The sequence below is a fragment of the Benincasa hispida genome, chromosome 11, assembly GCF_027475165.1.
Source record: "Benincasa hispida cultivar pf3 chromosome 11, pf3_genome.v1.1, whole genome shotgun sequence".
Classification (NCBI taxonomy): domain Eukaryota; kingdom Viridiplantae; phylum Streptophyta; class Magnoliopsida; order Cucurbitales; family Cucurbitaceae; genus Benincasa; species Benincasa hispida.
The window spans coordinates 64,470,581-64,542,669 of NC_143488.1; the positions used below are offsets into that span (position 1 = coordinate 64,470,581).

Below are 72,089 nucleotides of genomic sequence, written 5' to 3' on the forward strand. Positions count from 1 at the left end.
CCATGGTAAAAATGAAAGACTAAAATTAAACTAAAATAAATGAAAATAAAAAATAAGTCAGACAAAATACAATTTTCAAAAAAAAATATATTTTACATTAATATAAAGAATATTAACTTAAAATTAATAAAAATGTTGAATTCACTGTCCTCCACATGTTAACGATTAAAATATCAACGTTGATATCAATATCAGCATTTCGATTACATGAATATATCAATAAAATATCATCAACAAAAAGTTATTGTATAAATAAAAAATCATAAAATTTATTTTAAATTAATAATTAAGTTGTTCGTACTTTCAAATCAAATTATAGATAGATAGTTACTACTATTATTAAGATTATTAATAGTTGAGACTTTTTCTAATATATTTTGTGCGTATTTATAAATGATATTAGAAATATGGATTCAACATTAATATCAACTTCGAGCCATTGCAATTTACACACATATATTGAGTATTAATATATCAGAAAATATTTCAATCCCTTGGCCCACGCCACTATATTTTACACAAGTTACAATATCATATAGAATTTAAACCACTGTTTCATAAAAATATTTTTAAAAAACTTTGTTAAATTATAAATTTAGTTGTTCTTAAATGTCTAAGTTTATATGTAATAGGTTTTGAAGTTTAGAAAATATATAATCCCTATTCCTAAACTTTCAATTTTATATTTTAAATTTTAATAGGTTCATGAACATAAAAATGTTTAATAATTAAGTAAACTATTGATTTTGTGTCTAATAGGTAAGTATTTGATATAATTTTTATTTTCTAAATTAACAATGCTTTGTGTTTAATGAGAAATTTTAGACAAATTACAAATTGTCATGTCATTTACCAAATTAATAACAAAATTTCAAATAAATAAATTTGGGGTGGACATATGTCCCAAATTGAAGTTGAAGACATAAGTTAGTAAATCTCGATAATGTCATGTGTTTTCATCTTGACTGTAAGATTAAATTAATTATTTTAGTCCAATTAAATGTTACGGTTTGAGCCACAGTCAAATTGAGTCTAATTTGATCCAAATGTCAAATAAGGCACAAATCCAATTAAATAAGCCTAAGGGCCAAGTCCATGTACCAACCAAGCCGACAAAGCTCACCTAAAAACTCTATAGATAGAGTTTTCTTCATTTGTGGGGAAGAAATTTTAGACTGTAGCGAGCCTGGAGAGAATGCTCTACAATTAGAAGACTCTATAATTCCCAAAGACTGAACCGCTCCGTGTAGCTCAAGCCCTTCCCTAAGTCAAGAATACGTATTCAACTAAGAGAGAATCAAATGATCAAATACTAAAAGTTGAATCACATCCACATCAAAAATTTACATCAACATAAGTTCAACACCATGAAACATGTTTATCTGGGAAACTCGTACGAACACTTTGATAGATACAATTATATTTATAACAAACTGTAAACTTTTAATTTTTTAATCTGTTTATAATTTTTTTAAAAAAATAAATCAAAATAAACATTTAGACAAACCATTTAAAAATTCAAATATCTTATACCAACTTGAAAGTTCGAAGATCTGTTAGAAACATCGTTGGAGGGAAAATAATTATCTAAGTTTAATTTCATGATTTATTTTCTTAATGTTTTAACAAAATTAAAGGTAAAAATTTGTAGTGTTTTTCAGGGCCTTGCAAATGGGCCCATTTCTTAGGTTTTGGGCCAAAGATAAACTTAGAATTGGGCCTTTTTTTTTTTACTCAAAACATGGCAAGAAATCTACCGTCGGTCTTTTTCTTCCTAATTGTGGTCTTTTGTTTGAAATTAAAAATGGAAATTCCCAACTCTAACTTTCCATCTTGATATTGCTTTGCCTCACCATTTTTGTCTTTCTCATAACCATTATCTTCTTTCTCTTTCTTTCAAGTGACATTAATTATCTATCAAGAAATTTTTAGACTTCATTACTGTTAGCTTTAGCTTTGATGTATGTTTCACACAATCCAAAATATATATATATATATATATATATATATATATATCTTAACATCTTGTCTTGATTGTAAGAATTTTATTCTTTTATATCACTTTAAATATATTTCGGTTTCTTTCACATCACGAATCTAGATTTTCTGGCACTTAGAATAGTAGGCCTAATTTTTCCTCTTTTTTCTTTTTTAATTCAACAATATGCAGAATGAAAGATTTAAAAATATTTGACTTCTTGATTACGAGTATCATCTTTATATCAGTTTTTGTATGCTCATAGTGTTAACATAATAGGCCTACCTAGACCCTCAAAATTAATCCATACAATTAGGGATAAAGCTAAAAGCTTTTGCAAAAGAACAACATGCTACCAAATAACTTTTGATACATCAAATCTTTCAATTCTAAAGTGATGGAATAAAATTAGGAGAATATAATTGCGAGAAGTTATGAAAACTTTTAAATTTATAATTTTAAATTTGTGAACATTTTGGTTTCAAATTTGACATATAAGGGAACTTTTGGAAGGGAGACAAATTTTAGTAGTTGATGGGATTTGATGATTTATAACAAAGATACTTTTGCCATTAAAAAGATACCCCTTTAATTAGTACTTGAAAATTAAAGCCACCAACTTTCTTATAGTTCATGATTATGAAGTCCTTTCTATATGATTATATTTTTTATTTATTATTATTATCAAGGGGGTGACAACTCACTCTCCTAATTACTTTTAAAGTTTTAAGACAACTTTTTAACTATACAATGATCCAAAAAGCTAAGCCATGGTTGGTTTGCAAATTCATCACTTCCCAAAACCTTCCCTCTTGCCCTCTCAAAATCATTTTCTTCTCTTTTTCTATGCTTTTCTCACCAAACAATCAAACCCTATATTGACTATTTTTCTCTTTTCCATAATTTTAATTTGTTCTCAAATCCAAAAAAACCTTTCTTCTCTATATATGTTTCATAGTCCTTTGTTTATTTTCCTCTTCTAATTATTCAATTCATTTGATCTATTATATATATTGGGTTCTCACTATCATGCATTAGGATATATCAAATTTGAGTGATTTCTTCAACCCCACCATTGATACAAATTTATTGTGGATTGATTTGCTATCATTATTCAAATCATTTGTTACATGTATGATGTATCCAACAATTTATATATATATATTTACTTTTCATAATTTTAATATCTACAGTTTTGTCTTTGAGGAGCTTAATATAAGCATAGTTCTAAAATATTTTACTTGTAATAATTCATCTTACGATGTACACTATGTTACTTTACAAATAAATTCACCTACTCCTTTATAAAAAATAAAATAAAATAATGTAATAATAATTTTTTTTTAGTAATAACAAGTTTATGAATTTAATTAGTATACGAATAGATTAGTAATCACAAGGTTTCTGGTTCAAATCTTGCTACCTCAATTTTACTAAAGAGAAATGTATAACGTTAATCATCATGGACTTATTCCTTTAAATATAATAATCGTAATGTATTCTATTTATGAGACTTACAAAGTGTACTCAATTTTTAAAAACAACGTTTATATGTTTTATGTATTTTTAGATTCTAAATCTAAAAATAACAACGTTTATACTTTCATATTTCTATTTTTAAAGTAACGAAGTTAAATATATTTTGAAAAGAAAATAGTATGTGGAACAATCCGCAAAACTTAAACAAGCAATACTTAGGTGCATGCATATTAAGTATGTTACTTATCCAAATTTTTGCAATACACTTCAACTCAGGATGCAACAAAGTTTGTTCTAACTAAAACCTTACTCCATGAAACAAACTAATTCACCGATATTTTATGAAGAAAAAAAAAAACCCATAGATCGACTTGACTTGTGTGTTCTATCACCATTTTTTTTTTCAATTTCAACCCACAACTATCCTTTAATAATGAATTAGTCCTCAATTTTGTCATTTTTCTAGATTTAGATTTACAAAAAAAAAAAAAAAAAAAAAAAAAAAAAGAAGAAGAAGAAGGAAAAGTGGAATAAAAAAACTATTGTGTAAATGAAAGTAGATGATAATACACAAGAGAGAAGCTCTGTTTTGACCACATGATTTTCTAATGAAACCTCCATCAATCAAAAAGAGAGTATATATATATAAATATAGTAATAGTAGCGTAAAAAGGCTAAAAACAAGGGGTCCATTTTCAAATTCCAACCTTTAAAAAAAAAAAAAAGAAAAAAAAAATCTACACAAGAAGTTAATAACACCCATAAAAGAAATGGAAATTAAAATAGGGTATATATATGGTGTTAGGTTGGTGATTGCCAGCTAAAAGAAGAGTGAGTGGGGGCCATATAGCAAAGAATGGAAAGGGAAGGGGGGTGGGTGGGAAATAGAAATAAGTGAAAGATTAGGGATGGGAAAGGAAATAATGAAGAAAAGTGGGGCAGAAGGGGCAGCACCTGAACAGCGGAGTTTATGGGCCACTCGTGCATGCCTTTTGTTGTTATTATTATAAATAGTGAAGGGTGTAGCAAATGCATGGATGGAACGTTCTGCTCTTCCAAAACAATTACTTATTCACATCTTTCTGACCAAAATTTTCTAAAAATTTTATTTCTCTCTCTCTTTTTTCTTCTATTTATCTCTGACTCCCCACACGCTCTCAGATTCTTCTGCAGACTCTTACATGCCCATCTTTCCATCCATCTATCTCTTCCCTCTTCCTTTTTCTTTTACTTATTTATTGTTCTTCTGACCCGGCCGGTTTAGGGTTTTTTACGGTAAGTCCGTCGGCCGTGTAGTTTCTGTCGTTCCAAATTTCATTTTAAAATTAATTGACAATAAGAGGAGTAATCATTCATTTCTTATCTTACTAGATTTCAGTTTTATCAATATGTAAAATTCTTGATAGTATTATCGTGATTTGTGCAAATGTCATTAGAGTGGTGTTTTTGTTTGTTGTTATTGAGATTTTAGATCGAGAAGGTTGTGGAAATTTTGGGTTGAGTTGCATTTCAGCTCCCCTCTAATGGTTGTTGGTATATTTGATAATATATTGTAATGTTTAGGCTTAAGATCGCTCAATCTTCAAGCTATATGTTATTCATGTTCATTCTTGTGTGGTTCGTGGTTTATTTTTTCTGGTTTGGAGTGGTTGCTATGATAAGTTTGCACATGGGTATTTGGTTTGGTGGTTATATAAGATGTGTGGTGAAAGTTGTCTATCGATAGTTGAAGAACTTTCGAGTGAGTCAAGTATGTGAAAGTTGCACCATAAACTTCGGTAAAGTTTATGGGCATGCGACAAAAAAGGAAATTCTTAAAAGGTAGTATTCCGAGTGGTATATTCTCTTTTATGGAGTGAGTTATAATTCTATGAGTTGAGAAATTATGATTGTTGATGAAGACAATGGTTGCAGCAGAAGTTATGGATTCTTCAAATATCTTGTTAAGGTGAAATTTGTTGGATTTTGGTAACTTTAAGAGAGAGTTTTTGTAAGAGGAGTCGAGGTGAATTTATATGTGATTGTAATAATTTTTCTGGTTTCCATGTTAATTTTTGTGTTTTTCAGTTTTGTTGCTTTATTTTCATTTATCTATTATTTTTCTGCTTTATTATTGTAGTGGGAGGTTCTTCTCCATATATGTTTGTTAAGTGATTCATATTAAAGTTTGTCTATCAATGGCTATTGACTTTACATTTTTTTTAATAGAAAAGTTTCAAAATTAGTTTTTTTTTTAATTATATTGATGAGTCGTTATTAAACCATAAAAAGATTCCACCAATAATTCATCAAAACTAATTTTGGCATTCGAATATACTAATAACTACGAGATTCGTAGTTCGAATCTTTCTATCTTCAATTGTAGTAAAAAAAATCTGTAATTTTAAATTTATTAATTATTAGGAGATATCACATTTTGACAGACACATTAAATCATTCTTTCCAACAATCGATCATGACTTAAGGGCGTTTAAGATATTTTGAAGAACAACTAAAATACAAATCCTATCTGCAGAAACAATAATTCCTCTTTCAAACATCAATTTTATTTATACACCACCAAGTACTGAAAAAATTAAATAAAATTAAAAATATCTTATATGTTGTAATAACCACTCAATCTAATTGGCAACTTCACTGCAAACTAGAAGAAAGCTGCAAAGGCAATTTAAAGCATGGACCAAGTTCATCAGAGCATGAGAACTTCTTCAACACTTTTGATTAGCCTTTTGTACCTCTTGAGTATTGAATGGCTAGGAAAAAAATAATTTATTCCCTAAAATTAAAAATAATAATAATATAAGATTATTTATTTATTTATTATTTGGTGTCTTTTTCTCAACTTTTCACATAGCAAGCATTTAATTAAAACCCTTTCATGAGAGGCCATGAGAAAGTGATTGGGGAAAGCAACAGCTCTATGGCTAACATTTAATATTTGTGTAACAATACCAAACCCCATCTCTTACACCCAACTCTTTAATTAATGTCCTAAATACACAACACATATTCATGCCTATTTTGCATACATATCTTCAAAAAAAAAAAAAAAAAAAAATTACTTTTAAAAAAATAAGCAGGTAACAATTTTTAATTTGGTGCAGCAAGGGGTTAGGTTGCACCTAAGTATTTTCCGAATAAAACTAATAACGACCCGTCTAAAAATCTTGTGAATAAATGAAGATGAAAAATATGTCTAAAAATTCATCAGTGAGCTTTATAATGCTAAATATGGCAATGATGATTCAAATGACATCTAGAAGTATTATTGTTTGAATATTGATGAATGAAGTTGTTTAAAACCAACATCATAAATTAATAATGACCCATATGGAGTAAATTACATGTAAAAAAGACTTAAAAATCTTGAGTGGACAAAGAGTATATGTCTCTCTAAAAGCTTATGTATGAGCTTTACAACACGAAATGTTTTACAATAATAGATGGTGATGTTTGTTTTTTTTTTGACCGAGAGAGGACGTAAATTGACTAAGACACTCGTTTTAGTGGAAATAGAAAAGAGAAAAAGACATTGTTGTATACATTAAAATAATAAGGGAAATAAAAATAGTACAAAAGGTGATCAGAGAGTAGATAGGGGAAGATGTGTGCAATGGGGTTTGAAAATCACATGGGGTCAGATTGGAAAATGGTGGGGTGTGGTTTGAATTCATTGACAAAAATAATAATAATATTAAATATATAATAATAATTTAGAAAAAAGAAAAAAGAAAAGGGGGGCTTAGGGGCTCCACTTGCATCAGAGGGCAAAGTCTCTCACTGCCACACACCAACACAAACAGGCAGCAGATCCCAGCCCCTGAAACTCTGAAGCCCCTTACCCTATTTTCAGATATAGTACTTCTCTTCTTTTCAATTATTGCTCTTCCCTTCCCATTTCCTATACACACTTATCCCCCAATCTCTTTTAACCAAATATTATATCTAACCCCCATTTCTTTTCTTCCCTCTCTTCTCTCTTTTAGGGTTTCCAACTTCCGACTTGCCAATCATCCATCCCTTTCTCTCTACGTATCTGTGTAATGATATTATATTGTCTACTTTTGATTAGTAGTATGGTTTCCATCAAGCACTTTAACCTTTTGGGTCAACGTGATTCTTCTACGATTCAAACTCTATCTCTCTCCCTTGTTGTTAAGGTAATGGGGTCCTCCTCATATTCTTAGAAAGGTAGGGGACGACTTTGCTTTTAAATTCAACTAAAGAAAGTCTCTTGCGTAGATTATTCTTAAATCCAATCACTTGACATGATACTTGATGATCAAACCAATATCTATAAGCTCAAGCTAATGTCAACAATATCTATGAATTATTTTTTAAATCTATAGGTCTAATGCCTTGCATGTATAATTTTTCTTTTTTTTTTCTTTTTTTTTTCTTTTTTTTTTTTTACTTTGATATATTGTATAATTGATATAAATGTTAGCATGGGCTTTTTTTAAATTGTAGTAAAAATGAATAGGCAATGATCCAAGCTTGTCAAACCTATATGTTGGGTTTGTAAGTAGCTAGCTTGCGTGGAAGTTAGATCTTTATCAATATTTTCTATATTACTTTTAGCAACCCAATGTTGATACACTACCAATTTTTTAAACATTTATTACCAAAACTGTACATTCATGATTAATGAATTTGTACCATATAATAATACTTACGAGTCACGAGTCATCCCCGTCACAATTTTTAATATTAGAAACAAAATATTGATAAAATAAAAGCGTATGAGGGATACTAAGTAACAATTTAATGTGTGTAGTTTAATGAGCATGTTTAACTTATACTTTAAAATTATTGTAAAGATTAAGAGGAATTTCTTATCTAGTAAATTAATTATAATCTAATTAGAGATCTAAATATATATTTATAAGCTACAAAGTCTACATCATTAAATAAATAAATCAATAAAATTTTAATTTTAATGAAATTTTTTATGTTACTAATTAAGCTGTTAGATAAATTTTTACAAATCAAAATTTAAGATGACTGAATTGTTTTTTTCTTTCGAATACAATAGTGGTGAAGGATTTAAAACACGAATTTTTTTTTTATCGTATATTAGTTGATTTTTATTACCTCCACGAAAGTTCAGGAATTTAATATATTTGAAATTTAACACGAAATTTTAAAGCAAACAACAACAAATTATAGGGAAAAAGAAATGGAAACTAAAAAGGCAAATTTATGACCGCTTTTGAGCTGGGGTTGACTATTCCTCTTGACCAGGTTGACTGGAGTTCTGATTGGTGGAAGAGAAAAGTGGGAAGGAACGACGTCGTATTGGAAGTGGGGTGACGTGGCAGAGCGTGTAAGTTAAACTCCCCAACAGAAAAAGAACGGGAATGCGACAAGTCAAAAAGTCAGAATCCTAAGCACTGTACACGTCAGCAACAGGAGGCCACACCCACCTCGTCTTTACTCGACTTGTCGTTTGGTGTCTTGCACTGCCAAATACCAACATTGCCCCTCTCAAACTTCTACTATTCCTTATTCCCCTTTAAATTTCTCTCCTCGCTCCTTTAATCTTTATATTCAAACACTCCTTAACAAAACAAACATGATAAAGATTTAGTTTATGTACTTTTTAATTTTTAATAATTTAATAGACATGTAATAGTTTAATCTCTATATTATAAAATTTATAATAATTAAGTTTATATACTTTTACATTTGTCACAATTGTAAAAATTAAAAATAAAAATAATAATAATAAAAACTCATCAAATTAATTGTCAATTTTGATTATATAACGAATTAATCTTTATAATTTTTAAACAAAGTTGATCCTTGATCAATTTATCAATCTACATTTGTAAAAAGTTTCATTAAATCTTTATAATAACTAAATAATTGTAAATTGTATTTATTGTACCAAGATTGAAAATGGTAATTATTATTAAAGTTGAGAGACTAGATTATTTATGTCACGATTTTATACAAATTTTAGGGTATTAAAGTGATTTTTAATCAATATTATTATTTATTTTATTTTATTTTTTGAAGTCAAATGCATACAAACCTTGATACGTGAGTCAAACATTATGTAAGTGAGTTATGTGTTTTTCTTTTAAAAATTATTAAACAATGTGTGGTTTTTTAAACAATTGTTTATAATTTTTAAAATAAACTGAAATTGGATTTGAAAACTACATTAGCGGCTAAACTTCATATGTGAGAGGAACTTTCGAATATTTATATTTATTTCAAAATTTCACAACTGAACGTGGAGATTTAAACTTTTTTTTTTTTTGGTTTGAGATTATATATCTAAATATCCAGTTGAATTAAGCTTCTGTTAACCATTGATTTCAAATTTATCATAGAGATTAAAAAACATTTTTGGTCTTGGAACTTTCATGAAATTAATAATTTAGTCTCTAAACTTTAATAAGTAATGATTTAATCCTTATACTTTACAATTTGTAACGATTTAGTCAATATATTTTGTACTTTATAACAATTTGTAATTATTTGTAAAGTACAAGGACTAAATCAATACTCATTAAATTCAGAGACTAAATTATTACAAATTTAAAAGTATATGGCCTAAATAGTCACCCACTAAAATTTAGAACCTAAATTGTTACTTTTATAAAAGTTTAGGGACCAAAGATTTCTTTTAACCTATTGTGTTTGTGTGTATATTTGAAATTTTAAATAAACTTAGAGCATGTTTGGATTGACTAGATAAAAATGTATTTTCTAAGAGATATATTTTTATTTAAACTCTTTTGATAAAAAAAAAAATGCTTTCCAAACAGTTCAATTTGTTCTAAAATGGCTTGTTTGTTAAATTAAACACTTGAAAAGGTATTTCAAATGCACTCTTGAGCTGCCTACCATAAATCAAGAAATTTGTCAAGAATTGAAATAAAACAAGACGTTTCTTTTCTTATTGAGTTGTGGATACTTACACATACGTATAATGTTCCCAGATATTTATATTACATTTTAATTTTTATATTAGTTTTAAAAGTTCAATTTGCACCAATTTTATTTCTTAGATAACCTTAAACCTACATCCTAGAAGATTGAACAAAAATATATTATGTATGTCTTAGGTTTCTCAACAAAAATATTTATCCTGTCATTAAATGTTAAGACTATTAAGATTTAGGAGCCATTCATTTTTAATCAATACAACCAGCTACTAAAATCATTCCACGTCATTTAAATTTCAATAATCAAAAACATATATATATATATATATATATATATATCCTTGTTCAAATCTTAACTCACCGTTTTCTTAAATCTTAACTTCCGAAAACAATGTTGGATAGTGATTTCGTTTTTAGTTTTATGTTTTTTCTTTCTTCTTTTTTTTTTTAAGAAAAATACTTTAATAAGGTTCTTCAATTTAAAGCGATAGACGAAGTAAAAAAAAAGACTTAGTACTCCAAGGCATAGAGGCATAGTGTTGATATTGATGTCTTCCCAATGACTAATAAAATTTTATGTTGCTTTATGTTTCTTAAATTTATGCTTACTTTTTTAGGTTTCTAAATTTGAAAAAGCACTTAAATTCATGGATAAATTTTTATAATAAAAACAAATTTTTAAAAACTATTCTGTTTAATTTTAAAAAATTAACTTGATTTTTTAAAACATAAGTTGAAAGTAATGTTTATAAACTTAATTTTCAAAAAAAAAAAAAAAAATCAAATAAGGTAATTGCAATAGGCAACAGTTGTAGGGCTAATAATTTAGTGTATGTCAATATTTTTAAAGAATTACAAATATAGCAAAATTTATAATGATAAACTCTATTGCTAATAGACTTCTACCAACAATATAGTCTACACAAATAGATTCTAAGGTTGTTTGATCTAAATTTTATTATATTTGTAAATTCCTTTAGCATTAGCAGAACCTAATTGCATTATTTGCAATCACCACTAATCAAATAACTATCAAATGGGGCCTAAATTTTTCACAAACATAAACACTCAAAACACCTCTTGAAATTCAACTAACTTAACACTCAAGTATATAACAAAATCTCAAAAATCAACCCAAAAAAAAACTACATAACTAAATTTCCACCCATGTTGATATTTCCACATTTTCATGAGTTCAACATAGACACAAAGGACAAATAGACATTTACATTATATCGTTAAAAAAAATCTATGAAATATGAAAAAAATGTCACTAATGTGAATATAAATATAAATAATAAACAATTTATTTTTAAAAACCATAGAATAGTAGTTGACTAATTTACATACTAATTTAGCTATTTTTTTCAAAAATATCCATTGAAGCTAACAATTTATCAATATTTTCATCCATAAAATTGAAACATGAACATTTCCATAACATCGACAACAAATCATTATCCAAATTCTTCGTACACAATTCTGATAAACTCGACACATTCAAACTCACCACTTAACCTAAAAGTTTAAAAGACCGAATTGGGTCACCCCTTGCATAACCTCAATTCAAGTCGTTTATAATGATAAATGAAATTACATGAGAGAGAGAAAATAGAGAACATAAGAGTGTTTGACATAGACATGGGACCATCGTCCTGACTCGAGTGCGTAAATTCTAGCTTTTTCGTGGACGACACGATCCGAGCCTGCCGCTACCCTCTTTTTTCTTCTCTCTCTCTCTCTCTCTTCTTTTTTTTTTTTTTTCCTTTTTAATTATAATTAATTTTATTTTTCTTCTTTTTTTTTATCTCTCACTCTCAATCTTCCCATGGAAATGGATGATCAATATCCTCTCTCCGATCTCCGCCGCCTCATGACTACTGCTCCATCTCGTTCTCATTTCCCTTCTTCTTCCTCAATTCCCCATCATGATCTATCCTCCGCCGCCGCTGCCGCCTTCCGCCACCACCACAGTCCCTATGACCTCATCATGATGATGCCACGTGACACTTCGCTCCCCGACTTTCGTTCCGATTCCGCCACCACGCCTCCCGCCATCGTCTCCGCTCAGCCCGTTCCCACCGCTTTCGAGCTCGAAACTGCCTCGATCGCTACCGACTGTGCCACCGCTCGATGGCCTCGCCAAGAAACTCTTACTCTCTTGGATATCAGATCTCGACTTGATTCTAAGTTTAAAGAGCTAACCAAAAAGGCCCGATCGCTACCGTTTCTAGGTATATATCTTTTTAATTATATATTTTCATGTTTTTCTTTCCCCCCCCCCCCCCCCAAAAAAAAAAAAAAAAACATGTTCATTAATACACAACAAGTTCCTGAATTTGAGATTGGCTGTTGATTTTGTTTTGTTTCTTCATTTTTTTTTTAATTTCATGTCTGAAAAGAAGAAAGGTTCTGATTTTTTTAGTTGGGTTTCTTTTTTTCTTTTCTTTTCTTTTCTTTTCTTTTCTTTTCTTTTTTTTTTTTGAGAATTGGAGTTCGATTTCTAATTTTTTTTTTTTTTTTAAATTTTGAAAATGACCATACAGTCTTACATGAATTCAGCTGGTTGGTTTGCTTTCTTAATGTTGTCTTAGAAGAATCTACTTTCTTGAAAGAAAAGAGAGAGGAACACTGTCCTTATTTTCAGTCCAATTTTTTTTTAATTTTTGTATTTTTTTTTAAATTTCTTATGACAACAACCAACCTTGTTATAAAAAAAAAAAAAATACCCCCTCTCCCTCTCCACCCCCCCCCCCCCCCAAAAAAAAAAATAATAATAATAATAATAAAAGAAACCCAATTTCCTAAACTTGAAATTGATCAAAAAAATTTCCTCTTGTTATTATTGTTTGAATGAAAAAAGATCAAATATTTGGCTTTGCTTTAAATTCTTCAGCAAGAAAGATGATGAATTTGTTACAATTTTGGATAAATCTATCATGTGTGTTTGTTATTTTTAGTTTCTTTTCTAAAATTGCATTTCAAAATCTAGGGTTTTTTTCCCTTCTGTCATGCATCATTAATAAAAAATTTCTTCTCTCTTTCTTTCTTTCTTTCTTTCTTTCTTTCTTTTTTTTTTATCTCTCTCCCCAGAAATTAATTTTTTATAATATTAAAAAAATGTTATTTTTTGTTTAAGAATCATGGCTGAGGAACACAATTATCAAAGAAGTGGAAAAAAATGCAGAGAAAAGTTTGAGAATTTATATAAATATTACAAAAAAACAAAGGAAGGCAAAGCTGGAAGACAAGATGGTAAGAACTACAGATTCTTTAGGCAGTTGGAAGCTCTCTATGGTGAAACAAGCAATTCCCCTTCACTTCCAGATTCCCATTTTGTTGGAGACACTAACCTCAGATTCCAACAGAATGGGACCAACAACCCGACCGCGGCAGCTCCGATGAGCCATGAAGCTCATCAGAAGCATTATTGTGACAGCCTCAGCCTCTCGAATACATCAGAGTTCGAAACCTCGGCTTCGTCGGATGGCAACGACGACCTCGGTTCAGTCGGCGTACTGGACAACGATTCGATGGAGAAGAGAAGGAAGAAGCGAGGCGGAAAATGCTGGAAGGCAAAAATCAAACAGTTCATCGACTCACAAATGAGGAAGCTAATTGATAAACAAGAGGCTTGGTTGGAGAAGCTCATGAAAACTCTTGAACAAAAGGAAAAGGAGAGAATGGTATTCTTCACATACATCATGAGTTTGAATTTGAATCTGAATCTGCAATCCTTTCGATTCGATTATTATTTATCAATTCGAGCGAATTATTTGATAATACATGAAATTTTATCTCAAAATCAATTGATGATGAGCAGAGTAATCTATGCATATCTTTTAAAGATTATAATGTCTTTTGTCATTCTTAGATAGGATCCTTTTTTTTTTTAATTATTTTGACCGGATGCTCGTTTGGATCTCATAGACTCTGATACTATATTAGATGACATATGAGCTAGTTTCATCTCAAAACTAACTAATTTTTAATTAAAAATCTACGTTATCTAATACAAACGAAAGTAGAAGTAGTCGTGATACACTAGGAGAGTTGTGACGATATGATTTGTTTTCACAGATTCGCGAGGAGGAATGGAGGAGACAAGAAGTGTCAAGAATGGAGAGGGAGAGAAGCTTTTGGGCAAAGGAGAGAGCATGGATAGAATCTAGAGATGCAGCATTAATGGATGCATTACAAAGGCTAACAGGACGAGAGTCGAGAGATAATAATCGATACAACTCCTCCTCGCCGGACCACGGATTAATGGTAGCCGAGCGTCATCGAAATAATAACGAGAACCAAAACGAAGACGGGAGCGAAATACTAAACACCAACACAGCAAGAGAATTACTAGCAGACAACAATAATTACCAAAGGAAAACAATAGATCATAATCAAGGCAACAAGAAACGCAAGGAGAATTCAACATCCTACAATCTTTACTTCCAACAAACAGATTCCTCCCTCTACAGCCGCGGCGTTGGCGGACCCTACGGCGGTGCCACCGACATCAAAGAACAAAGTCCAAATAGTTCGAACGCGGGCGGTGGTGGCGGGAGCCATGTGGTGCAAGATAATTGCTTTAGGTTCTTGATGGGTGAAGGAGATCAATCTCAATCTGGTTTATGGGAAAATTTTGGTCTTAAACTCAACAATGGAAGTGACCAAACTTGAAATATTTTGACAATGGAATCCTTGAGAGAGATTGATTTTTCTGATCTAGGGTTTAGCTGGTTGAGATTATTTCATTTGAAGTCACTTAATTTAGCTAATTATTCAATATATTTAGTTAATTATTAATGGGATTTCTTTATCCAAGTTGTTTGAATTGGAGAAGAGGGCCAAGAATTATTATTATTATTATTATTATTATTATTATTATTGCAAATTAAATCAATTTTTTCTCTTTTTTTTTCAATCTTTTGCTAAATCTCATGTCCTATAGTTCTTTATTTGTAAATTGATTGATTACATTTCCATTTGTTCTTAAAATATTAAGCTTTTTCATATAGTTTCCAACCTTTTTGTTTCAAAATCATACTAATTATTTTTGCTAATAATTATTTTAAGTCATCATTTGCTTTTATAGTACATGATTTTTTTTCTACTTTTTCCATTAAAGAGCAGGAATTGATTTTGTTAATCAACATTGGTCAATTTCATACAACTAATATTAATCATATAGTCCTTGTAGATACTCATAATAATTCATTAAGGAAAGTTAAATTTTCCGTGAGTTCAATTCCATACTTTTTAAATAGTTTGTGATTAAGAAAAGATAGGATAGAATCGACTCTTATGATTAACTTAATATCTTTAATTAAAATTTATATTTTTTTGATAATCAAATTAATCTATTAGAAATGAGTTAGCTAAAGTTCATATTTTTATTTTAGTAAGAAAATTAAAATTTAACTTGAAAATTGATTGATTATAATTTTCTTTTTCCTAATTTCAATTGCAAATAATAATTAATAAAAAAAAGTCGTGTATAATCATATAAATGTATGCATGGTCAATTTTTGCTGCTATGCATGTGCTTTCTTAATTTATTGCCAAATTTTCTATCTTTGAGAGGACAAAAATATGACTGTTCCTTACCAGTGACTTTTCCTATTATTACATAGCCTAAGAAAATAGAACAAAATCATTAATTTTACAATTAATTACGTTAATAAAATAGCTCAGCCAGTACAATTAAAAAAATTGCATTATTAGTCAGCTTTTAGTTTTTTCTTTTTTTCATTAACTTAAGATATAAGCTTGAATTTTTAAATCCTTTTTAAATTCATATATTAGTATACTCATGCATGTACAAAAGTACTTAATAATGAGTATCAAAATATAAGTGTCACGAATCTATCTATTTCAATTGTTTTTGTGTATTTATATGGTTGATAACATTTTGATGATTCATATCAATATATGTGATCGTAGTTCTTCATGTATTTTCAAGTTTATATAATGGAACGAGATATTTGACTCTTGAAATTGCATTTGCATGGTCAAACTAGATTTATGAAAAATTTAGTCCACTTTATCTCGTATGTGAGTTTAATTTACTCTCACTAATCTAAATTAAAGTTTCTTAAATAAAATACATTCTCATCTTAATAAATCTATGAGCAAAACCATTGTTGGTCATATTTACAAATCATAAGTAACATTTATAATATTAGGCGTATAAATAAATTAGTCCCATATTGGTCAAAGAAGGAAGTGATCATGCATATATAAAAGAGAACAACTTTCTTCATTAGAAACTAAAACCGAAGGCAAAGTCTTGAGAATTTTTGTCCAAAGTGTAAACAAACGCGAACTATCATTTATTTCTAAATGTTTAATATATATTTTTAGAGGTGACATAAGATAGAGACAATAATACGTAAGTGATATTGATATCTCCACATTTTAATAGATTCAACATCTACCTGAGGAATGAATTCACATTTTCATTATATTTTTAACAAAATTCATAAGCTATTGAATTTTTTTTTTTAAAAAAAAAAAGATTAATGTAAATACACCTTGGAAAGTTAAAATATTTATTTATTAATTTAAATATATTTTTAATTTTAATTTTATTTTTTTAAATATTTATGGGTTTGTACAAACCTCAAGCTTCCCTTAAATGAAAAAATGTCCTTTATGGATGTGGCAGAGATGACAAATAGAGTCTCTTTTGAAAAAAACAGTTCCAATGAGTCCTCTTATTATAAACAATTATTCAATTAGAACTGCCAACCAGCTTTTTCCTCCCATTAATTCCAACATATACAATTATCAAAAATTAATTAATTATCCACTTAAATCATTCTCTTTCAAATCCCTAGATTTATTTTCTCTCTTACATCATTGCTTTAATCTTATAGTTCTAAAATATTCCTATTATATATGGTACTTGTGTGTACACACAATATCATATTTATATTAATATTAGATATTACAAATAATTCAATGACAAGAATTTTTTTAAAAAATATATATATATTTTTAAGAAATTCTCCCAATAAAGAGAACAATTTAGACAAACATGTTTTCATGATGGTCCAATAATCAATTCACTATATTATTTCTTAATATAAAGTCCGAAACAAAACCGCATCGTAAGATATGAAAAATAAATAAATAAGAGATTCAATAATAAAAAATCGTGTTGTATTTTGAACTTTTAGTATCTTAAGGATATATAAGTATTTCTCAATGTTAAAGACTTGAACGAGACATCAAGAGAAAACTCAAATAACTAACACAATTCAAATAAAGGGAAAGCAAATGGATATTGAAAGAGAGATAAGTGTGAGTACATGTATATTTTGAGTTTTGACTCTCTAATGAAAAGATGATTTTACACGTATTTTAATAATAAATAATTTCTTGATATTCTAAAGAAAGGGGAAGCTTTACTTGCCACCAACTCAATCTAGTATGAGGTAATAGTACGTAGCAATAGTTTAGATTATGAGATTAACATACTCCTGTAGAGTTACAATGATTTTATTTTTCTTTTTTGTCCATTTTGATTTAGGGTTACTCCTCTTCTGTGTCGAATTAGCATGATCTAGTATTAACTTACTCTTAGAGAGTTATGTGTGAATTGTTGACATCCTTAGGCCAGTAAGTCCACCTCATCTGGGACTTGATTGGGTCTAATCGAGGTGGATCCAGACATTTTGACCTATTTGACGTTGCGGCTCAATTATATTGTCTTGAAGTTGGATTTGGTTGATCTTGAACTCAACTAGTATATATACTAATGTTAGCCTATTTATTTTTTATCATAGGTAAAATTTGGTCGGAAGATATACATTAAGCGGTTGAGGTAAAGAAAGAAAGTGTATTATATATGTTATGAAGACGTAATATTACATCATGGTAGAAATAGAATAATAAATAAGGATAATGAAATGTAAGAGAGGAAAAAAGAGGGGGATGATGATGCAAGTAGAGAAGTGAGATGTGACTTAAAACTGGGAAGTAGTTTGGTCTCCACTTTGAGTCACAAAAGCACTTTTCTGAATTTGGATATCTGCCATTGTGTCATCCTCTACCTGTTTTGGGAATTTCTGGCCATTAATGTATTATTCAAACTTCCACTCACTGCACTTCCCTTCCTTTTTAATCCTTACTTCCATTCTTAATTAATTCTCTCTCTCTCTCTTTATTCAATATTAATTCCTTCTCTCTCTCTCTTCTTTACTTTTTTTGCTGTCATTAAAACCATGGGCTTTCCTGTTTTTACTGTTTCACCCCTTTCTTTCCCTTTTATTTTTTTTTTTTAATTTTTTTTTCTAACTTTTTGTCTTATTTTTGTCTTATTTGCTAAGCCGTGTTTTGTTCACTCACGTGAATTGAGTTCGATGTTTGACTCACTAATTTTAAATATTGATAGAGTTGAATTAGTATATTTTACTAACATCCTAACTTTTCCTCTTGCAATACTTTCATGATAGCTCAACACATTAACCATTGTGGACAATTATCACTACCACACTCCGATAACCACCTTCGATAACAACTCCGACGACTAATTCCAAATTCTGGCAACTACTTTCGATGATAACTCCGGTGACCCAACTCCAACAACCACCTTTACGCGACCAATTTTGGGCTCCGACAACAAACTCCATGACCACCTTCGTATGCTTCGACAACCACCTCCGATTACGATCTCCGATGAAAATCACTTTCCATGACCACCTTCGAACGAGCAACTCCAACAACCAATTTCGGACTTCAACAACCACCTCCGACGACAAAACTCCAGCAACCAATTCCAATACCACCTTCATACGAACGACTTCGAGCTCTGGCAACCACCTCCGACTACAAACTCCAACGAAAATCATCTTCAATGATGAACTTCGACAACCACCTTTGTGCAACTAACTCTAACAACCAACTTCGTGCTCTAAAAACTACCTCCGACAACAAACTCCGTCGACCAACTCTAATACCACCTTCATGAGACCAACTTCGAGCTTTGACACAACTACCTCCAACTACAAACTCCAACGAAAATCATCTTTGATAATCAACTTCAACAACCACTTTCGACTATTATGAAACTAATGACGATTAAAGTATGTTGTAGAATTGTTGTTTATATAAATAATAATATTTTGTGTACATTAAGTACAATATTTATACATAGAAATTGTAAAATATATTTGTATTTAATTGAATTCATATATAAAATAAGTGTTAATAATATTTGAAAACGTATGTATGTAGTTGAATAGTATGTAATACATAGTAAAAAAGAAAATCATAAAATGGAGATTTTTTTTAGAACATTTTATGGCAAGAAAGAGTGAAAAATGAAAATTTGTTATCTATGATCCTCCAAATTTTGAAGAACTAAAAGTGAAATTGTTGAAGAAATATGGTGGCATTCCATTGACCACTAAGATGATGGAGAGATTCAATTAAAAAAAAATCATGACATAGTAAAAATAAAGAGTAACAACATGAAGAGGAAGTAAAAGGAGAAGATGATAAAATTCATTGAGAAAAATTAGGAACTAAAATTTTTTTTATTTCTCTTTGATTTTCCATTTTAGTTAACTATATTCTTATGAGAAATGTAGTGGGTTAAGTGCTATTCATTTCCAAAAAAAGAAAGAAAGAAAGAAAGAAAAACTTTAAAAATTAAAAGAAAAAATTGCAATCCATATTTACTCGATGGTTAAAATTATTGAATAAAAAGGTTTCAAAACAAAAATAGTCATCATAAAAGCAAATTATTTGGAGTTTAAAAAGACTAGCAGATATTTCAGACATGTGAACTTAACTCTGTATCCCGAATACAGATATCTGAACTCAGATCAAATAACTCTGCACCACAAACAAATACACATGATCTTCTCATATTTCAATTCAACACCCCAAACAATCTCTAACAGTTTATGAGTTTAATGGTTTAAATAACATACTTGGGCTTTTTTTTTCCTCTAATTTTTTAGTTTGAATTTGACTACATGGGTATATATATTTTCTATGCTCAATTTTCAATTTTACCAAGCTAAATTTTACGATGGGACAGTTGCAAATATAACAATCAAGCTAGAAGTGTTTGCAGATATAGCACAATGTAAAAGTATTTGCATATATAAAAAAATTTAAATTCTGTTTTCGAAGTCTATTAGTGATACACCATATTGTTAATAGGGGTCTATCAAAGATAGACCATCTTGCTGATAGAAATCTATCAACGATAAAGTCTTTCACAGATAGATTTTGCTATATTTACAAATTTTAAAATGTTATTATACGCTTGGTTATCATTTTTAAAAGTGTTACCCAATGTAGTCAGTTTTTTTTTTTTTCCTAAGATTCTGTTTGAATAATCATTTAAGAAATATTGTTACAACATGATACATAAAGAAGACAATAATTAGGCATAATATTTTTTTTTGTTGGAGTTTTTGAAGTTTGGTAGATTTATTTGACAGTCAATATTATGCATTAGTATAAAAAGACCACAAGAGTATGCTTTTGAGTATTGATTTGCTAAGATTTGATTTTTTTTTTTTTTTTTGGGGGGGGGGGTTGAATTATTAGTTGGGTTTTTGAAATTTATACTGCTTTTTACCATTTCACTCTTAGTTCTAGTCTCTATGATTCCAAAAGAAGAAGAAAAAAAAATGAAGATAAATCAAAGTTGCACATGATGTTGCTGATGTGAACCTTCAACGATGACCGATGTGTTTTTATTTTTTTATTTTTTTATTTTATTATTATTATTATTTTTTTATAAAAAAAATCACTTTAGTCCTTGAACTTTGGTGTGTAGTGATTTAGTCCTGAACTTTCAATTTTGTAACAATTTAGTCCTTGTACCTTAAGATATATAACAATTTACTCTCTATTATAGAAATTATTGTTAAAATTTAATAAGATTTCTTACCTAAATAAATCGATAAACTAAATAGAGACTCGTTATTTTTTATAGAATACGAAGTCTACATCATAAAATAATAAAAATCAACATCTAATTTTGATAAATTTGTTTACATAAGAGACTAAATTGTTATAAATTTAAAAGTACAATAACTAAATTGTTACATACTAAAGTTCGTTCAGGGACTAAAATTGTTTTAAACTTAACATTTCACGAACTAAATTATTACAAATCAAAGTTTAGAGACGAAATTGTACGAGAAAGTTTAAAGATTAAAAATATTTTACTTTTTGTCAAATTAATCAAACATATGCGCTGCTTTTTATTTACAAGGATTTTGGAATAAATAATTGATTTCATATAACCATTAGGCTTTTGACATAGGAACTTCCCCAAGAGCATGATATTATCATGCAAATTAGGGATATTCTAAAGTGAATAAAATATAATCTTAGATTTATTGTCATATATATATAATGTTAGATTTGATTTTTGAATTAGTTGGAAACTTAGCCAGATTTGATTAGGTTAATTGATGATATTGGCTAATCAACCATTTCATGAGCAAATTGTAAAATTTATTTTTTAAACTAAGTTATTTTCTTCTCTTTCTGGAAAAAAGAATAGGATATGTAACACAAATAAAAAGGGTAAAATTCAATGTAAAGATAGATAAATCCTTGTTTTCTCTTGTTTTGTTTTACAACTGAAAGAGAGAACCAAAACAACTCACTCAACAATCCCAACAAAAAAGAAAGATCTTCGAAAGAGGCTTATTGTTGTCCCTGAATATCATCAACACATCTCGAAATGCTCTAACCTTGCGCTTAAACAAGCTACACCAAAACATAATATAACCACAGAACATCACAATAACCATTTTTAGTATGTGTAATCCTTGACATGAAGACTCTCTGCTGCACCCTCGCTGAGCTCCGCATCGCCCTTGTATGTTCCGAGTGTCGCCTCCGAGTTCGCCTTGCACCTTGTGAGGAAAGCAGCCCTTGCCTTCTCAACATTCTCCTCCTTTCCTGCCCATGCTTTGAGAGTACTCTGCTGAAGGGCACGTCCAAACGAGAAAGACAGCGACCATGGCTTCTTTCCCTTCAGCTTGTTCATGGCATTGAGGTTGAGGGTTGCTTCCTCCTCGCTCTGCCCGCCTGACAAGAAAACAATGGCAGGAACTGCAGCAGGGACGGTACGTTGTAGAGCCCGAACAGTGTACTCAGCAACCACTTCTGGAGCAACCTTGGCAGCTTCAGATCCAGGGGTAACCATGTTCGGCTTCAATAGAGTTCCTTCGAGGAGGACGTGGTGATCATTGAGGGCCTTGTAGCACGCAGCAAGAACCCGCTCGGTCACCTCAGCACATTTGTCGATGCTGTGAGAACCATCAACCAGAATCTCAGGCTCAACAATGGGAACAAGACCATTCTCCTGGCAGATAGCAGCATATCGAGCCAGTCCATAAGCATTCTCATTGATAGACAATTGCGAAGGCTCAGTAGGACCAATCTTGAGCACGGCACGCCATTTGGCGAACCTAGCACCGGCTTCATAGTACTTTTGGCAGCGTTGAGCAAGGCTATCAAGACCCTGTGTGGTTGTCTCACCATTAGTACCAGCAAGTTCAACAGTACCCTTGTCAACCTTAATGCCAGGCAACACACCACCTTCCTTCAAAACATCAACAAACGGCTTACCTGCACAAACAACCAGATAGAGAAAGCTACACATCATACACAAATCGATGAATCCAAATACCATATTGCTCGACCTGGTTATCGACGCACCAAAAATCAAACTTCTTGTTATGAAATCAACAAATAAAGAACAGTAATGATCGACACTTAGATTTATGTGGTTAAATAACCTATTCAAGACATTCTAACACTTGTTATTTCCTAGTTCAGTTTACCTGCAGCTGTTTTTTGGTAGAGAGTCTCCTCAAACAGGATAACTCCACTAAGATATTGAAGGGCACCAGGAGTGAGGAAGAGCAGTTCCCTGAGTGCACGTCGGTTGGACTCAACATTCTCAACATTGATACTCGCTAGACGTTTGCCAATGGTACCAGTTGACTCATCAGCAGCAAGGATACCCTTCCCAGGAGTGCCAATGTAGGCAGCATTGGCAATGAGTTCATCTGCACAGAACATGAGTAGAAGGGATAAATTACAAATACTAAAGATGGAATGAAGTTTGCTCAGAAAGAATGGTCATCTTAATCAATAAAAAAAATTACTTAAGCGTTCAACAAGTCCCCATATACAAGAGAATATTGACATGATGCCCTTTATATTGTTATGCAAACATATATAACAGTGAAGCATAATAGATCTACAATATATTATGAATGGTTAATATATTCAAAATCCTTGATTGAACTACTACAATTATTAGTTGGCACATGTTAAGATTTTTCTCCTCCATAGATCTTGATTTAGGTTCCTTCTTCACCAATTGGAAAGCTTTAATCCATTGAAATAACAGAGTGGAAAAATTGAACAGAAAGAAACAAGAAAGGTTTCCAAATAAGTAAATCCAAATAGTGGGGGAGATTGGAAAAACAGCTACAGTATTGGCCTCTAGTTGGTCCACTTTATAAAAGATGAGTTTCATTCGTCATTACACAGTACAAGAAATTCCCTTTAAGCCAAAGATTTGTTCCCATTAATACCGTCCCCACAACCCAGAAACTTGCACAAAAAATCAGAGAGAAAGAGGGGGGAAAAACCAATTTAAGTCACAATTTCAATGGGAAATGGCTCTTGGCACCACTCTAAAGCAAAATCAAGTAAAGCTATTGTTAACAAATAAAGTTAAGAGTACGATCCGTAATTGGGCTATTCAGGAATCTAAACCAGCGATCTTGATTCCAATCATATTCGAGAGCAATATTTTCGGGCCAACACAATGATATCAAAACGGCAAATACCATAAAACCATTCAAGAAGCCTCTACCTTAAAATGTAATGAAATCACAACAAAATAGTAGAAATATTGAAGTTAACGGAGTATATATGAGTAATTGCATGTCGTTGGTGGATCGAAGTACAAAGAAGTTGCAATGAACTTAAAAAACAACAAAACAGAGGATAAACAGATATGATCAAATGAAAATCAACGAACAAAAAAACTCAGCTAAACAGAGTAATTATTAAACGGAGCATCGCAACCCGATTACTGGAAACAGAAGCACAAATACTCCAGAACCGAGAAATTAAACCAAGAGACACAGATCACCCAAGAAACAGACAAAGAGAAAAGAACCCATCAAACCGAAATACTGAAAAAGATAAACGAAATTATGATCGGAACAGAGGAAATTGAAAGAAATAGAGAAAAGGGAGAAATACCCTGGTACTTGCTCCTGAAGGAAGACATTTTGGAACGGAAATGAAGATTGAAAGTTGAAGATTGAAGAAGCAGAGTGAAGAAATTGGAAGCAGAGAGATCAATGAATTGAAAGGGTTTTGGGGACTCTGCGTTTATATCAAGCGGTTTGGCAGAAACAAAACAGAGAGAGAGAGATCATCGCCACTTGTTTTGGCGTTTTTCTTTTTCCGCAAGAAAAGATGGATTTTATTATGATTTTACTATTTTACCCCTCTTTGTCTTGGGATCCTAAGAATATTCTACAATAATTCTCATTCCATATACAAAATTTACAGCCTTCCCCTTTTTTTTTTTTTTTTTTTTTTTTAATAATGGATGCAGTATTCAAATTTGGTCAAATAAATCTTTTAAACTTTAAAAACGATAGAGGTCTTTTTAACTTTTAATTATATATTTAATTTTGCCAATAAATTTTTAAAATATTTAATATGTTTATAAACTTTCGATTTTATACCTAATGTGATGGCTAAACATGGACCTATTAGACATTTCAAAAGTTCATCTCATAATTATATGTTAAATAGAGCATAAATGTATTTGACACAAAATTGATAATACTTTTCAAATTTCGTAACTTATTAGATACAAAATTGAAAATTTAAAGATATATTTGGAACTTTTTAAAGCTTAAAGATCTATTTGATATAAACTTGCGTACTATTGTTTGTAATGATTAGATTTTTATACTTGAAAATATACCATTAAATCAATTTGAGCATAATTCAATTAGTCATAATATTTTCAAAGATCCATTTGAACCTTTGCCAATTTGTTATATTATCATATTAATTATATATATTCTTTATAATATTGTATTATAGAATGAAAATTTAAACCTATAAACTTTTAAGAGAGATAGAAACGATGAGTTAACTATTGAACACTGTTGGTTGAAAAAAGAGAATATATGTATATATAATTAAACATATATTCTTAAGGGCAAAGCTTTTTTTCCTTGATTGAGGAATAAAGTGCACAAATTAAATCATTATAAAGTTAAGAGTATAAATTCTATAAGAACTAAAATAAAGTAGGTATAAAAAAAATTATCAATCTCGATATTCGAGGTTTGAATTTCTCAATCCTCACTCCATGTTGAATTAAAAAAATTATGAATTTGTACCTAACTCAATCATGTGATGCATGGGATATTAAAATGATGTGGGTTTACTCGGTAGTTTTTCTTTCTTTTTTTAAAAAAAATTAATCTACATATGAAGATATAAATATTTGAATTTTTAATCTCTTAACCAATAATACATATTTGAATCAACTGAGTTATACTCAGTTAATAAATGTGTTGAATATATTATCATAGTCAATGTAATATTGAAAAAAGTGTGAAGAGTCACTTCAGTTAATTGCCCTTTTAAAATACAAATGATTTCAAAAAAGAAAAATTAAACTTTTATATTATTTTGGGTTAATCGTCTATATTATTATAGTTGTTTTGACACTTTTTTTTACTCGAAAGTCATTAAACAAATAAAAAAAATAAAGTGGGATATTTGATGTATTATATAAAAGGGTAGTATGGACATTTAGAGCAGAGAAGTCAATAAATATGTTTATGAATTGGGCCCATAGTTTGTGAAAATAAATAGAAGGTTATAATGGGAAAGATAGAAGAGAAAGTAGAGGCTTCCAAAAGAAAAAGGTTGAAATCTATGAGCAATGGAAGGTCAAAGTTTTGGGGACAAAAAGGAGAGTAAAACTGTGGGGTGTAAAAGGCTAAGTCAAGGGGCCATAGTTGGTTTGAGAGATCCAGGGGCTTTTGCTTGTTTTGGTTTCGGGAGCCACTTTTTTGGTAGCTCACAATTTTAGGGCATCTTCCTTTTAGGCCAGGGTCTATGTTCGAATGTGATATGCTATATGCTCGGTCGACATTTGTATAGGTATTGAGTATAGTAACATGTTATCAATTGTATCTCATACCTACGTTGATTTTACGTTTATCAAGTGAGATTTGATTGTATTAAACATGGTGTCAAGTTTTAGTAGAGTGATTGAGTGAATAATTAATACATTTTTTAGAATACTAAAAACAATTAGAAACTCTTATTGAAATAATACTCTTATTTTGATTATTGATCAACGATTAACAATCATAAACCAATACTTGTAAACTCAAAATCTACTTTTTCAAGCAAATGTAGTTTTCGTGTAATTAAGTAAAACTAACAATATTGTCTGGCTTTTAAAATTATGCATGACATTTAATTCAAATCTTGAAAAGTCTTTAAAGAAATTATATCCTGTTCATTTCTATATTAAGATAAACCTTAAGCCTACAATTAATCAATCTAGTCTAAATCTTACTTGTAAATGAAGCTAAGAAATTACAAGTTTTAACAAACATAAAAGCAAAAAGGAAAGAGAACAAAATAATTGATTGTCAATTCAACGAGTAAAAACTCGAGTTCATGGCTACATCATCCCTAGAGCTTAGTCACTCAACATTATCACTAAAACTAAATTTAGATTGGACATAGAAAATCCATAAAAGAAACTACAAAATTAAAGAGAATATAGGAGAGAGAATTGTGATCATGTGTTGATTTTCGTTCTTGTTGCAATTTCCACGCTCTCAAGCCTAAAATGATCTTCCTTAACGACATTTTTATGTTAGTGCACCCACTAATTAGATGTCCAAATTTGAAATATATATATATATATATATATAGATATAGATATATCATCATAAGACACCATAAGTAGCATTGAGAAGCTACAAACGGAGGATATCTTCATGTTTTCAAGCGTTTAGCAGGATTGAGATAGGATTTGTGGCATTGAGTGAGATACAAATCTTCAAAGTCATAGCGTCGAGACGTTATACATGTGTGCGAGTTCTAGTTTGGTTGCAGCGATCTTCTTGACTTTTTTCTGTTTTATGTCTTCATTTAGCAATCTCTTAGCTCCTTTTTAACCTCAATCATCCTCTCCAACACTCGTTTTTTGGTCCATTTGCTTGAAATCTACCATCTAAACAGATTTCTTTTTTTGTGAAGTTTATACTTCAACAAATTATTCTTTAAAAAACAAGACAAAAATATTTTAAAGTGACGTTAGAAAAAAAAAAAAAGAACATTGAAGACGGGTAAATGAAAGAGTCGGATGGCAATCGAGCTACCACATTTAGGTTAAGTAGATTAGTTTGGTGACTAGAGATTGGTAACGTATGAAACCATCCACTTCTCTAAGCAATTTTGTCCTCCCCCAATTTATTAGAGATGGAAATATATAATAATGTTCGATAAGGTTGCTAATTTGTGACTTCACAATGGATAGGAGTTTAAAGTCAAAATGATTAGCTAAGGTATTAGACTAGTAACAAAGAATTGTATAAATGCACATATTTATTGACTTTATTAAACAAAATCCTATGTAATTTCTAATAAAATTTCTTACTTGAGTTAGAAAAATATGGTAGCCTAAAAATATTGGTTAAAATATCATTTTAGTCTTTATATTTTAAATTTTATTTTATTTTAGTTCATATAATATTCCAGCCTAATTCATGTTAGTGCATTAAATTTACTTTTTATTATAATTAATTCAATTCATAACAACCGACTTCATCCAAGAGAAGAAAAAACATATATTGATATATTTTCAAAATTTATTGGAAAAATGTTAAAGTAATTTTTAAGATTTATTGAAGATACACACGGTACACGAACTAACTTTACATATTTGAAAATCCATGGATAAAATATAAAAGTTTTAAAGTATAAGAATTAAATTAATAATTTTCTTTACAAAATTGGAGTAAAATATATCTTGTGTTAGAAAAATAACTAAAATAGTATTGTAACAATACATATGATATCACTATATTTAGAATTTTTAGAAAAATAACTGAATGTATACTTTATCACTCCTCTAAAAAAAAAAAAAAAAAAAAGCTTTATACTCAATGTCAATAACAAGGTAAATTGAATTGATGGTGTAATATTCGAAAATTTAATTTTATATGAGTTGAAATTTTTTAAGTAAAATATATTTAAAAAATGTAATAACTATTTTTCTTTCTTTCTTTTAAAAAAATGAAAATGAAAATGAAAAATTATTTGTCATCTTCACAAATAAAACAAACTCTAACCTAACCTAGGTTGTATTTCTGCTTGACCATATATATATATATACACACACACATATACTTTACACCTTATATTAATTAAAATATTTGTCACTTTTAAGCATGCTTGGGGATGCTGCCATTTTGTGTCAAAATGATGCCTCTCTTTCATTGAAAATGTTTTATACTTCCTTTGCCCAAAAGAAATGAAAAAAAGTTTTATACTATTTCACTAATTAAGCATCTTTCTGTGTCATGTTTCAACTTGGGGTTTTTGCACCATATTCTATTGTGAGATGTTTAATTAATATATTCTCTTTTTATAAATATAATGCCAAAAGTGGTTTGAGAGAACCATATGCTTTTATTATTGAACGGTCGATTATTTAATGACATAGGTCTATCACAGTTTATTGGACTATCACTTATAGGTAGTAATATTTTGCTATACTTGAAAATATTTTCAATAGTTTTACTATTTAAAATAATTAGTCTAAAATTAGCAAAATAAAAAATAATTTTAACTTGAAATTTATTTAACCTTTTATTGATTTTAGTATTGTTTGTTTTAATACAATTTTTTTAAGAATATTTATTATGTAAAATCTATTAATATGTTCTAACTAAATTGAAGTTTAAACTTTATCAAACTTGCATTCCATTTTTTTTTTAATAAAATATCATATTGCCAATTTTTTCCCTTTCTGTTAAATGATTAAAAAAAAACATATCTTGAAATTAGATTCCAATTTTAAATATGAAATACATTATACATAGACATATCTAGAAAATAATGAAATAATTAACAAAATTTATATTGTACCTTTCGAAAGGGTGTCATTTAAGGGGAAAAAAGGTTTATAAAGTAATCGAAACAATAATAATTAACATGAAATATAGTTGGTAATTAATAACAAAACTAATCCTCCATTTAGACTCAAGAAAGTTTAAGAAACTATTTTAAATCTTATGATTTGAAATCTGAAATTAATTATTTTGTTTGAAACGAAAAAAATTTAAAATGAATGTATTTAAAATTTTGTATTCGAACGGTAACTCCAAAAAAAAAAAAAAAAAAAGTTAGAGTTTACTAATATAAGCTTTTAACTATGATGTGTTGATTGAAAATTAGAATTTGACAAATTAATTAAATAATTTACTTTCAAATCATATAAAATTCGAGCATTTTAGTCACGAAAGTTCTTTAAGTAAAACAATATTTGAAATCACTTCGAATTTAAAAATCAATTTATTTTTTGTGGTACCAAACAATAGAATTCATTTGAAATCCCTCAAAATCATAAGGTTCAAAACAGGCCAAGATTTTCATTCTACCCTAGACCTTAATATTAATGTGAAAAACAAGTCAATTAGGACCTTAATGGGAGAGGGAAAAAAAACTATTAGCACATTTATGGAATTTAGCATTACCATTAAGGCCTTCTATTTAGATTTTTTTTTTTTTTAATGAAGAAGAAACATTTAATTATATAAAATACCAATTCGAATTGTATTTAAACAACGTTTATTGGTTATTTGAAAATTAGAATGAAAAGGATAGAAATAAAATACATGTTTGCAATTAAACTATGGTTAAGAAAAATGTAGATCTCCTACAAATTAAGGAGAAGTGAATTTGATGTTTTTTTTTTCTTTTGAAAAGAATTTGATATCACTTCTGAAATAATGAAAACTACTTTTAAGGTGTATTTGGAATACACCTTCAAGTGTTTAATTAAAAATATAAGTAATTTTGGAAGAAATTAAAGTGTTTGGCAATCATTCAAAATAACTTTTCAAATATATTTTAATCAGTTTTTATCAAAAGTGTTTAAATAAAAATGAGTTTTTTAAAAAAAATATTTTTTTTCTTAAGTAAATCCAAACAGGCCGTTAATCAATTGAAAGTATATTTTAAGCTTTAATGTTTGGATTAAGTAGTCAAAAGTGAATCAAGTGATTGTACTTCTAAATACTTTGGGGGAAAGAACTCTAAACTTGACCTTTCAATCCAAACTCATTAGAAGAGTTGAAATATGCATTAAGAAAGGATGTGATTGTTTACAAGCTTGGTTTAAGTCTTCAAGAGGAGGTGCAATATGGGCTTGTATGAAACCTTTGAGAGTCAGAAAGTGGGCCTAAAGCCCAAATATCATCAAATCAACCAGCCCATTTTGGAAAGATGGTCTTCCCAATATGCTTCATTCATTTAAAAAAAAAAAGAAAGTAGGCAATGCATCATGATAATATTTATGTTTGTGCATCATAATTTATAGTATAACAAATTCTTCTTATTTATTTTCTAAAAAGTGAAAAATATACTCAAAGATATTTTTATCCAAAAAAAAACTTGAATACAGTTAGGCTTCACCCATCTTTGGATTGTTTTTACTTTTTTTTTCTACGTAAGAAAAATGAGATGCATGAGATTAGGTTGTACCTAATTAGTACCTTTTGTCTAGTTCAATTTGAAGATTCTCTAGATAAATTTGAAGATTCTGAAACGAACTTAGTGATCATTTTTACCAGATCTAAAATGTTTAGATATTTTTTTTAAGTTGAGCAATTTAATATTAGTTATTCTTCTTTGTTGGCCTTTTTGTTATTTGAAAACTAATTTAGAGTGTTTTGGGATTATTTTGCACAAGTTCAGGGTGATTGTGTACATATTTTAACCCTTTTTTATTTTTGGTTGACTAATTATAAGATAATTTAAAGTAAATCACATTTTTAATTTCATTAGGGGTATACATGGGTTGGGTTGGATTGGGTTGAAGGTATTTTTTGGGTTAATCCGAAAATTCGAGTCGGTTTGATTGGCAACCCAAATGACCCAAATAAAGTTACCCAACCCTTAAAATTCGGGTTGGGTTGGGTTGGGTTGGGTTGGGTTGTCGGGTTATAACTTTTTTTTTTTATTTTTAATGAAAAATATGTAAATTTATATACAACACGTGACTAATAACTAAAATCTCATAAAATTAAGATGCTAAATACCAAATATCTATGATATTTATTGTAAACTTTAAACAAAGACAAATATCATAACAATTTTAAAAGAAAAATATTAAAAATTAATCAATACAAAGAAATCAAACTTTAAACAAAGATGAATATATATAATTCGGGTTGGGTTGGATCAATCCAGAATTTTTTTTAGCCAACCCACAACCCAACCCAATAAAAATAGAAAAACTAACCCAACCCAACCCAACCCTTACATTTTGGGTTGGGTAGTCCGGATTGTTCGGGTTGTCGGATTATTTGAACACTCCTAAATTTCATTAGTTTCTAAAACTATAGGGGCCATTTGTTTTGCGGGCATCCTAAATTCTCATGGAGTGTGCATCTACATTAGGTTTGTTTTGCAGTATTGTGAGATGCTCAACATGTAAAGATTCTCGTGCGCATCTGTAGAGTTTTGGATGTCATCCTAAAATATGAGTTTTTCAGATATTCGAGTTGAGGGCTTTCCCATTTTACCTTTTTTGTACTTCCTATATATATATATATATATATATATATTAATCTTCATTTGCATTATATGATTAAAACAAATACTGGCAACTATGTGTATCATATATTTTTAGTTATATCATAATTCTTATTATTTTTTACCAATATATTCATATTTAAGTTTAAATTAATATTTATTTTATAAAAAAATTTAAATTATGATATATTGTTTTGTTAAGAAAAATAACATATAAAAATAATATAAATTGTATTAATTTTAAAAGAAATTCAAATTGATAAAAACAAATATGTTATATAAGTTCAAATTATATCAAATTAATTATAAAGTAATGAATAGTCTTAAAGACATTGTTGGAACTTTATGTAAATTTAAGATATTCCCGAGTAAAAATCTTATGAAACAAACACAGTTATCAAAATATTCTCAGATATTTGTAAAAATAAAACAAACATAGTAATCTGAAGATATCAGACATCTATAATTCATAATATATATAATTTCGGACATCTAAAATTATAGTTATCTACCTTCTAAAAAACAAACAGCTCCATATAGAGTAGTTTTTTAGATTTTCTGAAAAATATCATGTCTTTTCTTACTAACTATTAAAACTTTTGTTTTATTCCTATTCTATAGTATTTCACTTCGTTTTATATTTGATTTTTTAAAAAAGTCCAACTAAACTAAACCATAAGAAGTTTAATTTGATTATTTAATGCATTTATTATCGTTTTAAATTACTAATTTCTTTCTTAATTATTAGGTATGAAAACGTAATAAGAAATGAATTCCATTCCACAAGATTTTAATGTAGGTTTTTGTTTTAGAAAAAAAATCACATCGGATTTATAGAAGTTCTGTTTTTAAATATAGAAAATAAATCAATAAATTTTTAGAATTATCAGTGATAGACGCTATTAGTGTCTATTAGTGATATTGATAGACATTGATAGAAGTATATGAATGTCTATTAGTATTTATCATTGATTATTATAAAATTTTGGTATATCTTGTAAATATTTTCAACAGTTTTACCATTTGAAATAATTTTCCTTTATAGAAACCACCCCAAGTTCACAATCATGTCCCCTTATAAAATGACATCTCCAACCTTGTCTTATTACACGTCCTTTCTTTTCAATCACTAAGGATGAAAACGATTTGGTTCGGTTCGGTTTTGTGGTCAAGTCGAATTGATTTCGAATTCGGTTTTGGAATTTTTAAAAGATCTATGTTATATTTTTTTTAATTGAAAAATGGTTCGATTGTAAATTCGATTTTGTTCTTTTAAATTAAAAATGGTCCGGTTTTAAATTTAGTTTTACTCTCTTCTAATATATACATACATACATATATATATATATATATATATATATATATATATATAGTTAAAAATGGTTCGGTTCAGTTTCAAATTCGGTTTTCGACATTGAAACCAAATCGAACCGAATTAATTCAGTTTCAAAATTTTTTCAAATCAAACCGAACTGCGTTTTTCGATTTCACTGAATATTCGGTTCAGTTCGGTTTGATTTTTACGGTTTGAATGACCACCCATATCAATCACCATTTAAATTTCAGTCAAGGGTCACCATCTATTCCTCAAACAATTGAACTTGTATATGTCGATCTTGAAGCATAATTCACTTATTTATAACGTTAGAGAATAATATTAAATTTTCACGATACTTATTAAAATAATATAGAAAAATAAAAACAATTAAACTCATATATGTCTTCAAATTTACAATTTTTTTTCTTCATCAGAATCTATACAACTTACAATACATGAAAAAAACCAACATCCCATGTCCAAAGAAAAGCACATTGAACAGATTTCCCTCTAAAGTGAAGAAAAATGAAAGTTCTTAAAGAATCTTTTTTCTTCCAAGTAACTACATAGAGAGAATCAAATAATCCAAACTAAAAAAAATAAGATAAAATCACAAAGATTTTTTTTTTTTTTTTTTTTTTTTTTGGAAATCAAATTATCAATCAGGATTGTTCTTACAAGCTCGAATCAATAGAGAAAACCCAGCCTTTTGTTGCTTAGTCTTCTCCTCCAGCCACAGCCGACTATCCAATCCACTTCTCGTCCTGAACATGAACGCCGCTGCCGTGGTCTCCGCCGCAGATTCCGGCCGGAAAAGCCACTCATAGACATCCCACATCATGTCCACCACCGACCCATCTAAAAAAATAGTTTGATTCCCTCGAAAATTCCACTTCAATCTCTTCACTTCAAAAATCTGTTTTTTATCAATGAACACCGCCAGTCTCTGGTTCCTCATTTCCTCTCCGCCGCCGCACTTGACGAGAATCTCATGGAGGCCACCGTCGTCGGAGAATCTAGCTTTCGTCGAGAAAACCGAATCGTCTGCACAAAAATCCTCCCTCCGAGAAACCAGAGAGAATTTCATGAATTGGGTATCCAACTTCTCTTTCAAAATCCCCAATTTGACCAATTTCTCCCTTTCATCACCGATCAACAACGCAATTTCGGAATCCACCGTCACAGCTATGTAAAACCCAGAAGTCGGTTCAGGACCCGGATCGAATCGGGCATCGGAGATGTCCCAGAAGACCGAAATATCAGAATTTTCAGAGGATTTGAAGGATTTAAGGCCTTTAGTGGTGAGAATGGAATGGGAAATGGAATTGATTTTGATTGTAAAAGATTGACCCATATTTTTAGCAGTCCATTGAAGGAGAATGAGAAGGTAGCTTTGGTTGGTAGAACTAGAAAGCTTTGCTCTGTAAAGGGAAGAAACAGAGAAAGGGGAATTAGAGGAAGGGAATTTGGAGAAGACATGGGGATTAGGGGAAGGGCCAGAGCAATAAGAATCAGAGACTTTAACGGCGTGTTCACTGTAACAAGTAGCAATGCTTCTCCTCATGAGGAAGAAGAAGAAGAAGAAGAAAAGGGAAATTGTGAAAACAGAGGATGGAAATGGAAGGTGTGATTTTGTGAATGAAAGTGGGGGAATGGGAAGAAAAGAGAGAATAATTGTGTGTTTGTTTGGGAGAAAAAGAAGAAAAAATGGTAAGAGAGAAGTGAAGTTGACAAAAGGAAGGGTTTTGTTGATGTTCTTATGGGTTTGGTCCATGTGTTGTTGTCTTCCCTGCTTTTTTACATCTATATTAATGGTGAGACTCAAGACAGATCTGAAACAGAGAGAGAGAGAGAAAGGGAAAAAAAACAGAGGAGAAGAAGTGATGGGAAACTTTTACATTTTTAGTAGCTAAAATAATTTTAACTTTAAATACTATTTTCATAAATAGATATAATGGATTAAGTGAGTTTAGTTCAACGGTATCACCTTTATTTCTAAAAACAATATATTTTCGATTAAATTTAGAATTTTATCTGAGAATTTTATTAAATTATCATATAAATTATTTTTGAGATTTTGATTATTTGGAAAGATTTTATAAAATCATAAAGACTATTTTTTTTAGTTTTATGAAACTATAATAACTAAATTCTTACTTTTAAACCATACAAACTAAATTCTAGTTTTTTTCTTAAACTATAGGTACCAAATTTGTAATTAACTTATACTGTTGTCTCTAATTCATTTTAGTTTTGTATTTTGTATTTTCAACTTTTATTTAGTCTTATGCTTTTAAAATGCATGTTTTGATTCTTATACTTTATAAAAATGAATTATTTATATCTTTATTTGTAAAAGTTTTAACACATTTTTTATATAGTGAAAACCTCTTAATACAAATTGATAGGTATATAATATTTAAATGAAAAGTATAGGAACCAAAATTTTAAAAAGTTCATTTTATATATAGTAAAAGCAATAGAAATACACCAACAAGATGTGTTGATGACTAAGAGGTTCATGATTCAAATTCTTCACTCCATTTTATAATAAAAAAATAATAGAAATAGACAAATATTAATATATCATAGTTTAACGGATTAATACATGAGCTAAAAAGCCACCGATGGATCATGTTTTTTGTCACAAATTGTTAAATATGGCAATTAGCCTGCGATTTTCTTAGAATATGCATTAGATGCTAGTTTAAAATTATATATATATTTTGTCTAACATGAATACTCAATTAGCATATACCTTTTTTCTTTGAAGTTAAGAGTTCAAATCGATATAAAATAAAACATGTCTTTAATAACATTTTGTAATACATTTTATAAATTTTTTTTCATATATCTAATAATGGGTGATGTTTAAAAAAATTAAAGTAAATAAATATTGAGATGGACGTTAATTTTTAAATTTTTGTTTAATTTATCATCTACTCTAATGGGAATATTATATATAGAAATTTTAAAAGTAAAAGTTTACTAATTACCATCTTAAAAGTCGATGATTCGATCTTATCCTTCGTTGTATTATTAAAAATAAATTAATGTATTTCTAAGGAAAAAGAGAGGTGAGAGAATGAAAGCCATGTTCTTGTCTTTAAGAAAAATAAATATGATTCTATGACCTTAAAGAATTCAAAATAATAAATATTGGAATATGTCTATCAAAATCCCACCTTTATTTTGTCTGTACTTGTCCTTGAAAAATATTATGTGGATAAGAGCAAAAGTTTTGTGTTTTTCTTGTTTTTCTGTCTAAAAGGTTTCAGCTTTATGTTTATCCAACAAAAAGGAAAAAAAAAAATGTTAGACAAAATCTTGTTCTTTGTCCATCTCATGACCAAATATGAAACCTCATAAAATCCACTTTTATGTATATTATTTATAAAATTGCAAATTGACCATTGATTCATGTATAAAACAATTCTATATAGCATCAAATTAAGTAGTAAAACATTTATTTATTTTAAAAATAGTAATGAAAATTTATTCGATGGAAAAGTAAATATACCCTAATTTTGTATGAAAGATTAAATTGAGAAAATATATAGAGGTTTCTGTATTTTTTTTTTCTTAGTACAATGGAGGTAGGAGAATTCGAACCACAAACCTCATAGTTATTAATACACTATTGTATGTCAATTGAATCGTGTTTACTTTGGTTAGAAAGGTTTCTACTTTCTTATTTTTAATTTTTTAAAAAATATATCAATTTCGTATGATTTTCAAATAGTATTTTCTCAAATCTATATATATATATGTGGAACAAACACATGGCTTTTAATAATGAAGTCAACTATTAAAACTTACCCATCTTTATAAATATTTTCAATTTCTCATTCTCGTTCAAAGTCATTTTTTATCGTAGCTACCTATTTTGGATTGAATGAAATAACAACTTTCACATTAATAGACATTTATCTATAGGTCAATTGGGGGTTAAATAGATAGATTTTCTATTTTATATAGCTAAAATCCAACTAAGCAAAATTAAAATACAAAATACATCAAATGTAACTAATAAAATATATTAAGATATAGACTCAATCTAACGTATTTTGTTTATATATATATAGGTAAACCGTCATGTGACATCAACATTGCAATTAGTAGACTTCTAACAAAACTCAATTCATAACATTAAGAATTTTAAAATATTAGCAAGGAAAAGAACAATACCAATAGGCTTTAGGAAAGTGATGATAAATGTGTTTACTAAATTAGATTCAAAGTTTTCTCTTTATTTATTTATTTATTTGGTATGTAATATTTATTATCCAATTGGAATTAAGTAAACGTGGAAGAGGATTTAGAAGAACAATAACGTGGTGCCACGTGGGGAAAAGTTAATGGGATGATGAGAATGAATGGTTGATAATGATAGCTGGGCCCACGAGATTAATAGCCGTTCCTAAGTTTTTATCTACTTCAACCGTAGACGATTATTATTATTATACTCTTACAAACGTGTGAGTTACACTACAAAATAAATTTTGTAATAAACTGATTTATTTATTATTATTATTTTCCTTTTTAGTGCAAACGGCAAAAACGCCGAATTTTCAGGTTTATTTATTTATTTTTGTTAACCATCAACTTTTTTGCATCAATAAATTCGAATATTTACTTTTAGGTTAAATTATATTAAGTACACAGAAGTTTGGACCATGGTATTAAATTTTAGTACAAATATAAATTTATATTTTTAAATTTTGAGAGTTGTATAAATTTAAATCCTAAATTTTGAGGGTTGTATCGATTTTAATCTTAATTGTTTGAATTGTATCAATTTAAACCCCAAACTAATAATTATATCCATTTAAACTTTGAACTTTCTTAAGTGTATCGATTTAAACCCTATACTTTCAGAAATACATCAATTTAAACTAACTTTCATAAGTCTGTTCAAATAAAACATGATGGAGGGTTTAAGTTGATACAATTATAAAAGTTTAGGGTTTAAATTGATATACTTATAATAGTTTGGGGTTTAAATTGATACAATTATTACTTTGGGATTTAAATTATACAATTATTAGGTTATGGTTTAATTTGATGCAACACCCAAAATTCAGGATATAAATGGATATTTTTCTTAAATTTTATTTTGATATTTCTATATTTCATTGATTTGATATCCATGTGAGGATGAATAACACTTTCATTATATCATTAAAAGAAATAATAATAATCAACAAAAAAATCAATGCAAACATATATATATATATATATATATATATATATATTACAATTTTTTCCTAAAAAATATCCACCAACATCGATATTTTATTGATTTACATCGAACTTTCATAAAAATAAGACCTCGACATATTTGTGGATATTGACATTTTATATATTAGGTTTGGGGTTTGTTTCAATTTTATTTTCAACCACAAAAAATTTCATATTTACCTTCGAGCTTCAAAAAAATTCTCTCATGAATATTGAAATTGTCCAAAAACTATATTTATTAAAAGTATAAAGATTAAAATTGAAAACAAAAATTTAACAAGTTCCAAAATACAAGGACCAAAATGTTATATTAACGTATTGTTTAGTATATAATATTCCAAGTGCAAAGACGTGATTAAGACCTTTTAATAAAATATCATTTTGGTTTATGTATTTTAAGAGTTGTTCAATTGTAGTATCTATTCTTAAATAATAAAAATAAAAATAAAAATAAAATAAATAAAACAAAAAATCTTAAATTTAGTCTCAACTAGGGGTGTCCATTTACGCCGCAGGGGCCCCGCCCAGAACGGGACGGGAAATCCCCAATTAGACGGAGAATGGGGGAGGGATCAGGGATGATTTTTTTTTTCATAGACTAAACGGGAACGAGGACGGGAATTATATTTCCCAGCCTTGTCCCTACCCCGATGAATATATTATATAATTATATTTATATAATAATAATAATAATAATAATAATATTTATTAAACAGAATATGAGTTTTTTTTTATATTATTATTATTATTATTATTATTTTATCTATATACTTTTTAAAAAATTGTGGTATAAAAAATTAGTTATTTTCTAATTTTCATTTCAACCTTTTCATACTTTAATACATTTCTAAATTGTTTTAACATTTAAGATTTTTTAGGTCATAAATGTTGTAGTATTTAAATGGAAAGCTTGCTATGATATTGTAATATTTAAATTTTAACTTTTAGAAATTATAGGATTAAATTATATTTTTACACATATAATAGTATTATTTTTATAATAAATTTTTATACTATTTTTTTAATGAAAAATTTATTAGAAATAATTCATTTAATATATATAATTTTATTTGGTTGAGAAAACAAAATTGCAAAAAATGAATATATTAAAAAAAACAAACAAAAAAATTTTCCCCGCTGGAAATTTTGCGGGGACGGGGAATGAAATAGGGGGCGGATATGGGAACAGGGAAACCTTCCCCGTCCCCATCTCGTCCGTGAACATCTCTAGTCTCAACCGCTAGTTTCTTGTTAAATCTAAAGTACATGAACCAAAATGATATTTTAACTAAAGAAAAGAAATACAATGCTCAGTACACTTTCGATGTTGAACATAATCTGATCAAATAATCATCCGAATGTAATATATAATATAATTCTGTTTTTTAGTACAACAACTTTAAGGTGGGAAATTGAACCTGAGATCTCTAGGTATAATATAATCATTCTATAGAGGTGTTAGACTCATGTGCTAGTATTGTATAATTCATAGTTGTAAACTCGGGCCTACTTTGGATATTTGAATTTTTAATTATTCTGACATTTTATACTAAAAACTCAAGTTGTTATATCTTGATAACACTTCCCAACATAACAAATTTTAGACAGTTAAAATGACCAACCAAACAAGTCTTATATTTGATATATTAAATAGACAACCACCCTTTTTTAACTCATCCATGAACTTTAAAAGCAAAATTTTCCCTATTATGCAACTATAAATTTAAGTCCATAACCAATAATCCAATGAAAAGGGAAGCAGCTTTCTTAGTTGAAGTATTGAAGATTGAAATGAATATGATAATGATTGGCTGTTGGGTTAGTTCAATCATCTAGGAAAAGGAACTTATTCATTTGAGTTAAAATACATTTTTGGTCAATAAATTTTCATGAAAATAACAATTTAATCCCTAAACTTTGATTTATAACAATTTAGTCCATACTTTCAACTTTGTAACGATTTAATTCCTGAACTTTAGCATGTAACGATTTAGTTTTAGTCCCTAACATAATAAATTTATCATAATTAGATGTCAATTTTTGTTATTTTATGATGTAGACTTTGTATTTTATAAAATATTGAATCTCTAATTAGTTTGTTGCACATTAAATCTCATTAAATTTTAACACTAATTTTTACCATAAGGACTAAATTGTTCCGTAATAAAAATTCAAGGATTAAATTATTACAAAATTCAAAGTTCTGGAACTAAATCATTACAAACCAAAGTTTAGGGACTAAGTTGTTACTTTTATGAAAGTTTAGAAACTAAAAATGACTTTTAACCTATTCATTTGTGAATGTTGACAAATTATCTTATAATTTATACTCTCGAGAGTTTCATTAAGAGGAAGTAATCTATCAATTGGTTAAAAAAATTCGCTATGAGATGTTAGTTCTATAAAAGCAAATGAGAAAGTTGAAGCCTCTTTGGTTGACAATTAGGCAATTTGAATTCTATTTTACATTTTCATATTCACTAAATTGACAATAAAATTCGTAATCCAAACCGTGCAAATTTTAAAAACAACATTTTTCATGTTTCCAATGCATCCAAATTTTAGCATGTCATGTTATAAATTCAATTCATTTTTTTAAAAAATTAAAATATGTATTATATAAAAATATTGTAAATCATATAATATTACAAATTTAAAATATGTACCATGTAAATATAGTATCAAATAAAGTTATAAATTAGAATCCAACTTTATTTTGAATCTGCTATCAAAGACATATTTGAAGTATAAATACAACTACATACAACTTCCATATGAGATGGGTATGGCCTATGAAATAAAAATATATCCAACCGACTTTATTTTTTCAAAGGAATAATAAAAAGAAGTAATTCAAATAGTTGACATTATTTAAAGAAAAAAGAAAGTTGACCTGTGGAAATGCAAAAGTCAAAATTTTTTAATGCAACATTCAAACTAAGATAGACATAACTCAATAGTGTGAGGGTTATTCCTTTTAATACCACATTTTTAGAGGCATATTCGTCCACAGTAGAAAGGCTTATTTAGAGTAGCCAAACTTTTAAGTATAGTTTAACGGGTTAAACCATGGTTAACTTCTAATAAAATGAAATTTCCAAGTCCCAGTCCATTCCTTTTTGTAATCCTATGCTCCAATATCAATTTCTAACTGTTGATGTGAATTTGAAACCAAATCGAAGATGAACCAAAAGGCAGCCAGAAACTCGAAGAACAGAACAAATCGAAAATACTCTTCGAGAGCTTGGAAACCAAAGATGAAGCTTTTAAGGGGGGGAAGAAAGAGAGGGCAGCAAAACACATTCCATGATTCTAATAAGAAAGTTCAAATTGAGAAGGAAAAAAAGAGGGCAAGTTTTCAACAGAACTAGCAGCAACAAACCAAAAAATAAAAAAAAGGAAAAGACACATTCTCAAAATGAAGAACCATGCCTGCGTGTAGGACAGACAATGACAATCTACTGCTGTGCATGAATTTTGACGGTTCAAGATATGTGAAAAAGTAATTACGACGTAAATATTTGATATAGTGAGATAAGAGATAAGAGAAGTAACAAACTGATTCTTCCATAGGCTGATTTTGCTCGGCTTGTGATGGTACCACCTTGATTTTGATCTTTGAAGGGTGAGGGAAGGATCCTCCTTCAAAACAGTAGGTGCTTTGATTAACCTGATGCTCTGATCCAATTCCTTCCACTCCTCTTCAAGCTCCTTTGCTTTCTTTCCAAGCATTCTGCAAATGTAACGAACCCGAGTTACATCTGAAGCAGTATTCACAAATATGTAGCCATACAACAAATGGGAATTGAAGAAATTTAAAACCTCCATGCAATGTGCCTTGACTCCGGCTCTGACATTATCGATCTTCTTAATGGTCCTCAATGTCTTTGGTGAGATTCCTGTCATATCTCTCCGGCCTATTGCGCTTCCTCTCAAACTCAAATGTCGAGTGCTGGATCATACAGATGAAACAACAATTAAGGAGGAGCTAGAAATTTTGTGATTAAAAAATCACATTTGCTCCACAAACAAATTAAGGAAGTTTACCTGTGCCATATCCTTTCCATACAACCTTCTATACGCCTTAGTCCCGTTTTACTTTACAGAGATTTCTCTTCATCTTAAAGTTCATCTGACCGACAAAATCTAAAAATCTGCAGAAAAATCATAATAGGAAATATAATCATGCGGTTCTCCCCACCATCACTAATTTAAAAACCCAACGAGAACAATTATCTATTTCTATGCATAGCAAACAACAAATTTCCCCGTGATAGAACAGGATGGAGTCTCGTTAATCTGTAAGCATTAGATGAGATTGGCAGCTAAAAGAAACATACCAAAGCAAATACATACAAGCAATAAGTAGAACACAACACAAAACATGAAAGTTCGAAACCTTCATTACAACATTAGATTACCAAAAAAGGTATTGAAAGTTCACAACTATCGCAATAAGAAAGACAACTTTATGCCCTTACCTTCACATCATTGCGAACAAACTGAATACCATGTCCTCGATATACAGTGGAGGAACAGAACCAACACTTCTCTAACCTCAATCTTTTCTTGAAATAGTAATATACCTAAATTTTCTGCAACAAAAGACACAAGAAAATCAAATGTACTGCAACGTTTACATTCAAGATATCAACCGAACAGAATAAAATCTCTACTAATTCAGAAAATTCTGTTACTTAGTTTATAACTTCAAATTCATATTTCTAAGCAACTAGTTATGGAGAACAACCCAACTCAATTCTTATATTAATGAGTTGTTAAATCATAGAGAAAAAGAAATTTAGGCCCCCATTTTACATCCTTTTTGCCTTCTGTTTTTTTTAAAAACTAAAAACAAAAATATGTTTGATAACTATTTTTTTTCTTGTTTCTTGTTAAAAGAAACAACAATAAAAAATAAACATAAACTAGTTTGATCACTATTTTTGATTTCGTGTTTCTTGATTCCCCCCCCTTCCCCCTCTATTTTATAGTTCTAATAGAAATGAGTATATATATAATATTAAAAAATATATATAACATGCATTAACACACACAAAAAAAAAAAAAAAAACAACAAAAAACAAAAAAACAATTATCAAAAAGTTTGCATAATTTCATACAAATAAGTTCTATGAAAAATTTAAACAATAAGAAAATTGTATCTATCATTCAAATGTTGCCCAAATTTGGTCTACAACATCGTTGTCTCCCACTTGAGCCATTTGGCTTAATTGATGTAAACTCGCATCTAATTCAAATTTACATTAGTCAATAAGTTGTTGCAAACTCTGTATATATTAAAAAATAATTGATTCTTGGCTGTGAGAACAAAGAAGAAAAGACACGAGCAGGCTCCACATAGGTAACAAATAAAGAAACAGATCCATTTCACAAAATGTCATTCAGCAAAATTCAACAAGTAACACAACATTCATCAACAAGAGATGCTAATTCCATCTCATCCTTCCTCACATTAAGATTGATAACTATTTGGTATAGATTCCAAATGTGGTGGGGTTCATATTAGTGTTGTTCAAATGGTGTTTTATGCAAAAAAGTAAGAAGAAGAACTTGACTACATACCTCCCCTGTGTCAATTAAGACTTGAAATGTTGTAGTATTCATTTTATCAAATTCTGGATTAGTGTAAACCAAAGCCCTAACTTTCCTCTAATTCTAACAGATCAAATCTTACTAAATTAGAGCCTAGAGATACTCTTACGCTCAATTCAGTTTAAACCCAGTGATAGGCTCAAATATTTGAGGTACCATAGTCCTAGCTAACACAAGATACAAAACTTGGATTCATACATATCCTTCAACCTCATCCAATCGAATTCTCTACAAAATTGTACCCCCGCCCTTACATTTACACTTGGGGCCGATAATGTTTTTCGCCGACTGAGAAGATGGGTTTGAGAATTTGTTTAATCGAAGGGCAAATTTTGATACACATCACACATACCCAAACCCAACACAACACCAACATATGAACAGAAATTCGACAGAGAAAAAACGCAAAATCGAAGAGACTTTACAGCTGAAGAATCAGAACACTCAAGGAAATTTCTAAATATTCATTCGAATAATCAAATGCACAAAGTAGTGGGAAATGTCGAAAATAATCCGAGGAACGGAAGCCTGAAAACACAGCAGAAAGCAGAGAGAGTATACCTCCCATGTGTGATGAAGACGAACGGCGGATGAAGATAATTCACGACAGGTGGCTGCCGGAGACGGACAGAACGAAACTAGAAAGGCGATCGGCGATGGTTAAGAGAGACACGGCCACTCAATCAACGAGATTGAGCGTGCAGCGGTCACCGGAGGCGGAGAGAAGGATGGAACGAGAGGAAGAGGATGATGGACTAGAGCCTAGGCTGTGTTCGGGCCGGCCCAATTTGTAAATATGGCCAATAATATGGGCCGCGTTGATATCATGGATCATGTTTTAGTCGGTTTTTTCAGAAAAATACTTTTTCGTCTCTAAATATAGTTTTTTAATCAATATTACATATTTAATCATTACGTTTTGAGTTTAGTTATAATTCAGTCTTTAAATTTTAAAATATTACAATTTTATTCTTGACATTTGAGTTTTGTTTCAATTAGGTCCCTATATTTTAAGATTTATACTTTTATTCTCTATTTTTTTTTTACTAAATACTTATTTTTTGTCTTGACATAAATTTAAAATAAATAAAATAATTATAATTAATTAAGTTTTGTTATTTTTCATATTTTTAAATTTAAAATTTAAAACTTCATTTAATAATTATTTTTAATTAATTAATAGAAATTGACGATCATGATTAAAAGTGACTATTTAATAAAAAAAAAGTTGAGGTTAAAATGTAAAATTTTGAAACCTACAGACCAAATTGAAACAAAACTCAAATCTCAAGGATAAAATTATAACATTTTGAAATTTAAGAACTAAATTGAAACCAAACTCAAAATTTAAGGACTAAATGTATAACATTTTGAAACCTATGGACCAAATAGAAACTATACTCAAAACTTAGGGATCAAAAAAATATTTTTTCCTTTTTTCTTACGGGAATCGAATCTCAGACCTTTAAGTTGATAGTATAAATTGAATGTTATAATCCTTCCAAACTTTTCACTTTAACTTTTGTTTTAATACAATAAGTGAGAGGTATGATAATTTGAACCTTTTACATCAAGAGAAAAATATATATCAATTACAGTTAAGTTTCTCATGTCTGACATATTATCCTAAACGTTTATACTTTGAAACTCATTTATTGAGAAAAAAATATTTTTCATTAATTTTGAAGATTAGAAATATGCATTATCAAATAATCATAATCAACATTCAAAACGTGGGAACAAAATGAATTTAAGGAATAGGGTATAATATTGTTTTCTATTAACAACCAACATTCAAAGAGCGAATATCTTCATATACTTTATTAAAAGAATAATAAATATATATATACACATAACAAATTGATTAGACCCATCAAGTCATCGAGTATTTTAAGAACTACTGATATATAATTGCCACTAAGTATGATTTCATCGAGCATCGAATATATTAAATGTTGGAGTTGATATCTTAAATCTCAATGGGTCCTATAGTTTTTAAACTTTGTATGAACAAACTATCATGTGATTAATAACATATGATATTCTTCTTCACTCTGTCTATAAAATATGTGATATTTTAGTTGCATTAACCACAAACCAATAAACTAACATCTAAGATTATTGTTGTAACTTTAACATGTATGTGGAGATATACAGGTGAATCATGTTTAAGTGATAACCTAAATGGTCTGTAGTATATGAATAAGGTTGGATACCTTATCATGGTGACACTACGAGTATGGCCTGCTTTGTAGGTATTACAATTGTTGTAAAGTGCTACAAATGATTTGATCCTGATTATTCATGTACTAGGCATGCGAGCGGGGATATTCTATACAAAGGAATTTATATAAGATCGGACCACAAAATGTTTAGTCTCATTATATAACATCGTTCATAATAGAGATTTTCATTTCACCAAGATGATCATAGGTAACATGACCTTAATCCTGAGTGAGTTGTGAACTCCAGCCTATGAGGGTGGTCATTTGATTTGTATGGGTGAGAGTGGCCAAATTGTTGACTCAACAAGCCTACTATTTTAGTAATTCATCTGATTGGAGAGTAGAGAACATAGCTACACAAGATGAAATTCACTTCTTCCCACAGCATAGATAAATTACTCCCTTAGGGTTGATTCTAGGTCTTAAACAATGTGGTACCACACCCTCTCCTGGCTCGAGAGGGCTTTAGTCATAGTGGAACTATGATCTATTGTTCATTAGAGGGATCAGTGGTACTTAAGAAGTTAGATGTAACTACAGGGGCAAAACGATAATTTGGTCTAGCTATACTTACGAGTAATTTATGAAGGGTCATCGTACTATTGATTAGTTTTATCTAATGGACACAAAAATATATCTTTAGTGCGAAGAATGCAATTGTTGGTCTTTAGTGGAGTGTCCGACAGTTAACGAATGGTGGATAGTGTAATTAAAGAATTTTACCGTTGAAGCACAGGTCTATAAGATCCCCTTGGTGGCTCAAAAGAATTTAGTTGAGAATCAGATTTTATGTTAATTTAAATTGTTCAAATTAATAGAAGGGATTTAATTATATATGATATAATTGTTATTAATTTAATTATATATGATATAATTGTTATAATATATGAAATATTATAGTTTATTTGGAGGAAATAAATATTTGAATGAGATTCATAGTTGTTAAATTTAATATAAATATAATTTATATTAAATGCCATAAAATAGAGAAAATGACATATAGTTTATATTGTATATGATACAATATTAAAACTATAGGTTATGTGTTATATTTTATATAACATATAGTTTAATATAAATAAGGTATGATAAATTAGTTATTATATTTATTTATATTATTTTATTATTTTGAATAATAAGTTTCTTTTTTCTCTCTAACCACCTTAGTGGGTGGTTAATTGGTTTTGTGGCAAATAGAATAAAATAAAATAGTTTTATTTTCGTCCTGAGACAAGACTAACATGAAAACACAACACGATTGAAGATGGCTATATAATAGAGTGAACAGGATCGTTCTGTGCTTCAATCTTCTTCCTCCCCCAAACTCAAACAAACCCCCCAAACCAAAATAGTCAGAGCCCATCACTCATGGGTTCTCACATTGAGAATACCAAAGGCTCCCTATGGGAATGTCTTCCTCCTTTTGGTTCGAGAAGTTTTTGAAGAAGTTTAAGTTTTTGCTGAGTTTGAGGTTCATGACCGTCCGAGGGAATTATAAGAAGAAGGGTTCTTCAAAGGTAATATCTCTTGAACCTTTTTTCTTTGTAAAAAGCATGATGTAATTTGTTTATGAATGCATATCATGTATGTTTACTGTAAATTTAGTTTTTCAATCAAAATGGAATTTGGATTATCCGCTTCTACTCAAGGATCTCTTTACAACGAGTTCTTTCAATTAAGACTTTTTTGGTCCGATGAATGTAAGAGCTAGGGGAGGTTATGAATATTTCATCACTTTCACTGATGATTATTCAAGGTATGAGTACGTTTATTTAACGCAACATAAGTCTGAGTCTTTTGAAAAGGCTGAAGTTGAAAATGCATTAAATAGAACAATTAAAACACTTTGATCTGATCGAGGTGGAGAGTTTCTGGATTTGACTTTTCAGAACTATTTGATAGAACATGGAATAATATCCCAACTCTCAACACCTGGTACACCTCAGCAAAATGATGTATCAGAGAGGAGAAATTGAACCCTATTGGACATGGTTCGGTCTATGATGAGTTACGCTTCCTTACCTGACTCGTTTTAGGGTTATGTAGTGGAGATTGCAGCTTATATCCTTAACTGCGTTCCCTCTAAGAGTGTTGCCAAAAAACCTCTAGAGTTATGGAATGGTCGTAAAGCCAGTTTACGCCATTTCATAATTTGGAGTTGCCCAACACATGTGCTTGAGGCTAATCCTAAGAAACTGAAACTACGTTCAAGGTTATGCCTATTTGTAGGCTACTCCAAGGGAATGAGAGGTGGTTATTTCTATGACTCTAAAGAAAACAAAGTATTTGTATCGACAAATGCTACTTTTCTTGAGGAAGACCACATAGGGAAGCACAGATCCAGAAGTAAAATCGTGTTGAATGAGCTTTCCAAAGAAACTACTGAGTCTTCAACAAGAGTTGTTGAAAAGCTTGGTACCTCAATAAGAGTTGTTGAAGTAAGTTCATCTAGTAGGTCAAATCCATCTCAAATGTTGAGGGAACCTCGATATAGTAAGAGGGTTGTGAACCCACCTATTTTCTATATGAGTTTAACTAAAATCCTAGCTATGGTAGCTAATAGCAAAGTTGAGGATCCATTGTCTTACAAGAAGGCAATGAAGGATGTTGACAGAAATGATTGGAAATGGAATCTATGTTCTTCAATTCAAAATGGGAACTTATAGATCAACCTGATGGGGTTAAACCTATAGGTTGTAAATGGATCTACAAGAGGATGGGAAGATGCAAACCTTCAAGGCTAAACTGGTGGCAAAGGGCTATACCCAGGTAGAGGAAGTCGACTATGAGGAGACTTTCTCACCCATTGCCATGCTGAAGTCTATTTGGATCCTTTTATTCATTGCCTCATATTATAACTATGAGATATGACAAATGATCAAGACTACTTTTCTGAATGGCAATCTTGAGGAGACCATTTATATGGTGCAACCCAGGGATTCATAATCCAAGGTCAATAGCAAAAAGTTTACAATTTTAATCGATCCATTTATGGATTGAAACATGCATCTCGATCTTAGAATATAAGGTTTGATACTGCGATCAAATCTTATGGCTTTAATCATAACGTTGATGAGCCTCGTGTATATGAGAAGATCATCAACCGTGTTATATGTAGATGATATCCTACTCATTGGGAATGATGTAGGTTTACTGACTACAGTTAAGAACTGGCTAACGACCTAATTCCAAATGAAAGATCTTGGAGAGGCTCAGTTTGTTCTGGGTATTCAGATCTTTCGAGATTGAAAAAAAAATACTAGCACTGTCTCAAATGTCTTATATTGACAAGATGTTTGTCAAGTATTCGATGCAGAACTCTAAGAGGGGCCTATTTCCTTTCACGCATGGAGTTACATTATCAAAGGAACAGTGTCCTAAGACACCTCAAGAGGTTGAGGATATGAGACGGATCCCCTATGCTTCTACCATGGGCAGTTTAATGTATGCGATGTTAACTAGACCTGATATCTACTATGCAGTGGAGATAGTCAGTAAATATCAATCTAATCCAAGATTAAATCACTAGACATCCGTTAAGAATAGCCTTAAGTATCTACAGAGAACGAGGGACTACATGTTTGTGTATGGTTCTAAGGATTTGATCCTTACAGGATACATGGACTCTGATTTTCAGACTGATAGGGATTTTCAGAAATTCATTTCTGGATCAGTGTTCACTCTTAACAGAGGGGCAGTAATATGGCGAAACACTAAGCAGGGGTGTATCGTGGACTCCACCATGGAGGCTGAGTAAGTAACGGCTTATGAAGCTGCTAAGGGGGTCGTTTGGCTCAGGAAATTCTTGACTGATCTGAAAGTTGTCAAAGCCCATCACACTTTATTGTGATAATAGTGGTGCTGTGGCTAATTCCCAAGAGCCAAGGAGTCATAAGTGCGGTAAGAACATAGAGTAGAAGTATCATCTCATCCGAGAGATTATGCATTGAGGGGACATGATTGTCACGAAGATAGCTTCAAAGCACAATGTTGCTGATCCGTTTATGAAGGCCATCATGGCTACAGTGTTTGAAGGTCACCTGGAGAGTATGGGTCTATGGACAGACCACGGCTGGACTAGGATAAGTGGGAGATATTGTACTGGGCATGCTATGCCCTAGTTTATTGTTTTGTGTACTTGTATTTTATTATTTTGTACACCTCACTAGCTTTAGGACAAGTGAGAGATTGTTGGAGTTGATGCCATAAATCTCGAGGGGTCCTATAGTTTGTAAGCTTTGTATGAACATATTCTTATGTGATTAATAATATATGATATTCTTATTCACGTTGTCCATAAAATATGTGATATTTTAGTTGTATTAACCACAAACCAATAAACTAGCATCCAAGGTTATTGTTGCAACTTAAACATGTACGTGGAGACATACAGGTAGATCATGTTTAAGTGATAAGCTAAATAGTCTGTAGTATATGGATAAGGTTGAATACCTTATCCTGATGACACTACGAGTATGACCCACTTTGTAGGTATTACAATTGTTGTAGAGTGCTATAAATGATCTGATTCTGATCATTCATGTATTAGATATGCGAGCGGGAATATTCTATACAAAGGAGTTTGTATAAGATTGGACCACGAAATGTTTAGTTTTATTATATAACACCGTTCATAATAAAGATTTTCATTTCATCAGGATGACCATAGGTAACATGACCTTAATCCTGAGTGAGTGGTGAACTCCTACCTATGAGGGCGGTCCTTTGATTTGTATAGGTGAGAGTGGCTTACCATTTTGGAGATTCATCTGATTGGGGAGCTAGGAACACAGCTGCACAAAATGGAATTCACTCCTTCCCTGAAGCAGGGGTAAGTAGATAAATTGCGCCTTTAAGGGCTGATTGGGTCTTGAATAATGTGGTGCCATACCCTCTCCTAGCCCGAGAGGGATTTAATCATAGTGGGACTATAATCTATTGTTCATTAAAGGGATCAGTGGTACTTAAAGAGTTAGATGTAACTACAGGGGCAAAACGGTACTTAAGCAATTTGTGAAGGATTATCGTACTGTTGATTGATTATATCCAATGGACATAGAAATATTGTTGGGATTGGTGTTCTAATTCTTCTGGTGGTCTCGTAGTTTGTAAAAATTTTGTATACATAGTTATTAATAAAATAAGTGTTATTTTATTTGCATTTACTCATATCTAATAAACTAATATCTGTGGTTAATGTAAACTTAAACATGTATGTGAGACATACAAGTAGATCATGTCTTAAGTAATAACCTAAATGGTCTGTAGTATAAGGATAAAAGAGAGATACTTTATCCTGGTGACACTACGGATACAGTCCACTTTGTAGATATTTAAAAGTATTGCTACAAATGGTCTAATCCTGACATTCATGTGGAGACATGCGAGCGAGGGTGTCCTATACAAAGAGTTTGTATAAGTTCGGACCACGAGGTGATTAGTCTCTTTATATAACGACGTTGATAATTGAGACTTACATCTCAATAAACGACCATAGGTGACATGACCTTAATCTTGATTGTTTTGGAAACTTCTACCTATGAGAGTGGTCCTTTGATTAGTATGGGTGAGAGTGATCAGATTGCAAACTCAACAAGCCTACCTTTTTGGGGATTCGTTTGATTGGGGAACTGAAAACTCAGTTACATAAGATGGAATTCCTTCCTTCCTCGAAGTAGAGGTGAGTAGATAAATTGCTCCCTTAAGGCGTAATAACAGGTCTTAAGAGAGGACTCGATCATAATAGGACTATGACTTATTATTTATTAGAGGAATAAATGATACTTAAGAAGTTAGATGTAACTACGGCAAATTAGCCCAGCTCAACTTACGAGTGATTTGTGAAGGGTTATCGTACTGTTGATTGGTTACATGGACACATAAATATATATGTAGTGAGAAGAGTGCAGTTGTCAGTCTTTAGTAGAGTCCCTGTCAGTTAACGGATGGTGGATCTTATGACTAAAGAGTTTAGTCAATTATTCACGTACTGTTGGAGCTTCAAGTTACAGATCCATAAGGTCCCTTTGGTAGCTCAATGGGTTCAAGTTGAGAATCAAATTTTGGGTTAGTTTGAAGTGTTCAAATTAATAAGAGAAAATTCAATTATATGTGATATAATTGATGTGATGTATTAGATACATTAATTGGAAGAATTAATATAAATATGATTTATATTAAGTACCATAAAATAGAAAAATAACTATGGTTTGTATGTTTCATATGATGAAATATTAAAACTATAGGTTATAAATATAACATGATAAGTTGGTTATAATATTTATTTATAATATATTAATTATATGATAATTAATTCTTTTTCTCTAATAACCGATTGAGTGGAAGATTATTGGAAGTTTTATAGTAACTGTGAGATAAAAGGAAAATTATTTTCCAAAATTAGTAGTTGTTCTATTACGGAAATTCTCACGGAATAGATTATGAAGTAAAAATAGTTTTTACTAAGCAATAGCCATTGAGAGCATACACGATCGCTTAAAGTTTACTATATGATAGTTACTCAGCTGATCGTTGCTACACGATTAAGTAGCAAAGTCTATGCGATAGACTTGCGTTTACTAAACGATCGAGTACATCGTCTATGCGATAGACAGTGATCTTATTTCCCACTTACTCGATCGCATACCTCCTTCGTTCCTCAAGCCAAAATCATACAGAGCCCATAAGTCCTGGATTCTCACACAGAAAATTTCAAGGTAACACTTGTGGTGGTGTTCTTACTCTATTCGTGGATCGAGTTAGGCTCGATTAAGTTTGAGGAGCATTCAGACGTTCGTGGAGGCTGTGTTCTTTTTCGTGTTGTTGACTGTTCCAGTCATTGCATTCGAGTGCATTGTTGGATGCATTGGACACTGATCGAGGGATACTTAAAGAATGGTTCTTCAAAGGTACACATACTATATCTGTTGAATTCTATTGGAGTTTCAAGCTAAAGGTCCATAAGGTCCCCTTGGTAGCTCAAAAGGATTTAGTTAAGAAACAGTTTTGGGTTAATTTGAATTATTCAAATTAATAAGAGTATATAATTAAATTGATTCAATTATATATATTATGATTGTTATAATGTATTTGATACATTATAGTTTATTTAGAGGAAATAAATATTTGAATGAGATTCAAATAGTTGTTAAAATTAATATAAATATGGTTTATATTAAATGCCATAAAATAGAGAAAATGAACTATAGTTTATATTGTTTATGATACAATATCAAAACTATAGGTCGTGTTATATTTGATATAACATATAGTGTAATATAAATAAGATATGATAAATTAGTTATCATATTTATTTATATTATTTTGTTATTTTTGAATAATAACCACTCCTTTTTTCTCTCTAACCACCTTAGTATTTTCTTTTCTTATAATATATTTATTTATATTATAGATATAACATATTTATTTATATTATAGATTGGTTTTGTGGCAAATGGAACAAAAGAAAATATCTTTCTTTTCTTCCTGAGACAAGACTAACATGAAAACACTATACGATTGAAGATAGTCTATACAATAGAGTGAACAGAATCGTTCTGTGCTTCAAAGTCCACCACTCTTAGGTTCTCACCCTGAGAATATCAAAGGCTCCTTATGGTAGTGTCTCCTTTTGGTTTGTGAAGTTCTTGAAGAAAGTCTTCAAGGGTTGTTGTGTTCGAGTTCTTGACTGTTCGAGGGATTTACGAGAAGAAAGGTTCTTCAAAGGTAAAATCTTTTGAACCTTTTTTTCCTTGTAAAAAAACATATTGTAATTTATCTTTGAATACATATACTGTATGTTTACTGTAAATTTTATTTTTCAATCAAAATGGAATTTAGACGATTCACTTCTGCTTAAGGATCTCTGTAAAATGAGTTCCTTCATTAAGAACTATTGATAATCACTGTCGAGTATCATCTCATCGGGTCATTGAGTATTTTATCATCGTCTCATCGAGTATTTTAAGAACTTCTGATAATCACCATCGAGTATCATCTCATCGAGTCATCGAGTATTTTATCCCATCGAGTATCATCTCATCGAGTACCGAATATTCTAAATAACTTCTAATACTCCCCCTGAAGATGGGCAACATCTTGTCGGGGATCATCTCATCAAGCTCCGAGGAAAAAACAGAAGAAAACTTCTAATTCTCCTGCTGAAAATGGACAAAAAATATCTTGTAGCCCCTTTTTGCCGAGCAATAAGAAAAATGAAGGAGCAAGTAAAGGCTTTGTGAAAACCTCAGCAACCTGATCACGAGAACGTACTGATAGCAACTTGATGGTCTCATTAGCTACTTGATCTCAAATAAAATAGCAGTCTAATTCTATATGCTTTGTTCTTTCATGAAACATTGGATTTGTGGCAATATAAACAGCTACCTTATTATCACAGGAAAAAAAGAGCTGGTAATGGGGAATTAATATTCATTTCAGTAAGAAGGCTTTGAAGCCAAATAATCTCACAACTTGCAACTGCTAATGCTCGATATTCAGCTTCAGCTGATGAGCGAAATACTGTCTGTTGCTTCTTAGACTTCCAAGACATGAGGGAGTTTCCCAAGGAAACACAAAACCCGGCCATGGACCGTCTTGTGTCAAGACACGCTCCCCAGTCTGCATTAGAAAAGGTCCGAATAGAAAAATCTGAAGTTTTAGACAGAAAGAAGTCTTTTAATTTGAAAGCTTCATTTAGAGTAATCTTGAGATGTTCAACATGAATGGAGTTAGCCCCTGTAATTATTATGTCATCCACATAAACAAGGAGAGCGAGAAAAGTTTCATCTTTGCCTCGAATGAAAAGAGAATAATCAGCTTTGGACTGCTTAAAACCTAAAGACAAGAGAAAAGCAGAGAATTTAGCAAACCACTGCCTTGAAGCTTGTTTTAGTCCATATATGGACTTGTGAAACTTGCAAACCATTTTCTCCCCCTGAATTGAAACAAGAAGCTTGTATCCGAGAGGTAGATCCATGTATACTTCCTTAAACAAATCGCTATGTAAGAAGGCATTGTTGATATCAAGTTGAAGAAGTAGCCATTGTTTTGAAACTACAATAGTGAGAATAGTCATGACAGTGACCATTTTAGCAACCGGAGAAAAAGTTTTAAAATAATCCATGCCTTCTTGTTGAGTGTAGCCTTTAGCTACAAGTCTTGCCTTATATCTTTTAATAGATCCATCTGCCTTGTGTTTGATCTTATAAACCCAACGACATCTAACAAAATTTTTGCCTTTTGGTAAAGGTACAATACTTAAAGTGTGATTAGCTTCCATAACATGTAATTCTGTTTCCATTGCTTTTCTCCAGTGACCACATTTGACAACCTCATGATAAAAATTTGATTCTTGAGTAGTAGAAATTTGTAGAGTAAAATTTCTATGTTGGGGTGAAAGCTTGTGATAAGAAAGATATCGATCAATGGGATGTTTGGTAGAAGCTTTTGAGCATGGTGACATGGCAAGTAAATTGCAATGAAGTATGAGGAAGGCTTAGAGACTTTGTTGGATTTTCTTGGTAAAGGTTGTATAGGTAGATTTGATGGATTTCAGAGATGATTTGGGAAGATATTTGTAAGGTCTGTGAGGGAGAAAATTGAGACCGAAAATGAGGTAATACTATGTTGGAAGATTCAATGGCCTGAGATGATGTAGTGGCTTGTGAGGAAAGATATGGGTCAAGAGCTGGTAAGGAGTGATGAGTTGGAGAATTTTCATAACTATTGGTAACACGGTTTGATGTGGTTGGGCTGTTTCTATCCTGTTCTGTGAATGACAAGTTTGCAATGTCAACAAAAGGTTTAGGCAAAACAATCCCAAGAAATGAATCAACTATACTTCCATTGTTTGAGATTTTATGAAAGGGAAAAATTTCTTCATGAAAAACATCCCTTGAGTAAAAAAAAACCTTTTGTGTTAGATGCCATACAGCTTGTATGCTTTCATACCAAGAGGATAGCCAACAAAAACAACTTGTATGGCCCTTGGTTGAAATTTATGTCTTCCTTGGGCCAATGTAGATGCAAAATATAGAGAACCAAAAACTCTTATCATATGATAATCTGGTATGGAACCAGTGAGTACCTAAAAAGGAAATGCCTAGTTGTGTAGCTTGGATGGTGTCCTATGATGAGAAACACTACAGTCAAGACTCATTCTCCCCAAAAGGACAGTGGAACACGAGATTGGAAAAATAGAGCTCGAGCAACGTTGAGAATGTGTTGATGTTTTCTTTCTACTGTAGAGTTTTGTTGAAGAGAAGCTACACAAGAAAATTGGTGTATAACTCCATTTTCCTTAAAAAAAAAATTCAATGAGCATCAACTCAGGGGCATTGTCTGATCTGAATAGTTATATTTCTTTTATCCCATCGAGTATCATCTCATCGAACACCGAGTATTCTAAATAACTTCTAATATTTTCCTCTAACCACTAATATACCTATAAATATTTGATACGTAATCTAAAAACATAATTTTAAAAAACAAGAGATATAATAAAAATAGAGTTGTATTTCACTTTTTTTTAATGTGTGTTTAGTAGTATATAAATTGAATCCTAATTTAGATAATTGTTTAAAATGTACTTGATATAATATATTTATAAATCATCAAATTAGTTGTAGCTTCCGACGAAATATTATGTTTGAATACAAACTATCATTAACTAATCTATGAACATATCATATTATTGAAAATTTTGTACAATATTTTTTACAAACACTACAAGAAATCTGGACTTTGGTTGTCGGTTAGAAAAAAAACTAAATACCGATATACAATGTTTGTCTTAAAAAAAAATGGATCTTTAATGTGGGTTTTAAACCGACATTAATGATATATCTAATGAGGCTACAATGTCGTCACCGTTCTTGGGAGATTCGTCCAAGTTCGTGGGAGATCCGATCGAGTTCGTGATAGATTCGTCCGGTTTCGTGAAGTTGCGTCCGATTTCGTGCAGATCCGTCATCGTTCGTGGCAGATCCATCTGAGTTCGTGGTAGATCCGTCCAGGTTGAGTGAAACTCCTTCCGGGTTTGTGAAGTTGCACCGGTTTCGTGCAGATCCGTCACCGTTCGTGGCAGATTCGTCCGAGTTCTTGGTAGATCCGTCCGGGTTGAGTGGAGCTCCGTCAAGGTTCGTGCAAACCCGTCCGTTCAAGAGCAAGTGGTAGCCATGTGAGGTCTTTTTACATTAATATTAATTTATTTTGTTCTTTATTTATTTGGGGGAGGGTGCCTTTATACAACCTCGTTCAACAGTCTCTACAATCCATCCCCCTTCTTGATCACATTTTGTTGTTAAAGCATCTACCTACAAATAATTGAAAACAAGTAAATATTGTAAATCAAACCTTCATATCAATCAAACTATACTCTTTGATATTCATTCCAGAGATAATGGGGAGATTTAGGAGATCACCCACTTCCAAGCCTTCTTGAATTTCGAGAGTTGTTTATAACTTTCATTGTAACTATGATTTTTTGTTTTAACATTGGAGAACCTTTTGGGATCCCATGGCTTGTTTGGTTGATTTTTGGACCTATCTCATTCTCTCTTTGTCTAAACAAACTTTCTACATTTCCTTGAAAGTTAAAAACAAACTACGAAATGAAAATGAAAGAAGTACGAAACTTAAAAGAATTAAATGCTTAAACATTAAAAAGTTTCCTATAGTGTTTCACTGCTAGCTAAAGAACTGTTTTAAATTAAAACTATTGCCATAGATGTATTCTACATTTGCTCGACCCTTCAAGCCTATACAAAAATATCACTAACAACCTGTGAGATATCTTCCTTACTTTTTACTGATATTCAGAGAAAAGGATGCCCAATGAAGCAATACACAACACCTAGCCTATTAAAGAGGCTTGGTAATCCCTCCCCTTCCTTTTTACTGAAGGCAACCTATGTATATCTAAAATAATTTTCAATTACCAAACTGTATTCATTATCGATAAACGAGAGGAGGTTCCATTTGATAAGAAATAGTTATTGAATTTCTGCTTTGATTTTCCACATTAATCATTGACAACACTTCCTATTTTTAAAGATTTTCTAGTTAACTAGTTGTTGATGTAAATAGAAATAATTGATGTTGTTAAGATAATAATGGATCACGATTGGGCGAAACATTGGATCTAATCTTCTGTTGCAATAATAGGGACGTATTCCTATCGAAGAGGAATCCCCAATTCTCAAGTTAGTTTTGATTCCCACTTTCGTTTGTTTTCAGAGCTATTCATTTATTCTTTTGGAGTTGTATGTCATAAAAGTCGCAGTTTGTAATGTTAAACATATTATATTATCAATAAAAATGTTATTGACGTTCATTCTATAAAACTGTTGTTGAATGGTAAATTACACTTGTAAAGGCTAAATCTAATAAACTAAAGATTCATGACTATTATATAAATAATAAACTAAAGGTCCATGACTATTATATAAATATTTGAACTTTATGTGGAGACATAAGAGTGGATCAAGTTCAGTAAATAGCTAAAACGGTTTATATTATACAAATAAGGTTGAGTACCTTATGTTAATAAAACTATCGGATGCGGTCAACTCTGTAGTTGTTACAATTTGTTGTAAAGTGCTACAAACAAAGTGATCCTAATTCGTTCATGTATCGACAAGAGGAGTAGGAGCATCCTATGCAATGAGTTTACATTAGATCGAACCAAGAAATAAGTCACTCTTATTTTATAACATTGTTTACTATTTAAGACTTACTATTTCAAAGCGATGATTAAGTAACTTAACCTTAATCATAAGATAACTATGAACTCTTGTTTATTCGGGATTATCCTTATATTTGCATGGGTGAGGGTAGGTAGCTGGAGACATAGGATGCAAAATGGAATTCACTCCTACCCGCTTTTAGGGATAGTAGAGAAGTTGTTCCCTTAAGTTCTGACTTCGGGTCTTGAACAAGGGGCCCCACCCTCTCATTGGCCCAAGAGGGACTTGGTTTAATGATTGGATCGCAAACCAATTGTTTATTAAAGGATCAGTGGGACTGAAGGAGCAAGATGTAATCTCGGGGATAAAACAACTATTGACCCAACCGTTATTACGAACAACCTGTAAAGGGTTAACTTACTAATCATGGTTACATCAAGTGGACATAATATATCTACAGTGGAAGTGCAACTATTAGGCTTTAGTGAAATAACCCAATAGTTAACAAATAGTGGCTAGTTAGGTTAAAGAGTTTAGCTCGTTATCTCGAATCGTTGGAGCTCATGATCTATAGGTCCATAAAGTCCCTCTACTAGCTCGTAAATCTTGGATAATATATTGAGTGAATTTGAAGCGTTCAAATTCAATTTGAAGGGTTCAAATTTTAAATTATGATTTGAATTTGAATTGTTCAATTTCAAATTAGGGTTTGGATAATTATATTCGATATAATTAACGTTTAATTTCGAGAAATTAAACGTAATTGAAGAGCTTAAAATATTTAAATGTTGATTTAAATATTAAATACATGAATAGGATTAATGTATGATATAGGTGTTTAATTAATTTAATATTTGATATTAAATTATTTAATTAATTATATTTGTTTAATTAATTAAAACCAAATTAATTTTCAATTTTCAAATTCAATTTTAGAAATTGAAATTTGTATTTGATTAATGTTGAATTAAATCAAATGAAATTGAAAATTAATATTTGAGATAGTGGTAAAATTCACACTTTGAGTAGCCTAGTGGATTTCTCCACATTTGGACGCCAATCCCACTTAGTTAGTAGACTTTGATGTGTCAGTCAACATTATAGCTTGGTGCTTGCATGTATTAAATACATAAATACTTCAATTTTTGGAAATTGAGAGAATTGCATGTTGAACTTCAAATAATTTCTGCAGAAATTGGTTTCTGCTTAACCCTCTCTAAATCCACTTCAATTCCCCTCAATTCTGAGTTCCACCACTCCAATCCAAATTGGAGAAGAGTAGAGAAGACACTCTTGGTGGTTCACAGTTGATTTGCAACTCAAATTCGTGGAAAGCAGCTTGGATTTCGTAGAAGTCTTCAAAGGTATAAGTTATGAAACCCTTCTCTTTTGAAATGTTATTTCTTGCATGCTTTTAAAACTCAAATTAAGTGTAATTGGAGCATTTATTGGTTTTGTTTGCTTCCATATCTTGCATATTTCTTCCATCATTTTTTATTATGAAATTGAAATTAATATGGGGAAAATATTTCAATGGCCGTATTCTATTGGCAATTTATTTTTTAACTTCCCATAGAGAATTACATCTCATAGCGTCAACTTGGGAAAGATAACTTCTCTAACCTCTTAATGTCTTAATGAATCGAGTTTACAGAAGTATAGTCCTTTGCCGTTATTATGCATCTCTTTAGACTTTAAGTTGGATTACAATTCAATCGAATATTTTCTTCACTTTGATATTATTGTTCGTTGAGGTGACATGAAAAATCCACTTACTTTAGATTAATGTCCTGTCGTGATGATGCATTTAAATGGATTGTTGTTGCCTTCTTTTTTCTTGTAGCTTGAAGTATTTATTTATACTGTTCAGTTTGAATTCAGAAGAAAGTAATGGGTGTGCGTCTTGTTTTGGTGAATTTTAGTTGTTGAAAACTTTTTTTTTTAGATTTTTTTCAGATTAGATTTAATTTTAGTCAATTTGCGTTCTAGTTGGTTTGAATATTATAGTATTCTAGAAACTCTAGTAATTTTGTTGAGAGAAAATTGTTGTTTGAATGTTATGTTGGAAGTGTATTTTCTGAACAGGTGTCGAAGTAAAAAAAAATTGGTTTTGTTGTATAGTGATGTCATGTTGCCGAAATTTTTCTAAAGCATAAGAGTTAGTAAAATTGGTTATAAGTTAAAATATGGTAACGTTCCCTAGGTTCTTTTTGCTCTTGCTTCTAGATTTCATTGCAATTGACCTAGTTGGAGGGTGAATTTCATAGTTGACTTCTTAACTTGAGTGAATCTTCTCCACTGTGTACAACCCTTGCATGACATATGCACAATCAAGTTTTCTTCTATTAAGAAACCGGTGGTTTTACTTTCAATTGCTTGCTTCAATTATTGTGACAATTAGGCATAGGGAAAGATAAATGACTTCCTTGTTGCAATAATAGGTATTTTGCGGTTTGAAGTGTTGATTAATTTGTTAGCCTATGGGATATCTATCAAATGTCTGTGTGCGAACATTTACAAAACTCGAGTAAGTTTTTGTTTGATTTAGAGAGTGATTTTGTTTTCTTCCTTCCTCAGTTCATGTTTTATTAGTCGGAACACACTTAGCTTTGTAGCTTAGACCTACAACTGATCCTTTTAATTTCATGCATAGAAAGTTTTACTTTTAAGACACTTCACAAAGTGTTATCTTCATTTTTTTGTTGCAGGTATTTTTAGGATCTTTGGGTTTGAACGTGCATGAGAAATGGATCAACTATGAAACATAACTATGATGCATATTTCAATTTTTTTTATTACGTTCATTCCTTTCTGGAAAATGTATTGAACTCAATTTTGTTAGTTGTTGTTATGATTGTTTGGTCAAATTGATACAACAATCTGTGGATGTATTTTATTTCCTTTGTTATCTAGTTTTATTTCCTTTTTTCCAATAAGTTAGTTAATTTTTGTATTTGTTGAAATCATAATATGTAAAGTAGTTAAGATGTTATTTTATATATGTACAGGTAAGAGAAATATTATTATTTAAAAAAATATATTATTGATTTGCACGTACTTAAACATAATGTGTGTGTGTACGCGCGTGTGTGGGCGCGTGTGTGTGCGCGCGTGTGTGTGTCTTTTGTTAATGTCAATTTTTAACTCTTTGATTAACATTAAAAATGGATTGGACCTTTAACAAAATGAGGCATTAAAAAAAGTATCAGACAAATATTGAAAAAATTGGTAAAAAACCAACACAGAAGATAGTGTACAATGTCGGTTTTCAACCGATATTGAAAAATATTGACAGAAAACCGACATTGAAAAATATTGACATTGAAATTTTGGTCAGTTATAATGTCGATTCAAAACCAATATTAAAGACCTTTTATAACACGATCTTCGATAACCGACATCGTACCCTTATTATGTCAATATTAAACCAACATTAAAGTCAAATTTTATAGTAGTGAAATATCATATAATTCATAATATATATTTTATATGCATTTTATTTAACAAATATGAATTAATTAGCTTATAATGTGAAATATTAGACTTACTAAATTAATTTTTATTATTTAATATAGATATCTATTTAGAATTTCAAATTTTAAATTTAGATACAATTAAAACGTAGAAATATTATCTTAAAAAATTATATTATTTGGATCACATAGTCTAAAAATGATTTTCCAAAATACATTTATGGGATGCATATTTACTCAATTTGATGAATTTAATAATCTAAATCATAATTCAAATTGTTTACCTAAAAAATCCAGAAATATTTGAAACTCACTGTGATAGATAGACAAAATATCAGATCGTTGTCTCATAATTAATTAATAAAAGTTAATGTTATGACATTATGTAGAAAATGAAAGAAACAAATAAGAAACAAATAAGAAAAAATAAAATAAAGACAATGGAAACAAAGACAATTGGTCATCGACAAATTTCTTATCTTCGAGGTAAAAACTTTCTTCCTTCAACAATATATATCATTTTACCTTTCACAATCCAATGCTTTCATTTGTCCAAGACTTGTACGGTTATTATTTCACAAGCATACTCTTCTTACAAAGCTTCCTGTTTTGATTCTTCTCCTTTATAATCGAAGAAGTTGTTGATTTTTCTACTAAAATCTAGATCTAGTTTGAAAGATTAGTTTACCACTAAGCTACCTAGTAATTTTGATATTAGGTAAGTTTCATATATAGAGAGAGTGTAAAATTGAGAAAGGCTCGAACCCCTGGTCCATACTAAATCCGTCCTTAATATCTTTTAGTATTTTTAATTATTATGGTATACATATATTTGTTGTTTAAGAAAAGAAAATCAAGTCAATTATTATAGTACTTGTATATTTTTATTTAAAAATTTGCTAAGGAAAAAAAATGTCAAATTCAAAACAAAAGTAGGAATAAAAATAAAAATTTGGAAGGAAAAAAAAAAAGAAAGAAATACCAATAACCAATAACCAAATCTAATAAGCTAAACTAAATAAAAATCAATTATTTAATAAGATAAACTAAATAAAAATCAATTTATTGATTTTGTATTTTATTGAACATTGATTTAGATATCTTCTAAAATTATTAACTTGACTTGGTTTTTAATTAACTCTAAAATTGACAAAACTGAACCGGGACTATCACCTCTACATTAGATTGCTTTTCTCATCATTTCAACTAAAATTCTCTCTCAAATGTATTTTTCCCTTTGATCGGCCTTGAATGTGATATTAAAATTATTTTAAAAAAAAAAACCTTCTGGAAAATACATTTTTTAAAAAATTTAAGTGAGTGGAAGTTAAAAAAAAAAAATCAAATTTACAATTAAATTATATATTGAAGTCAACTAGTAGCTTCCTTACTAGAATCTATATTTTTTCAGTGTCGATAACCATTCCATTGGAATTTATAATTTTTCTTTCTTTTTGAAAAAAATCTCGGACCCACCACAAGTATGCAAACTGGTTGCCATCTACATCACTGTCGGTCAGATTATCATTTCCTATTCCCTAAACCCCCAAAAGACGTCACTCGTTACGTCACCGACCAAATCCACTACCCATCTCTATGGATTTAAAACTCGCGGATCCAAGATCCTTATACGGGCCGGGTGAAACCGACCCGTCATCGTCTTCAAAAAACCGCCCAATTCCCCTCCTCCGCTTCCATTGCCGGAAACTCGCGAACCCGAGAAATGCCACCACGATTCCAACGATTCCGGCCAGAATTCCCAGCCCTATCTCAAGACCCACCTTCGATTTGGACCTCGCCGGAGCTTTCCGCACCTTGAAATAGCCGGTTTTCGTCCCGTCGGCCACCGCCACCACCGTCCGGACCGGATAGTCGACCAGATAGCAGAACCCGGTCGCGTTGTAGTAGAGCGAGCCCCAGCAGGAGCAATTGGTTTCACAGAAGCTCTCGCATTGGTCCATGGTGAACCCGTTTCGGTAGCTCATTAGTTCTTTGAACGGTAATTCCACTCCGCTCCTTCTCAGAACCCAAAAGTCGTTCTTTGCTACCCTGGCGCCGCAGTAGTCGCCGGAACCCGCTGGGAGACATTGGCCGGAGGTGTAAACCGTCCGGTTGTCTAGACATGAACAGCCAGAACCAGGTTCGCATAGACCGTACGAACCGCAGGGACTCGGGAGCTCACACTGCTCCGATATTGCTTCGTAAACCAAAACCCATTTGGAACCTATTGGAAAATAAAATATGCTAATAAATTTTGTTATTCAATCAATTCAAAATATCAGTTGATGCCATAAGCTTTTGTAAATTGTTGGTTTTTAAAAAATTAATCTCATTAAAAGTAGAGTGCACTCTGCTAAACGATAATTGTCGTGCTGTCCATTCCAGGAGAATTATATATATAAATATAAAATTAAAGTTAAATTACAAATTTTATTCATAAACTTCTGAATTTCTACCTAAAATGTCATTAATTCGAAAGAAATGTCTATTCTGTCTTCCTATTTTTAATTTTGTATATAAAAAGTCACTTCACCTTAAAATTATTTAAGTTTTTTCAATCTTGTATTAGACACAAAAGTAAAATTTTAAAAATCTATTAAGCTTAAAATTGAAAATTTGAATATACTTATTTAATGCTGATTATTCTTTTAAGGTATTGGACTAAACTTATAAAATAATTCAAAATTATGCAAAATGTTCTATCAATCTATCTAATTCTTTCAGTACAACCAGCTTAATTTGACTACTAACCTATCTGAGTAGTAAGTTGGCTTTAAAATTGTTTTATTATACTCTATCTCTAATGCTTCTTTAGAAATTTAAACCATGATTTTTAATTGATTTAAAACTTATTTTTGTTCCTAAACTTTCAAAAATGTCAATTTTAGTATTGAACTTTTTTAAAATGTTTATTTTGGTTCTTGCTATTAAGATTATGTTAACTCTTTACTATTAAATGATAAAATTACATTTGGCATGAGTTGAGCAAGATGAAGATAGAGTAAAATGTCAACAACTTACATGTCAAAATAGTGAACAATCAAAATCTTAAACTCAAAATGTCTTTTGAGATCAGCTACAAAGAATCGTTTTACCACCTAAATCAAAATGAAATCCTAGATTTTGAAGTGTGACTAACTTATTTGACAACTTAGTCATAAAAAAATACAAATAATTTCACTATTGAATTTAAGAGTTAACGTAATATTAACATGTAGCAAAATAAACATTTAAAAAAAATTTAGAGAATATAATGGATATTTTATAAAATTAAAAAATCAAAATAAAATAAGATTAACCGAGTAACGAATATAGTATTTAAATCTAGTTAATTTTGGAACATCAAATGCAAAACTGAAAAACAATTAAAAGAAACGAATGTTGTATAATTTAGCCTGAATTTAATTATTTTATGCATACTAACGGGAAGAAAATTTTTTAAATGGATTTTGACAAACCTTCCCAGTAGAAGCCTCTGAGGTTGCCGTCGGAATCCAGCCGGAGCCGGAGGAACCCATTCGCCGATTTCTGGAAAGTATTAAAGGCTTGCAAATCCACCGGAACGCTACCGTTTTGATACATACCGAGATACCCATCGGAGTTCAGCCGGAGATGAACCGGTCCACCGCCAGGAATTATCTGAGCTTTTGCTTGCAATGCTCTGTGTCTATAATAAATTTGACTCTTCCCTTCATTAAAATCTGCATAAAATCCAATAAAATCGGCCCCCAATCGAGCCGAAAACAATCTATTCGAAGAAATCAACACCATTTCAGAACTGAAATTCTGATTCTCGACGAGGGTATCCGCCGGAAAGTTGAAACTCTGCCACAGAACCACAGCCGGATCACGGCGGAGCTGAATTTGCAGATTCGACGAGTTAAGTAACACGGCCCGGTCTCCAGCGGTGTCAGTTGACCAAAATGTCCTCCCATCTGTATCCGAAAGTACGAAACCGCCATCGAACCGGAGCAGAGTCCGGTCGGCCCAGGCCGGAAAGGTAGTGGAATTAGCGGTCCAGATTGTCTCCGACGACGCCACGTGGACAATCACGACGGCGAGCAGAGTCCCGTCGACTCGGAGGAAACCCAGTGAGAAGTTTCCGCTCGGATCGTTTAAGAGAGGCTGAAACGACTGGACCGCCATGTCCGGCGAGGCTCTGAAGCCACGGACGAGTTCCTGTTGAATCGCTGCCGTGGATGCCCAAATGGGGAAGTGGAAAAGAGTGATAAGAACAAGAACTAAAACGGCAGGTGATTGAGTCGCCGCCGAGTTGGCAGTTAATCCGCCCATATTTCCGACGGAACAGGGAACAAAGTTGGAATTTTTTTTTGAGAAAGTCAAAAGTTAGGCATTAAAAAGGAATAAGTAAAGTACCAGTACAAGAACATATATAGAATCCAGCCCACTCGATGATCTCTAAGCACGATGAACCAAAAAAGGGAAATTTATAATATTATAATACTCCCGACTTCAAAATCTATATAACCTTTATGAAAATGTTTTATTTTTCCTTTGAGTTCACTTTATGAAAATGTTATTAATTTTTTTTAAAAAAAAAACGTTGCAAGAAATGAAATGTAAACATAAAACCAAGTTGCACCAAGGGCAAGTTGAAATATTATGCTTAGTGATATATATTGTTTTGTGATGAAGTCCCACTTGAGAAAGTGAATCATTAATAGATTTGGTACCTTAGAAAGTGGTTTATAAATGTAAATCTAACCTAATTTGTTAGATAAATAAATTATGATGTAAGACCATTTTGGGTCTCCAAAAATTATATGGAGGTAAAAGGATTGTAAGAATTAAACAAAAATGAAGTTTTTCTTGAAGTGTGTATCATGTTATTTTTAATATAGTTGAATAATTAAGATGGGTTTATGAGTTGGTAACTGATCAGATGTAATATATGTTAGTCATTAAAAGGTATGTGGTTCGAATCCTCTCACCCTTTATTGTACTAAAAAATGGTAGACTGATGTTAAGCGTTGTGAGCTCATGCATTATATTCTTAGTTGCTTATAGGTTTAGATATCCAACATGTCCTCCTTCATTGCCCATGGTTTGAGAATGCAACAAAAATCTCATATCAAACTAAGAAAAGTCAAAGATTATGGACATATATAAGTGTGGGACAAAACACATCTTCAATGGTAGGAGAGTTTCTTAAGATTAAACTAAATAAAAAGTCACGAGAACTTTTAGACACGGAGCGAAAATAACATAGTAAATATCAGGGAGGGAGGATCACCTATATTAACAAATGGTTTTTCATAGACATATATCCCAAACTTAATCCAATATGACATGGATATAAGAGTAAACTAGTTTTGTTGAAAAGTTAGAGAGGTGTGAATATGGATAAGTTAAATAACTCTTTGAGGAGAAGCTATGTGATCATTTATTCAAGTGGATGATTGTCGAAAGGAGTTGTGATCAAAGTTTTACATGTACTAAAAAAAGAAGATTGTATATAAATAAGTAGGAATCAATGTTTCCATCAAAGCTAACACACACTATGTGAAGTTTTGAAAGCTAGGATATTTATTTTTCAAGTTGAATGATGGGTTGATATGGTATGGAAACTCTGGAATTTATGAGCCTTTTTAGTTGATATATGTGTGTGTGGATAAAAATGGTTGGGTAAGGGTTGGTTGTGACACCACAAGGAGTAAATATGTATAGTAGGTCAAACCAAAATTAAATTGAATGTCAAAGGCCAAACTCCTTCAATTTTCATCAACTACCCAAAAGAAAAAAAGGGCTTAAGAGTTGGTGCTCAGTTGAACTAATTGAGTTGAACTAATTGACTCTTGTGATCCATGGACCATGCCCAAACTCATTTTGTCTTTCAACTCCATGGAAGATTCTAATTTCAACACTACCCATTATTTTATTCTATTTATTGGTCCAAAAGGTACTATGGGAGATGAATTTCCAGGTTTAAATTGAATTAAATAAGTATATGGATTGCATGCCATTTTAAAATAAAATAAAATAGGGCTGCACAATTCAGCGGTGGTCTAATAAAAATTTATCATGTGACAATTTTTTTTTTATTAAAAAATTGATTTGTTTTTAAGATGTATGGATCTAATCACTACCCTTTTCTATTAGAGGTAGGGAGTGAGAAAGTTTTACAATATATCCAGATATATGAGAAAAATACTTAGGTATATTACATGCAGCACCTATTTTATGCATCTTATCAAATTATTCAATCATAATACGGAGTGAGAAAGTTTTACAATATATCCAAATATATGAGAAAAATACTTAGGTATATTACATGCAGCACCTATTTTATGCATCTTATCAAATTATTCAATCATAATTTATCACATGATAAATTATTTTTAATTCTTTTTTGAAATATTTTTATGGTGAGATAATAGTGAGATGCATAAATATTTGTGCATTTTATGATGCACCCAAATATTTATCAATATATAATGTCCACTTGGATACAATTCAATTGATTGAGATGGAGATGAAATATATATCATTAATCAAAATGTTTAAGGTTCAAATACATGTAGTTAAATTAAAAAGAGAAAAAAGAGAAACCTGATTTATAATTCGTAAAATGGGAGATATATATATCTAATAATTTTTTAGGGAAAAAAAATCTTACAGATAAACAATTAAGAATAAAATTAAAAATAGAAAAAAAAAAAAAAAAAAAAAAAAAAAAAAAAATTTAAGGTTAAAGTCCATTTGTGATTTGTAGGGGGAAATAAAAATGAAAATAAGAATCCGTTTGTTGGAGGGAATTATTGAGTTTTTTTTTTTTTTAAAATAATTGCTCACATGTCAATTGGACAATCTTCAGAGTTGAATTAAACGAAAAGACGTGGTGTGGAGCTTGTAACATTTATTGACATATTTTTAAATAAAGGTTGTTGACTAGCAAATTCAAGGTTTGAACAATTAACTTCTATTCATTTGATTTCTAAAAATAGATAGTTTGATGACTAAGATATTCAATAATTTCAACATGATCCCATAAGTTGGGATTTCAATCACGTCCAACAAGTACTAAATAAAACTCAATTCAAGAATTTTTTGGATGATCTAATTTTTTTTCTCACTCAAATCCTTGTAGTATTCTTTTCTCTCCCATTTAATATTAATTTTTATTTATTGGGCATTCTATAAATTTTCAAGCTAATAAGTGAGAGAAACGATTAAATTACCAATATAATTAAAATTTTCAGTAACTTATTAGTTTAAGTTTTTTGATCAATCGGTAATCTAATAAGATAACTTCTACCCACTCACAGTGTATATAAATTAAATATGTGGCTTTTGGATTTCTTCTAGGAAAAACAAGTTTTGGCATGATCATTGGAAATTTAAAAGGTGAAGTGATGACTACATTGAAGAATTTCAGCCTAACGTGTTGTATTGTGAAGTGGGTTAAGACAAAAACATTGAGAAAAAGAGGTTATATAGCTTTAGACATGAGACTTTACAAATAGAGTCCAAAATTCCTTTGGAATTTGTTAATAGGGTGAGAGCACCGCTACATTGAAATAGAGTTTTTGATTGATTATCTTAAATATGTTTATAGGATCTAACCAATTAAAGGTTTTTTTCGTACTCTCGAGAGGAAAATACAGAAGCTCATTTATTGGAAAACCATGCTCGACGAACAAAAAACATCCAGAAGTTTGGATATTCTCTTTGGTCCTTGATTTTTGTTATTCTATTCTATTTTATTTTCTTCTTACAAAAGTGGCTGGCTTGATACTTCAACCTATAATTAAAGGAAATATGAGATAATGTAATTTAATTAAATTGTTAAAATAAGCATAATTCATGTGACTAAAATATCAACTAACAACTTTAAGATCAAATATTCGATTCCTCCATTTAGAGATGTTTAATTTGCCACGATTAGTTTCTACATATTTATTCAGTATAATCCTCTAATGTTATGTTATTATTGTTATTATATAAATATTACATTAAAATTTTAAATTTGATTATTTCTTGGTAAATATAATGGATATGTTTAAATTGAATATTTAAATTTAGATTATATATGTGAATAATTTGATTTATATTTATTTCTTTCTACTAGTTTTTTTAGGCCAAATTTTGAGTAATTTATCTTTAAATTCAAATTGTCATATAAAAGTAACCATAATAAACAAGTTAGTGATAAAGTTAATTATTTAATTAAAATTTGCTCACATTAATGATTTAAATTAATTGATCTTTTACAAAAAATAAAAAATAAAATAACAGGATTCCCGGTGGGGAATTCCCACCCCGATCCCCTGGAGAATTTCATGGAGATGGGGAATGAAATCGAGAGCTGGGATAGGAATGGGGATGGAGAATGGCATCTTCGACCTTGCTCCGCTCTATGTGGACATCTCTATTTCCATCCGATATATCAAATTATCAAAATGAAAAAAGAAAAACTATCAAACTTAATACTTGAATGACACTACATTAATGGAATAAAACTCAAATTACCTAGACCAAAAATGGGGAAAGGAACATTGTTGTTTAAAATTTCCAATGGGCCAGAAAACCACGGCCCATATCCATATCGGGGTCTTTTAAGGCCCAAAGAGTTAGGCTGTTGTCCATAAATCTGCAGGATATACTGGGCCATTTATTCTGGTATCGGCCCAGTCCAAATTCCCTAACTTTTAACATATTGCATTGTTTTTTAGAAAAATATATTGCATCTATTTTAATAATTATAAAAAAATCATAATCATTTATTAAAAAATTGAATAATAAAATTTTCAATATTAAAAATAATAATCGATCGAGCTAATAAAAATTTGGTTAAATTATGAGTTTAGGGTATAAATTTCTATACTCTGTGTCTAAAATTTTTCATTAAATTTGGGTGGAATTTGGAAATTGGAACAACGAAAGAGAGTGAAAAATAGACAGCAATCCCATCAAAATTATATGGACGGTTGCTAAAACAAGATCCTTCGAATCTCACTTTTTCAAAAAAACTTTTTGCTTTTCAGACCCACTCTACCCTCTTCTTTTGCCTTTGGTATCTGATGCCAAAATTTAATTTCTTTATATTTTAATCAACACTTATTTTCTTAATTTATAAAAAAATATATAAATTAAATTCAATACCCCACTGTTTAATAGTCATATTATATAGATGCCAAATTTTAGTCCCAAAAAATGCACCTACATTCACATGACATCAGCAACGAATTTGTTTGAACTTTGAGGAGGAGAAGAACTGACATATAAAAGCGAAAGCTTGCACATCGGTGATTCTTGTAAGTAAGATAGTGAAAGA

At 30.4% G+C, this 72,089-nt stretch overlaps 4 protein-coding genes and 1 pseudogene across 6 annotated transcripts; 1 reads left to right on the forward strand and 4 right to left on the reverse strand.

The window, feature by feature from the left end:
- The first annotated feature begins 12,095 nt into the window (after nt 1–12,095).
- Nucleotides 12,096–15,267, forward strand: PTL (Duplicated homeodomain-like superfamily protein). Its single transcript, XM_039047749.2, is given in 4 exon segments — nt 12,096–12,554; nt 12,557–12,590; nt 13,496–14,042; nt 14,437–15,267. Coding segments are annotated over 4 exon segments (1,548 nt in total). The 5' UTR covers nt 12,096–12,184; the 3' UTR covers nt 15,034–15,267.
- A 6,646-nt stretch (nt 15,268–21,913) lies between these two features.
- On the reverse strand, nt 21,914–24,849 carry LOC120091324 (fructose-bisphosphate aldolase 6, cytosolic). 2 transcript variants are annotated; one of them, XM_039049308.2, is made up of 3 exons: nt 24,622–24,849; nt 23,181–23,408; nt 21,914–22,965 (listed from the first exon to the last, which is right to left on the reverse strand). In XM_039049308.2, the coding sequence occupies exons 1-3, from the start codon at nt 24,647–24,649 to the stop codon at nt 22,145–22,147; spliced, it is 1,077 nt and encodes a 358-aa protein (XP_038905236.1). In that variant the 5' UTR covers nt 24,650–24,849; the 3' UTR covers nt 21,914–22,144. The 2 variants fall into 2 exon arrangements, with proteins under 2 accessions (XP_038905236.1, XP_090162621.1); XM_090306495.1 differs by lacking the exon at nt 24,622–24,849 and adding an exon at nt 23,676–23,710 and having other exon boundaries at nt 23,181–23,410.
- A 9,074-nt stretch (nt 24,850–33,923) lies between these two features.
- On the reverse strand, nt 33,924–35,446 carry LOC120090773 (uncharacterized). The gene has a single exon (XM_039048481.2). The coding sequence runs from the start codon at nt 35,325–35,327 to the stop codon at nt 34,212–34,214; it is 1,116 nt and encodes a 371-aa protein (XP_038904409.2). The 5' UTR covers nt 35,328–35,446; the 3' UTR covers nt 33,924–34,211.
- A 6,655-nt stretch (nt 35,447–42,101) lies between these two features.
- Nucleotides 42,102–44,978, reverse strand: LOC150032816 (putative ribosome biogenesis protein RLP24; annotated as a pseudogene). The gene is made up of 5 exons (XR_016524519.1): nt 44,836–44,978; nt 43,276–43,357; nt 42,842–42,948; nt 42,617–42,746; nt 42,102–42,527 (listed from the first exon to the last, which is right to left on the reverse strand). The product of XR_016524519.1 is annotated as a putative ribosome biogenesis protein RLP24 (transcript).
- Nucleotides 44,979–64,159: 19,181 nt separating this feature from the next.
- Nucleotides 64,160–67,404, reverse strand: LOC120089744 (D-mannose binding lectin protein with Apple-like carbohydrate-binding domain-containing protein). Its single transcript, XM_039047119.2, has 2 exons — nt 66,253–67,404; nt 64,160–65,018 (listed from the first exon to the last, which is right to left on the reverse strand). The coding sequence occupies exons 1-2, from the start codon at nt 67,085–67,087 to the stop codon at nt 64,363–64,365; spliced, it is 1,491 nt and encodes a 496-aa protein (XP_038903047.2). The 5' UTR covers nt 67,088–67,404; the 3' UTR covers nt 64,160–64,362.
- Nucleotides 67,405–72,089: the final 4,685 nt, after the last annotated feature.

Excerpts from the sequence above, each read along its gene's own strand:
- LOC120089744 (XM_039047119.2), bottom strand. The coding sequence starts at position 67,087 with ATGGGCGGATTAACTGCCAACTCGGCGGCGACTCAATCACCTGCCGTT. Across the intron at positions 65,019-66,252 it reads CAGAGGCTTCTACTGGGAAG|GTTCCAAATGGGTTTTGGTT; the intron begins GTTTGTCAAAAT and ends ATTTTCCAATAG.
- LOC120091324 (XM_039049308.2), bottom strand. The coding sequence starts at position 24,649 with ATGTCTTCCTTCAGGAGCAAGTACCAGG. Across the intron at positions 23,409-24,621 it reads CTTCAGGAGCAAGTACCAGG|ATGAACTCATTGCCAATGCT; the intron begins GTATTTCTCCCT and ends TGTTCTGTGCAG. Across the intron at positions 22,966-23,180 it reads CTACCAAAAAACAGCTGCAG|GTAAGCCGTTTGTTGATGTT; the intron begins GTAAACTGAACT and ends TTGTTTGTGCAG.
- LOC120090773 (XM_039048481.2), bottom strand. The coding sequence starts at position 35,327 with ATGGACCAAACCCATAAGAACATCAACAAAACCCTTCCTTTTGTCAAC.